This window comes from Uloborus diversus, chromosome 7, assembly GCF_026930045.1.
Source record: "Uloborus diversus isolate 005 chromosome 7, Udiv.v.3.1, whole genome shotgun sequence".
Taxonomy (NCBI): Eukaryota; Metazoa; Arthropoda; class Arachnida; order Araneae; family Uloboridae; genus Uloborus; species Uloborus diversus.
In genome coordinates this window covers 80,124,664-80,196,752 of record NC_072737.1, presented here as the reverse complement: position 1 = coordinate 80,196,752, position 72,089 = coordinate 80,124,664, and the positions used below count along the sequence as shown (strand labels likewise).

General features: G+C 33.7%; 1 protein-coding gene across 1 annotated transcript; it reads left to right on the top strand.

Moving 5' to 3' along the window:
- The first annotated feature begins 13,556 nt into the window (after positions 1-13,556).
- On the top strand, positions 13,557-61,357 carry LOC129226332 (agrin-like). Its single transcript, XM_054860933.1, has 7 exons — positions 13,557-13,709; positions 33,035-33,422; positions 34,629-34,778; positions 37,541-37,590; positions 45,734-45,848; positions 54,488-54,631; positions 60,901-61,357. The coding sequence occupies exons 1-7, from the start codon at positions 13,631-13,633 to the stop codon at positions 60,950-60,952; spliced, it is 978 nt and encodes a 325-aa protein (XP_054716908.1). The 5' UTR covers positions 13,557-13,630; the 3' UTR covers positions 60,953-61,357.
- Positions 61,358-72,089: the final 10,732 nt, after the last annotated feature.

Here is a 72,089-nt window from a genome sequence, read left to right as displayed (position 1 = left end):
ACTGCTATTTATTGATATTTTAACACGCTTTTATTAGCTTTACCTGTATGTATGTCAAGGACGGATACAAGGGAGGGGCGATGGGGGCGATCGCCCCTCCCTTGAGGGGGGGGGGACAAGAGGGAAACTTTCACCAGCAATTTTTTTTCCGAATTGAGGTCCTGAAACGAAAGTGTAGGCCATCTTTGATATAATATTGAAAAAAAAAAAAAAGAATCGGGTTCGAATCTCCCTCTCGGAAACTTTTCGGATTTGAAGTTTCGAAAGGGCAATTTTAGACGATGTTTCGTGATTTTAGGAGGAGTTTGGAGGCCTTCCACCGGGCGTTTCTCGGAGTTAAGCCTAAAAGACGCGATCGTAGACATCTTATGTGTAGGCAGGAATGAGTTCAGTGGCTTTCCTACGGTAATTTTTCAGAACTAAATTCCAAAAAAAAATAAAAAAAAAATGCAATTTTAGACGAAATTTTGATGATGTTCAAGGGATTGGGTCTCAAAACTTCCACTGGAATCATTATAAAATTAAAAAAAAAAAACCCCTCAATTTTTAAAATACTCTATTAATTGAAAAAGAAAGGAATAGGTTCGAGTACCTCCTCGGCTGAATCTCTATATTTTAGTGTTTTAAATAAAAATGATGCAGCAGTCACCTCCTTCCCCAAAGCAGGTGTAAATCAGATACGTAATAAGGGAGAAGGAAAAAAATCGCCCTCTCCTTGAAACATTCTGGATCCGTCCTTGAGTATGTATGTATATTGTTACGGAATCTTGCAACTCTAATTTCGCTCACTTCCTGCGATCGGATTCTTTTAAAATTTCGCACGCGTTCTCAGACCCGACGGCAATGCAATATTCTATAATCAAATTAATTATATAAGTACTAATTATTGATTTATTCCAATTTTAATCAATATTTTGGTCTAATTTCCAGCAATGAAAAAGAAAAATTAAATAAATAAATAAAAAAAATACATTAAAAAATGTTCACAAAAATTATTTAAAAATATCTATAAAAACCTTTGATTTTTCTGCATCAGACAAAATTTGTTCTATTGTTACATGGTAATTAGAACATGAGTTATTGTTGTTTTTAACTAATTTCATGCCAAAATTTAGGTGAGCCTTCAATTGGCAATTCATTGAATTTGCCATTGTTGAACAATACATTTATTAAAATGTATTTCAAATTTTCAAAGTAATAAATATGATTTCCGCACACGTACATCGATGACTGAGATGGATTAGCTGGATTAGACAATTACTCGACAGGCAATTTATCAGCGCAGTTGAATGCTTTTAGAGCTCGATTATTACACTTAAAGGGGTGGTATAGTTATTCTTTTCGTAGTTCGAAAGACCGTGTTTCGAAATGCCCGAGATCTTTAGCCGCTTTTTTTTGGGGCAAATTTCGTTAATATAAAAGATTTTGAATTATGTTGAAATGAATATTTTACCGTAAAACAATTTAAACTAAATACAAGAAAATAAAATAATAGTTCAAAAAACTAAAAAAAAAAAAAACACGCTTTTATAGCAAAATGAACTAAAAAGTAAAAAATAATCTTTGGATGATTGACCAAACACTTAATTTCAATGTAATACAAAAAGCGTGGGGGTTTCTTATCAGTTGTCTTGAATTTCTTCTTGTTGTTCATACCAAAAAGGTAAATAGACAGCACCCCATGTTTTTTTATTGCATTAAAATTAAGTGTTTGGTTAATTACTATCATCCAAAGACTATTTTTTACTTTTTAGTTCATATTGCAACAAAAGCGTGTTTTCTTAGTTTTTTGAACTATTATTTTTTTTATTGGACATTTGATCAAAACTTCACTTTATACATAAGTGGTTCAGAGGTGCCCACCTAGGGGGGGGGGGGGGTCATGGCGCAGACTACCCAATTGAAATTTTTAGGAGGGTTGTTTTGAGGGTTATTTTTTCCTTTTTTTTTGAGGAGGGCTCGGGTGGGAGCGGGGCTCTTACTTTTGAAGGGTGTCTACCGATTTTCGCCTACGCTGATAACGAGAGCATTTTTGACGAGTGGATCACGCCCTCCGGAGAGGATTAACGTCAATCACATGGAGGGGACGATTTCCGGTTTTAGAGAAGGGGTTGGGTAGGGATTTCTAATTTTTCCCTACGATCTCCTCTTAAATGTAAAACGTGTTAGCAGCTGAGATTCAGCCATTTTTTTCTTCGGTCTTTTCGTCTAGTAATTATTCATTATTAAAATGAGCATTCATTTTATTGATTCCATCAGGGGAGGAAAAATATTAATTTATGACGACTTTATGTTCCGAATAAATCGGAAGGGAACTCAAAAATTGTTCTGGAAATGTACAAAACTAAATTGCAAAGCAAGCATCATTACAATGAACGGAACTGCACAAAATATTAAAAATGTCCACAACCATGAGCCACAGACAAATGAAAAAACAAGAAAAGTCTTTTATAACCAGCTGAAGAAAAGGAGCATAGATGAACCAACTTTACCAGTGCCCCAAATATATAGGTAAGTGTTTCTTTCTTTCTAACGTCTTTCAAGTAAATTTTATATTTAATAATAGTAATAAATATCTAAAAATATGTACAATTTTAAAACACAAAAGCATATTGAAAGCAGTGCAGCGCTATTTAATTGTGACAACTTATCTTTGCATTATCTATAATCACGACATGAATTCAATTTATGTATAAAATTTTCTTTGGAGCGAGCTGCAAGACTCATGAGGTAAATATTTTTTTTTTCAAAAATATTTAAAAAATAATCAAAACCAATATTTTTTTCCCTAGGGATTTGTTTTACAATTTTTCACTTACTTTTCGGCTTGAGACTAATGTATCGGTCTCACTTCTATGAGCCAAATGTCCGAGAAAAATTTCGCGGTAGGAAAAAAAAAAAAACAGGACAAAATCTTGGATTTTTTGCATGCGAATAGCATCGCAGATCTTCAGAAACGAAATTTCCCAAATAATTTTTATTTATTGAAATTACATTCACAGATATAAGTAAAAACAAATGAAATTAAGTATGTCTATAATTAAGCATTAACTAATATTTCTGGGGATGTATAGTCAGTCCCCATTGTTTATCACTTCTTGGAAAAGGTGATAAAATTTAATAATAAGAAAATGACTCAGTATGGAAAATAAAAAATAATGAAATTTTATTTTCAACAATATAGTAAAAAAATGATCGTAGTAAAATTTTGTGTCCCCTAAAAATGTATCAACCTCGTTTGGAAATTCGGCACTGCTTTTTAGATGTTCTTAGATTCTGCACACACGAACGCGGTAAAGGCATATAAAAATAAATCAAGCCCACAATATATAATTTATGAGCGGTATGAACAATCATTTTCTACAATGCCCCCGAATACTTGCAGTTCTTTTCAACATTAATCCAATTGTTAATTCCGATGCAATATTTTGTACTTCAAGCAGTAAAAAGCACAAAATATCAATACATCTAAAAAAACTAAAAGCACGAAAGCTGTATGGACGCAAGGTAGTTTTTTTTTAATCAGAATTACAACAAATTTTACTCTCTGTTTTATGTTTATTATTTGTTATTTTTATTAAAGCGCATTCTTATTTGTTTCATTAATTGGATAATTACAGCAATTTTCAAATTGAATATCAGGTCTCAAATCTATCAAATGCTTTAGCAGAAATTGAACTATAAGCATTCATGTTTTCAAGATTTTTTTGGTTGATATAAAGGATAAGTTTCCTTTATAAAGTTAAAATTGTACATAAAATAAATTTTGTTTTTAAAATAAATGTTTCAAATTCTCAGGTTTAAAAAATAAATTTAAGAAAGAAGGGAAAAAAAAAAAAAACGATGTAGCACACGAGGCGCTGAAAACAGCTGTGCCAAACGATAACATTCCACTTATTTCGATTCGTCCCAATCTAGTGGAAAGAAAAAACCCCTCCAAATATCCTTATCACAGAAATTACCCCATCCATGCAAAACTTTTTCCCTATGTCCAGAGAGAACCCATCAGTTGTCAACCCACTTTCCCGGTCTCTATTGTTAGCTATTACCGCTCGGTCCCCTGCCGTTCACGGTGACAGGTTCTAGATAAGGAGCGTAGGCAAGAATCGGTATGAACCTTTTGAAGGGGGGCACTCCGCGACATTGAGCGGGTGCGCCCTTGCCCTTAGGGGGACACCCTTTAGTGGTACCAGTGCCTGATTACTGAATAGGCCAACTAGGTCGTGGTCGTTGGTCCCCGCTATTTTGGAACCTCCAAATGGCTAAAATTGTAAGTTTGGACGACAGGGGGCCCCTGAAAAAGCGGTTGGCATTGGGCTCATCGATAATTTAATCGGGTCCTGAGTGGCACCTGCTTGTCTGTTTAAAGTAAGTGCACCAACTAAGACGAACCTTAGGGTTATGGCCTAACATTTTGCACATTTATGATTCAAATGGCTCCAATTTTTGTACATTCATCAAGTGACTTATAAAAAATTACAATGTGTGAAAAAGGTAAGTTTAAATTACGTTTGTCAGTGGTTTAACCAAAAAAATGACAAGTTGACCTTATTAAGAACACGGTTCTCCAATAAGGTCTACTCCGAAGAAACGCCAAAAAGTGTCATCAAGCTAAAAAAAATTGAAAATGGCTTTATTGTAAGAATAAAAACACATGAAATCACATTTGATAACCTTAAAAAACATTATCAAAAATTTCATATTTACTTCAATGGAGGTGAGAAAGACCAGCTGTTACATTCAAGGCACTTATAAGTCGCCATTTTCTGTTTTTTGATCACTCCTGTTCATAGTTCGTGCACATACGTGCAGCATAATATGCAGCACAGGATCATATCCTTGATCCGATCGTTTTGTGCCTAATACGGATACCGGGGCCTAATGTATCTCATCTTGACATTATTAAAATACAGTCTACTTCCAAATCACAGGAAGAAATGACAGTACAGTGACATTTTTATTTCCTTTTACAAAAAAAGAAGTATTGAATTCGCGAAAAAAATTTCACTCAAAAATCGACCTTAATTTCCATTTTACTCACCCTCGAATGAATATTGAGTTTTTTTTTTCGACTCGACCACACGTGGATAAGTGCCTAAGAACGTATAGACACGCGAAATATCCATAATAACGATTCCCGAGTTAATTACAACGAATTTTCTCGGGACGTCTGTATGTACGTATGTATGTGCGCATGTGCGTATGTGCGTAAATATGTCACATAACTCAAGAACGATAAGTCCTAGAAAGTTGAAATTTGGTACGTAGGCTCCTAGTGGGGTCTAGTTGTGCACCTCCCCTTTTGGTTGCATTCATGTGTTTCTAAAGGGGTCTTTTGTCCCTTTTTGGGGGGAAATCATTGTTAATTTCGATGTAAACTCAAGTGCTGTTATAATTTGGCGGACACTTGGCGATATATCGCCAGTATTTTGGTCGCCAAGTTTTATCGCCAAGTTGGCGACGAATTTGGCGATTTTATTTTTAAAATCTCGTTTTAATTTGGCCACTGGTGGTGATATTTAGAGAGTAGTCTATTGAATCACATTAAAAATACCAATAATGGGGAAATTACATTAAATTGGAGTAAAAGGAAGTCATGTGATGCACACATCAGCTCATTCTTTCTGAATTCGTCAACTACGTAAATCAAGTTTTGTAGAACAATTTACAACTTTTTTTTCTAGTAAACTACTGTGAACTATGAAGCAGCACAATTTGCTGTAAAATAAGTTTAGATTATTTTAAGAACACTTTTCCGTTATAACTGTTGCTATTCTTTTGCCTTTGATGACAAACTGCTTGTTGAAAACGCTTTATCGTCAACTGGGCTTTCTAATCTCGATAAAATCACGATATAGTGAATTTTACTATCCTTCGCATAAAATGGGGGATGAGGGGAAGCCTTATTAGTCTAAAAGGCTGTATTTGAGCACAAACCTTGAATAAAAGTCTCATATACATTCTCGACATCATCACTTGATGCATTTCGAACAATTTTTGTGTTTTTATTCCATTTAAATTTCTCGTCCGTTACATTAGGCGTTCTTCCACCTGGTTTAATAAGGATCCTGCATGAAAGCGCCCTTAGAAGAGACCGATTACTGTTGATTCACATTTTGAATATTTATTAAGCTAATCTTTGTTACTAATGCTACGTACCAAAATAAAATTTCATGTAATACTATTACTATTTTCCCGTCAAAAATTGTTTTCAACACTTTTGCTGACACAATTTATTTCACATAAAAATAATCTTCAAAATTTTTTTTCGAATTTCGTAAACTGTACCCAACGTGGGTAAGTGGGTACACAAATCAATGAGCTTTCATGCTGATGTAATAAGTAACGGGATGAAGTTTTTCAGATTTGTTTTTAAAGAAGACTTGCTTTAAATGAATAAACGTAGATTTGAGTTACAGTTAATACAAATAAACGTAGGACTATCTCCTCCGAAATACCCTATTTCAAATATTTTAAAAGGAAGTTACTTCCGTTTCTTTTGCAATTCATTTCAAAGCATTTCTGGAGAAAGAAAGAACTTTAAAAACTTTTTAGTAAAATAAAAATCTTCTCTGAAATACGCTATTTCAAATATTTTAAAAGGAAGTTTCTTCCGTTTTTTTTCTTCATTTCAAAGCATTTCTGGAGAAAGAAAGAACTTTAAAAAACTTTTGAGTAAAATATTTACAGAGAATCATCTTTATCCAAGCGCGGCGTATCAACTTGATTCAAATAATGTAACTCAAAAACGGTGTAAAACAACCACGGATTATACTAGGCAAAACTATGCTTCCTATTACTGCCTTCCTAAACCGAAAAAGATTGACTATCAACTTTTTGCGAAATTATAGCCTTCATAAACACGGAGTAATATCACCTAACTGCGATTCTTGATTGCGTTTAAACTTTAATTTGTCAGCAATATACAAATCACTATTATTATTTTTTATTTAAGAAATTGCTTTATTGTTTTATACTAGCTAAAGTGGACAATGTGAATTTTAAAAACGAAACTAGATCGTTTCCTGTTGTTAAATGTTATTTCCATTTGATACTTAGCAATTTCTTTTAGAAAGAAAACTAAACAACGTACTATTTTCTTAAAGAATGTTTTTGCATTTAACTTGAATTTGGCTGTGTTCCATCTCGTTGTAACTTTTTGAAGTCAAAAGTCTTTATCATTAAAACTAATAATACAACTACCAGCAATTAATTTCAACGGTAAACAAAGTTTAATATCATTGAAAATAATTGTTGGTAGCTAATAGTTAAAACTTTAGGGTTAAAAAACCCCAGCTTCTTAGAGTGATATGCAGATAGTTTAATTTTTGCACAAAACTCATTCCAAATCAAACTACTTCTTTAGTGCATTTCAGTTGTAAGCCGAAGAAAATATGGAAGGAAAATGGGAGCATTCTGTAACTCGATTTACTTAACTCAATTTTCAGTCTATTGACTAAAAGAGGCTTCATGTTTCAAGGTGTTGACTAATACATATTTTATCTATTTTCAATGCCGTTAATATATCGTTTAAATTTAGTTTTTTTCCCCTACACATCAACATGTTATCTTCTGCGAAGTAACAACTCTTTGGTGTCGTATTATATTTTATTGTATTATTGTAAAGTTTTTAGGTATTGTTTTTGTCTACTTTATTACATAAATTGACGTTAAATTACCAGATTTTTTGTCAATAGTGCGTCAAAATTGTAACTGATAATAATGTAATTTATTATATATATATATATATATATATATATATATATATATATATATATATATATATATATATATATATTTATTTATTTAAATAAAGGTCCTTAAAAACCCACCAGGGAAATAAAGTTCCTCAGGGGTACTTTTGCTCAGGTTTATCTGAGCATTTAAAACTGATAAAACGAGCAATTGGTAGTGCTGGGGGGGGGGGGGGGGTCTCTGAGGGTGTCAAATGTCAAATGTAAGTCGATTTTATTTATACATCACCTCTTCGTAACAAAATGTTGGCTTAACCGTCTTACGACTGGTATGTCGGTTAATAGAAACAGTTTACTGCACATAAATACAAATGCAGTTGCCAAGCGCAAACTTTTTCAGCAACCTTTCAAGAAATCTTTTATTCCAGATTTCCAGATCTCAACTGCTCTAGGGACCTCTCATCCATAATAGCAAGATTCCGCGCTGGATATTTCAAGGGCATAAAGATTTCTCAAGACTAGACCAGATCCTACCTCATATGCAAACACTGTCCCCATATCTAATTACAAGGACGGATGCACAGAAAGTTTTCAAGGAGGAAGCGATGTATTTTTTAAATTACCTCTTACAACGAACCTGAGTTACATATGCTCTGAGGCGGTCCCATCTGAGGGGGGGGGGGGACTGCCACGGTATTTTTTTCTAAACCAACTAAAGTATAGAGATTTACTCAAGGAGGCTCCGAAGTAATTCCATTCCTTTTCCGTTGCAAGAGGTATTTTGAGCTTCAGTTTCATAATGATTCCGGGAGAATGTTTCGAAACCTTCCTAACATTATTGAAGGTCGTCTAAAATTGCGCTTTTTAAAACTTCAAACCTTATTTCTTTTCTTATCGTTTATAGTCTACACTTGCATTTTAGGACTTCAATTCGGAAAAACTGCCAATGCGGGGTCCCTCAAGGGAGGGGCGATCTCCCCCATCGCCCCTCCCTTGTATCCGTCCTTGGGTAATTAAAGTCTGAACACTTTTTCAACCGTCAAGCCATCCTAGCTAGACTTTTTGACTTGGCTTGCCAACAGAGAACATCCTATATTATACAGCTTTCAGGAACCAGAACTTGAAAAACCCATCCTCCAAATTTTTGGAAATATTTAGACCTTATTGTACTTTTATGAACTAGACAACAACAACAGCACATGGTTTAATGCATGATATTATATTTAAAGGATACAAAGTTTTAGAAAAAAAAATGCGTACTTTAATGCACAATCTCATTTTTTTCACTGTTCAGCAATGAAAGGTTTGTGCTTTGGACACCGCTCATTACAGCAGCGTCCCTGATACGGATGGTCTGCTGAGGTAGGTTTCCGGTTCCATTTTTCTTCGCTGATTGGAATTCCTTAGATGCTCCTCGACCCCTTAGTTAGAATGTTCGAATCAAGAACCTTGAAGAGTAAACAGTTCTTATTTGTGTCTCACAGGGACAAGCTTACAGAGGGAAGTCCTGAATGAAGAAAGACCGTTGATAATTAGGAGAGGGCTTTGACCGATCAAAAGACTTGCCGCCAAAGGAATGACAAAAATTGCGACCCTTCATTGCTTGCCAGAATTGGGAAGCATTTGGTAAAACATATCTGAAACTAGGAATGGTTTTTTTTTTATTCGCTTCTATATGCTTTTTATAGGGGTTCGAACACTCATGAGAGCGACTCTTCTCCTCCTCCCTATCAAAACACTTCAATTTATTCGTTACTAGCTGCGTTGCCCGGCTTTGCCCGATCCACCTTGAAAATAAAAATGGTGTCCAAGTGGCGTATATTCAACAATTAGGCGTAAAAAAAATAAAAATAAAAAAAACATCATGATTTTCTTTCCAAACAATGACGACAGTTATTAAAATACTTTTAAGAAATTAAATCCAGAAAGATGGATTTAAATTGCGTAACCATGGAAACACAAAATAAAATAAGTTTAAGGAATTAAAATGCGAAAGAAAATGGTTCACAATTTGAATGGAATCGAGATTTCTTAAACTTGATTTAAAAAGGCTTGTAACTTTTTTTCCTTTTGAGATAAAAGCTTATTTTTTCGACCATAGGTCGAGTTAGATCTGGAGTAAAAAAGGTCGCATTTTCAATGGCGTCAAAAAGAAAGCTGTGGGACAATTCCTTCACTTTTTATTGATTTATTTAATGAAGAAATTAGTGCCTGCATTTCAGCTAAGCCTAAAAAAATTCGAGCTAAAAATGCAAATAACTCCCGCCGTAATAAAGTTAGAGCATTGAAACAAATTGCGTAGAACGCGGAATATTCTACCCTTTCTAACGATGTGTAATATTAATATGTGCAAGTAATTTTTCACCCCCATATTTGAGAATTTATGTGAAAATTGGACGTAAATTGGAAGAAAAAAAGAACTATTCATCGAATTTTTTTCGAACTGGTCTGCAAACCTTTTCAGGACTTAAAGGAACAAACTGTGAACATTTCAGCGCAATTGGCCGGGTAGTTCTCGAGTTTTGCGAGTTCAAATACACAGACGCTTTTTGGGGACTTCATTTTATACTATGTAGAGATTTGACTCAAGCTCAAAACACTTTCACTCATTGAAACGAATTGAAATGACTTTTCATTGATAATGCCGTTGAGTTGAAATGATCTTTTTAGGGTCAAATCAAATTGCAATTTTTTTCGAAAGGAAATAATAACGAGTGTTTCAAGAGTACCTGGAAAAAATACTTGAAAATTTCCGGATTGTCAACAATTTTGAGTGCCTTTAATAGGCTCTTCTCAAATGCATTGAGACTATCATGAAGTACAAAGGTTTTGATCATGAAGTACAAAGGTTTTGATCGTCTATGAACCTGTATCGTCGAATTAAATTATTGAGTCAAACATTTAGACTAATTATGCTCATTCCATTTTGTATTAAAAGTGTTTAATAACTGAAAGAAACTCATTTGTTCTTGCAATTGTTACTTCCAAATAGGAGGCCAATTGAAAAAACGAGATTCCTCACAAGAACAATCTTTTTAATTCGCAACTCCAACGAACTATAGGGGGCACTGAAGTCACTGTCCTAATGGCGGACTTAAAAACTAAAACAAACGCACATGGTAACGAAGAAAATGCTAAAAGTGTTGTGATTTTTGTTCGTACGTATGATTTTTTCGCTTTATTCTTTTTAAATTAATTTTCAAAGTCTTGTGGATATTCTGGCCCACGTAGAAAGAAATGAGAATTCAAGAAGCATTACTAAACGTCAAACATTAATGCAAACTACGTAGTTCGTAGTTCTAAGCAGCTATTTCCACGATGTTGAATTCGATATTTATCAATTCTTGATAAAACTAAATAATAATTGTAGCCTGACAAGAATAACAATTAATGCTAGAAAATTCAATATGACATTACAAATTGTTATCGAAAGAAGATGATACTTTTTTGCCTTGCTTGGCTAGCGCTTATTGTTTTCCATTTGTAGCTGAGTTATTTCTCTCGAATTCCCGAATCGGTTAATTTAAAAATTTTCTGTTTCGATTTTTCTAATTTCTGAGTTACGATTTAATTGTGTCATGTTATGCAAATCATCAACAAAATTCTCACGGATATATGGTGGTAGTTTTCTTTTCAGTTGATTGACCATTATTTCTTTTCACTTATCGAATTCTATAATCTTACTACCATTTTATTCCACTCATGATAAAAATTCAAAATGGTTTAACTAAAAACGCGAAATCTCGCCAAGGCTACTTTGCTCGCACTATACTAAAACTATAACCCTAAACAAATTTGGCGAAACCTTTCAGCTGAGAATAAAAGGAATAAAGTAAATTCTTTCTGGGTTATTCATTTTGTTCTACGATAATATATTCAAGAAAATATTTTGCATACTGTCCATTCCAACTAAATGCTGCTGTAAAATATGGTAAGTTTAATTAATTTAAGATTACCCCCCCCCCCCCCCTATTCTTACAAATTCATACAAAACAATAAAATTTTTTTACCTTGTATAACGTTATCCAAGTTTGTTAATCCAGAATTTTCGCTTTCACCAATTATTAAGGAAATAATGAAAACTAACATTATTTTGAGAAGCTCGAGAATACTACTAAGGGACGAATTAATTTCTGTAGTTGAAAGCAAACTAAGACACATCGATTGCGTTAATAAATACTCAGAACAAACTGCCTGTGTTTGCGTCAACAGACACACGTGGAACGCAACGTGGCAATGTTTTAGTTTCATTTGCAGTTTTGTAAATCACCGCAAGGTAGCGTATTCGAGCGCTGGAGTTCCGAATTGCATATTCAGGAAGAAAATTTAAAAAATATACAAAAGAAAAATAATTAAATAAGTAAAGAAAAAAAAGGAAAAAAAAAAGATGAAAGGAAAACAAAAATAGTCAGAATTTTTTCATTAACATTTTCATGATTTGTTTTTTAGCGTGTGGTGAGAGTTGTCTAAAGCGTGGATGATAACGCGTTTTGACTTTTCGAACGAAATGTGAGAAAGAAAACGAAAATGCTGTCTGTTTTCATTTTATAGAATAGGTTTTTGACTATAGAAAAAAATATTTGTTCAAGAAAATAATTAGGATTATGAAGAAAAATATTTTTCTGTGAAAAATGATTAAAGTCTTTGTTTTGTATAATCGATTGGGTAAATGGGGTTACGCAAATAAAACAACAAAGATTCGTTTTATCGAAACATTTGCTGAGAACACTTATTTGGTGAAAGTTAGGGGCATTAAAATGATAAAATTGGAATACAAGACATGTGTTCACCGCATTAAGTTCCTCTAGATAAGTAATTAATTACAAAAATCATATCAAATTAATATCGCCTTTCTCTGTACTTGAACAGGCTTCTTTTCTCCAACCTCGATATCTGTAATATGGAATGCACCCCTTATTAGTTTTTGAGTTTGAATATATATCATTAAAATATGTAAGCATCCTCCCTCTCCCAGGGATAAAGTAGAATTATTTCAAAAATTAATTTAGAAATTAATTAGAAATTAATTTAGATATTAATTACGTAGATATTAACTTAGAAATTTTGGGGTGGTAGACCAGACACATCTGTAGGGCCCACTTAAACTGTTTTTGCTTTCCTCCGCTTTTTTTAAATACTTTAGGCAAACGTGCTAAACTTGGTGTGGTTATACTATACTACTCTTAAGTCTCATCCAAAGAAAAATCAAGGTAAGACTGGATGTAAATTCTCTCCTTTCGTGGTAACATATTGTCTACAGAAGAGGGCAAACTTTTCAAAAAATAATTTCTGATTCTGTAATCTTTTGGAAAAAATAATAAATAAGTAAATAAAAATAAATTTAAAAAATAGTGAATAAAAAATGAACAAATAAGTTTAAAAATAAATAAATAAAAATTTTAATTAAAAAAATAAATAAAAAAATAGTTGAAAGAGAAAAGAAAAAGAACTTGTAAAATGCAAAAAATATACAGAAGAGGGCAAAATTTTCAAACAATAATTTCTGATTCTATAATCTTTTAGAAAAAATAATAAATAAGTAAATAAAAATAAACTTAAAAAAATAGCGAAAAAAATGAACGAAAAAGTTTAAAAATAAATAAATAGAAATGAAATTTAAAAATGAATAAAAAAGTAATTGAAAAAGAAAAGAAAAAAGAACTTATAAATGCAAAAAATATAAAACGGATTAAACTATAAATCAATATAAGAATAAAATCTGCTGATTGTGTTCCAAAATGGCTACCCTGAAGTTCGTTCCGTCGACCTGATTCCCGTCACTTCAAAATGTTATGCAGATAGCTGTGCGCGCTTCATATTTATCAGGACGTTATTTAAGCTCGCAATACGGGTGTTTTCTATTCCGTCCAATACTCGGGATCGCCGGCAGTGACACTGAACTTGGCGCAAACCGCACTTGCTCAACAGCCCGCCAGATGAGCTTCAGCCCGCGCCTAACAATGGTTTGCTCCGCATTTTTCCTGCTCCTCTGGAATATCTTAGAGATCGCGCAAGGTAAGGGAATGTTTTCACTTCACTTTATGCATGCGACAAATATTATGAATGAACGTCAGACGAATTTATGATACTTGGATTTATGATTTGATGTGGAATGCATAGGAATTCTGAAGTTAACAGTACTACTTTTGAAAAGATACTACGTTTTCTTTGGTGTTTTTGAGAAAAAAACTATGGTTTTTAGGGGTTTACTTTCGTTTAGTATTCCCTTTTTATTAAAAAAATGTGTGTGCATTCTGATGATTCTAGTGTTACTTTTGAGAAAGTTTCTGCATTTCCACTCGAATTTTGGCGGAAATTTAAATTCGGAAATGCAGTTCCACTAGTCCATATGAGACGGACAAGTGGAAAATATTTCGTCTGATTTTTTTCGAAATTTGAAACGCTGTTTAGTTAATTCATGTTTTCTTTTTTTTTTTTTTTGCTTTGCTTTTGTTAACAAAGCTCTCCAAATAAGATTTCTCTTTACGGCGGAAGGTTTGGGAAGTGAAATAAATTAAGTGGAAAAAGAAGAAGAGGAAGAATAAAAAGGATTTTACGCTAAATAAGAGCTATAAAAGTGCTTAATCAGTATTAATGAAAGCAAAATTACATTGTTTACCGATATTAACAAAACACAATTCAATGGTGATTTAAAGGTTTTAGAAAATTCCAATTTTTTGACTTTTTTCTTCAGAAAGCAATACGCAAATAATGTAACCTGTATCATTTGCTTTTTTTTTGTTTTTCAATTTAATGCATTTCGAAAATACATAAAATTTTGTAAATATTTGTTATGATAAATATATATTTATTATTTTTAATAGTAGATAATTTATTGTTCTTTGTTAGTTAAATTAATGAAAATAATGATTTGTGCTTTTAAATAAAATGAATTTTGAAGGTTAATGATTATTTAGAGATTTTTGATGATAAATAAATACATTTGTAATTTTTGAGAGTTAGTAAATATTTTATTTGTTTGAGAATATAAAACGATGTTCTTCCTGTTTAATCAAATTGAAACAACATTCTTCCTCAAATAAAATTGATTTGTTCAAAGAATATGAAAATGTGAGGAAAAATACGTCTTTCAAATATAATTCAAGATTTTTACTTAACTCTCTAGTATCTTTAAAATTGCTTGCTTAATCTGTAAACTGAGTTCTCCGTTAACGCCATTATTGATATCCCAAGAAAAGTTTTTTTTTTCCAATTATATAAATGCCCTGTAAATATTTAAATGTTATCATTATTATCATAGCTGTACTTCTATTTCAAAATAGTTTTTCTTTGAATACATTAACGACCTTTAGATGCGCGCAGATTTTTTGTTATTCTGCTTCCTTTACAATCATACTACAGACGTGTCTTAGCTGTAAAATCTTGCTTCGTCTCATAAAGTGAGCAAAGAAGCACCACTAAACGATGAATTGTCTTTTCAGGTGAAATTTTTTACTTAAAGACATTGAAATTAAAGGGAAAAATTGGTCAACATATGTTATGAACAAGGAATTACTTCCTCATAAATTCAGGCCCGGCTCCTGGGATAGGCGACCTGTGCCACTGACTAGGGTGGCAAATTTTAGGGGCGGCAAATTTCATGAAGTCAAATTGTAAGAAGACTAAGAAGGAAAAAGAAATGAAAAACTCAAATTTGTTTCTATATTTTTTTTCTTGCGGTTCAAATGCAGCAATGCGTGAGAGTATGCTCGATGATTTAAGAGAAAAAAAATATAGGGGAGAGTGTACCTTGGTATACTGCTAATTTCCAAGAATCTATTTTTAGTAGCCATATTTTTGCACTCTCTAATAGTAACCTTCCCCATTAAGTGGTACCATAGTAAAAATCAACATCAATGGAGTAAAATTGACGACTTGAGTGCACAAAAGAAAAATTCATGACTCCAAAGTAAATATTTTCTTAATTTTTATTACATTTTCTTTCTTTGTATTTGTAAAACTAATCAAATGAATTTTATTTTGTTGTAAAAGAGAAATACTTTAAATAATTTGCTTATGAGAAAATAATGATATTGCATTCTGATTGACCATCATTTTGGTTTTTCTTAATCAACGTGGTGATTGTACCTTGGGACAACCAAACATTTTGTACCTTAGGACATGTTCCGAGGTACAACATATGCATGGTTCTTAATAATTCAGATAGGTTTACGAACATGGAACAATGTTCTAATCTTATGTAGTCTTTTATAAACACATTTAATGTTAGATAATAATTCATGTTTCATTACTCATAATTCATTATTAAATATTCATATAATTCACTACCATGGGAAAAATATTTTATTTTTTTTTTGTTTTCTGGTGCAAAATTGGTTCAATTATATGGCTGTTTCCTGAATCATGAAGACTTTCCCATAGTACAACAGGATGTGTCCCAAGGTACAATAGGATTTTGTACCTTGGGAGAGCTTGGAACTTTTACTTTCAATGGCTGGCAACATTTTATTTTCAAACAGTCTGAATTTTAAAAAATATATTGCATAGAAGTATGTTGGGGTATTTTAATGTGAATTTTAGATTTTAAATTTGAAAAATAATTGACGTTAAAAATTAAAATATGTCCCAAGGTACAGCACTCTCCCCCATATTATTGAGACCAGGAGGCGGCATTTGTCAGCAACGCCTGGGGCGGCAAAATACTAGAGCCAGCCCTGGATAAACTTCAATTTCTGAAGCAGAACCATAAAAACGTTAAAAATGGTACGTAGGGGAAAGTGGGACAAAGTGAAATAGCGTGGTAAAGTGCAATGGTGAAATATTTACCCTGCTTTTAGCGCCACCTATCTAGTATTATTTTAAGTACTATGTTGTTACACGTGTAGTCTGTTCCAATCAGGAAAAAATTATTTCTGAAGATCAAAGCATATGATAAAACAAGCTATTTTCAAAAATTGATGCTCAAATTATAGTATTTTGTTGTAAGTTAAAAACTATTTTTGTTATTATCAAGCTATAAACTTCATGTTAAAAACTTTTTAAATATAAATTGAGACCAACTAATATTCGATGCAGTATTTATATAGTTAATTTTGAGCTTATTTGTGCTTTAAATATTTTGCACAATTAGTCAAGTGTATGCGGGGCAAAGTGAAATAGTTCATTTAGTTTACTGATTCAATCATTTACTGAATCACCTACGTATTCTTTTATAAACAAATTTATGTACATTCCTTCATTTAATAATTCACTCATTTACAAGCATTTCTGAAGCTGCAAGAGCAGATCTGGCATTCCTCTATGTTTAAATGGGTTTTTCTTTTAATTATGCTATTTTCTTTTACACCGTGAAATCACCTGTTAATGGATAATTTTGGGAGAGTTTCTGTACGGATAGTTCTCCGCAATGAGTTGATCTCATTTCTCTACATTTACTCTCCGATAGTGAAAGCTCTTGACAAAAGGGAGAGGAATGCTTTAAGAGTTCACGTCAGTTTATGATTTTACAGCTGATCAGGAATGGGAAGCCTACAGCACTTCCCCCTTTAAAAAAATTTTTTTTTTTTTAAATCAGTCTTATAATCATTTACAATTTGCGTTGAAAAAAATCGTAATGTTCAGGGTGCACCTCAAAATCTTGCTGCATCTATGAAAGCGCTTCTCAATATTTTTCGAACCGCAAACCTATCAGAATGTGATAAAAACTCCGCGGATTGGTGAAGGTAGTTTTCCTTCTTAAAAAAAAAAAAAAAAAAAAAAAACTCTGCTTGGAATTAAAACACTGTTGCATAAGTTAATTGAAAGATTTTTACTATCCATCAGTAGAGGTAAAATGATTATAGTGTTACTATTCTTTGAGAAAAACAACAACACGTATGCAAGGTAATTTCAGTATTAACGAATAATATAGCTTTCAAAATGTGTTGTTATTATTTTTTGAGTAAATAAATTTTTTTACGCAGACAAGAAAAATCTTTTTTGAACACCGGTCAAATCTTCCCTTGGAACAAGCGACGGTCCTCCGGACCAGCAGTGGTTGAGAATCCCTGATTTATTATGCGCCCCTTAATGGAGAATATTCTTTCGGTCACGTTGCAATTAACAAAATTGATATCGGACAGTAAAATTATTGTTTTGTTTTCGGAGTAAGCCAGCACGAGGAAACCATTTAATGTTGCATTTTATTTCATTCAGGGCACATTTATGTGTTCAATGGATGCAATTTTAGATATGGCATATTAGAAGTATTATATTTTTTTGAGATAAAATAATAGTTGCAGTTAGGTTTTTAATATTTTTATTTGAAAAAAGTACAATAAATACAGAGCAATAACCCTTAATATTCCGGTTTTGCTAGTTTTTTTCCTTAATTCACATTTTATGTGACTTTTCAGTGCCCAAAGTTTTCTCTACTCTTATTATATAAACAGTTATAGCATTTCTACGTCTACATTTGAAATGCATTTTTTTATTTTATTTTAATGATGAATAATTTTCAGCTCTCATAAGTCATAAAATCTTGCGAACAGAGTACGTTGAGGGTTGCGTTGATAGCTACCACTCAAACAAAAACTCAAAAGTATCATGCAGAGCAGAAACACTTTATTTACAGAGTTTCAGAAAGATAAGTTATTTGCTTTGCTTGGATTGATTTTTTGGGGCAACTGACCCTTATAGGCATCAACATCCATTTACTAACTGTCTTCTTTGTAAATACAATGAAAATATTTCCTTTCACGTAGTAAATTAATGACTTACAGTAACGGTACAGCCCGCATTCTTTTGTTAATTAATTTGCTTCATGAAAGAGGCCATTAACTTCAGAGCTCTTCGGTAATTATTAATTCACGTGTCAGAAATGCTTGTGGAAATATATACACGTTGTTATTTAGGCAGTATTCAATGTTTGTGGGAATGTTTTTACTCATAAATATGTGCTTAGTTATATTACTTTTATGTGTGTAAGAATTACTTTAAAAAAAATATATTCATTTTGGGTGTAAAAAAATGTCGTTGATATTTTCAAATTGATATCAAACTGTAATTTGCAGCTTATTTTATTCTCCCCCCCCCCCCGCTTTGGTCTTAACTTGTTAAGCATCCCAAACAGCGTGTAAAATGTTACGTTGAATACTAGTGTAAAATATAAGAATATCTTCTTTGCAATAGTTAAATTAGTTCCATTTAAGTGAAAATATTGATGTTATTAAATATGCAATGTAGTAGTAATGTAACTCTTAAAAACACACTCTCAAAGTTTTTTAGTGTGATTATTAATAGCTGTTCTTCTTCTTCTTCTTCTTCTTATTTTTTTTTTTTTGTTTAAAAACATTTAGGTGTTTAACTAAAAGTAGTTTGGATGATTTTTTCTTTCAGTAAATTTACGTAATGTGTATTATCGGTTCAGCAGAGTTTAATTCTGATGAACAACAAAAAGTTCAGGAACAAAAAAAGAAAAAAAAAATCCTAACTGTAATCTATGTTCTATTTTCACAAATCACAGTATTACAAGTTTTGTCAGCTTCAACAAAGTGTTCGTTGTTAAACAAAAAAATCTTTTATGTATAGCATTGTTTAAAAGTTATTTAATTTTTAAATTTTGATTATTTTTGAAAGTATGTTGCATATAATACACTAACTTTGTAGATTGATATATTTTCGCACTTAGCAGACTGGTATGTTTAGTAGGGAGTTTATTGCGGAGTTCTTTTGTAGAAACAAGTTCCTGTGACGAAATCGTCTAGTTCCTGTCAAAAAATTCGAAATCTGTAAAATTTCATTTTTACGAAGAATAAGGATTTATGTAATTACTTAAGTAAATATTCAACTTTTTGGCTGGCGCGATTAACTCGAGTATTTAACTATGTCTTTTAAAAACGGAGTAAATTAATTTAGTTTTATTCTCATTATTGCATTTTCGTTGGATAAAAAGACATGCTCAAAACTTAAGACAACTCACAAATTAAAAAAGTAACAGTATCTAGTAGTTAACGCACAAAAATTTTGATGTGATGACCAGGGCTGCGGAGTCGGAAGGAAAATGGCCGACTCCGACCCCGACTCCGACTCCTGGATTTTGAAACGCCCGACTTCGACTCCAACTCCGACTCCGACTCCGGATTTTTTTTAAATTTTTTTAATTGTATTTTTTAAACTCCCTCTCTCCATTCAAGGGAAGGGGGAAAACCTCTTAACAGAGATTGAAATATCAATTCCTTTTTATGAAAATTTAGCATTTTGTTTTTTATTGTAAACCCAAGACGTCATACAACGTTAGAAATTCAATTTAAAAATCTAACTTTCCAATAGTTACGAGTTAAAAAGTGAGATGACTTAAAAATCCCTTTTAAAAATTTTGAAAATGATTATCTGTAATTTGCCCCCCTTTAATGTTTAACAAATATATATTGATCAAATCGTGTGCTTTCAATTTTTGAAAGCTGTAGCTTGAGAGAAAAAAAACTTTTTTTCTAAATCCAAGTTCTTGAGAATGAGTGGTTTGCCCCTGGTGATATCCATCTAGTAGATGACACCCAAAGTTAATTTCAGAGTTTATAAAAAAAATATAAATACTTTAATTCTGAAAATTTTCACGAATATATTTTAAATTATATTTCATCAATAAAATGTCAACGAAAATAGGGCACATATGCGTCAGGAGCTAATTTTACACAAAACGCGGCGGTATACAAATTTGTACGAATAGCTTTTACTATACCTATATTTCTTCTTCGCTAAATTTTTAATTTAAATTTTATTGGCTGCTTTAGAATTAACCTAAATATGAAGATTTTAAGATTAACTGCAATTCTTGAGTGTTGTAATCAAGAAATTTTTTACACTTATTTTGTTACATACTTTTTAGTGAGAACCAAGCTTACAGAAATAGTCTTAATAAAGGAAAAAACATTAGATTATTTCATCGAATCTTTTGGATTCGTGCTTTTGAGCCAAAACTTCTTTGAATTTGCCGATCACACTTAAACGTTTCAACCTTAGCTACAGGCGTCGACTTACTAATTTGTTACGTTTCTTTTACAATTTTAAACTGAGATAGAGCAAAAAACTATATTTCTTTTTTTTTTTTGAAAGTGATTACTTGAAAATGTTATTCAACAAAACCGTTTGCTGACAGTTGCTATTAGTTAAGTTAAAAAGCAAGCAAACTAGGGGACGGCTACAGAAAGTTCGGTAAGCATTCAAGCTAGCTGATTGCCATAATGGCAGTTATTTTCTCATTAGTATCTTTTTATACATGTAATCGAACCAATTGGTAACCAATTTTTAAAAAATGCAAGGAGAGTCAGTGAAAAGGAAAAAAAAAGAAGCCCGGAGTCGGAGTCGGCATGTTTTCCAACGACTCCGACTCCGACTCCTTTATTCCAAAATCAGTCCGACTCCGACTCCACAGCCCTGGTGATGACCCGGTTTTTCATGTTTTTTTTTAAAAAAATATTCATTAACAACGTACTCATTAGTGCCCGTCATCAGTTTTATGTACATTTGAATCTACGAAAAAAAAATCCAGATTTAAAGGACATTTGAACTTGATGAGTAAAAGTATGACTAAAAGCTCTGTCCGTTGTCGGACTTGGTTGCTCCGTCTCTCTCTTTATGCAATGAAGAAGGGGTTTGATTTTATAACCCCGAAACAGCTGTTTGCAGAGTTTTTAAACTCTTTTACAATGCTTTTATTTGTAACTAGTGGTAAACGCATGGCTTTGCCCGTAACAGAAAATTAATATAATAGAAAATAGAAGGTCTTTTGGTTCGCCTGTATATTTACAAATAATGTATGGTGAATTTTCTCGCCAATTGGCTTGTGCCCATGTTACGGTTCCACGTTATGATAATTTCGTAATTTACTCGTCCATCTTATGATATTTTTGTCCTTAAAATTGGAATAGAAAAAGAACCACATCGAGTTTTCAAAAAATCGCTTCGAGGTGCACACCCCCATGCTACAAACTAACTTTGTGCCAAACTTCATGAAAATCGGCCGAACGGTCTAGGCGCTATGCGCGTCACAGAGATCCTGACAGATAGACAGAGATCCGATAGAGAGAGATCCTGACAGACAGAGATCCGGACAGAGAGACTTTCAGCTTTATTATTAGTAAAGAATATATACACGTTGTCATATTTTTACTCATTTCACTGTTCAAATTTCTCGACTGCTTCTTTTACACATTTGAATTTGAGCTGAGTTCTTTTGTTTCCTTTTATAAACCTCTTCTTGTGTTTTCTAATGATGTTAGCATTTCAGCTCAAGTGGCTACATCCAATGTTTTTGTTTTTCTAATCCCATCTTCTTTGCTAATATTCATTTCGTACATTGCTCAAAAACTTTCATGTGTAAGATATTGTACCGTAATTTCGTCCGCGTTTAAGATACTTTACAGGATGGTTTGTTGCATACACGAGACATTTATTTAAATTACTAGAAAGTCGCCCGTCGGGTGAAAATTGCTTCTACTTTTGAACGAAGCCATTGCCTATTTTGTGATATTTATTACTTTGATAGTTGAAATTGCAACCCTAACTCCAGTGGATTAACCCCAAACTCCAGTAGGTAGCATCCTTTGTTGACCATTTTTTTCGTTTCCTCATTCCCCTGAAATGACAGTCTGACCAGTCAAACTGTTAAGCTGCCGGACCGAATTTAGCCTAGTCAAAATAAAACCTTTCCTTGCATGCTAAACATTACCAAAGCATATTACCAAATTATCATGCCGTGGCGCGAGTTTCATTGTTGACGCAAGCGAGTTACTCAATCATCGGCTATTATTTATATGAGGATATGTAGAGGAATGTGCAGCAAAGTGAAATAGTTAAATCAACTATACATTTATTGAGTCGTTCACTCATTTATTCAATCATTCACTTTTTGATTCATTTATTTAATCATTTATCAATTTATTTGTTTATTTATTCTATTGCTTGTTAGTTCATCAACTGATTGATTGATTCATATTACTTAATTTGAAAAAAAAAAGCTTTTTAATGATAAAATAGAAAATATTTAATTAACAAATGCTTAGATATTTTTTGTGGATTACTATTAATCTTATGTGTTGTGTCCATTAGCGTAACGCATAGCTATAACTTTATAAAAACATGGAGTAATCAGCTGCAGCTTATAGAAAGTTGGAAAAAAAAGAACAAAGGATTAAAAAAAATTATTATTTTGCAAATGTTTCAAACTCTGGATGCAATTAATTGATAATGCAAACTTTAATTTTAAAGGAAGAAAAAGAAGTTATTTCGGGCTTTGATTACAAGTTAACGAAGAAATTGAAAAAATGTAATAAAAAGTTAAATATTTGATCCCTATTCTATATTTTCTGTCGAGAACTGCGTATTTCATACCGGTTTCCTCTCTAATCAAGCTAACTCAATGAATAAACTCTTAAAACATTCCGCAGGTTTCATACGTATTAAATAATTAAATATAATTGAAAAAATTACATACTAATTTCATATAAATGATTCAGGCAAAACTATATTTCCTGTTTCTGTCCAACACGATTAAAATTTCGTGAATTTCATTGTACATTTAATTCACACAAATAATTTCTATTACTTTTCGTTATTAGTAGCTGTTTAATATCTTAATGATATGTATTAACCCCAAATCAGATTTAAAACCTAGATAACTGATGTTTTCCGCAAAACCCCATTCATGATTCAGCTATGTTTTGAAAAATTGTAGGGTAGCTCTCTCGTTCCCGTGGCTGAGTCATGGGAACAGTAATCCTACGAACCGCTACCCTAGAATCAACCTGAATAAAAATCAAATTACATCACATTCTGAGAGACTCTCTTCTTTATTTTTATCTTTCTTCTCGTCTCCCTGCTTTCGGTTGCATTTATTCAAAACACTTGGATGCAATTTTCAAGGCAAGGTCTTTTGAACCAATTTCCTGCAATCGCTTTAGAAGATATAAGGAAGAGGGTCATTTTCCGGTTACGTGGCCAGTTTCTTTTGTTGTATTTTCCTGAAAGATCTAATCCTTTAATCTTTTCTGGAGCTTCTTGAAAAACAATAGTTTTTTAAGAACTGCTTTAAGTGTGAAGAAGTTTTTGACTCAGTGCTTTATTCGCCAGAACCACAAACAAATGCTTTTTTTTTGTTTCATTGGAATTGCTTTGAGCTTTTAATATTATTTTACGGAACGAGAAAGTTTTGATGAAATATCTTATCTTTTTTAGCGGTTTTAAATTATAGCTTATTTAATATGAAGGACGTTTAGGATAAATGACAAGAAATGGGCATGGTTAAGGTTTTTTTTCTCTTTCAAAGTTTGAATTGTTGTTATACTGTGTGATTATGCGGTTCTAGTTCATGGAAAAAAATTAATTTTCAGTGTTAGAACTTAGAAATTGCACTTTTATTCCTGTGAAACTTTCATTTATTTTCAACTATGATTTATATATAATATGTTTTGACTGGAATTGGAATACATTTCTTTATCCAATTGAGGTCACACTCGCTTAGATATGGGCGTACTAGAAACTAGTCATGCTAGCTAAATTCAATTATTTTCAAAACATACACGAAAAGGTATTTAACAACACTAAAATACCACGTATAATATAATCAAATTTTAACTTACAAATTTGACCAACATTAAGATTAAAAAATGGATAATTGACAAATTGTTTTTTAAAGGATCGCCTGAAAAACATCAACAAACAAAAATTAATATATTGTAACGGATTCGGTGCGACTTCCGCTTTCTTGAAATGAAAACACAGTTCTTGATAAAAACACAGGAAATTTATTTACACTATGTACAGGAAAGATCTTCAACAACTGCTAAATTATTCATCAGCAATTAAGCAATTATCACACAACACCGTAAACTCAACGTTTACACACGTATTTACTTCCAAATACGAAAACAACACAGCGAAATGCCTCGCTATAAACAGAGCAAAATGCTCTCAGTTCGAAATATCAACCGAAACTCAACTGTTTATCCATCGCTAACGGCTTAAATACACCGAAAAGAATTTTCCACAACATTCTTACCTCTTCGCGAAATGCGTAGACCGTTATGAAATTTTATCAACGAACAAAAAGGAAATAGAGGGGTCGTATACTTTAGCCATATGAAAAAGGGGTTGTATATTCATTACGGGAAATTATTTACAGGTTACGTTACTACAATAATTACTATTTACAGGATTTGTAACATTGCCCCCTTCCTAAGGACTGCACGTCCCGGGCAGTACAATCCCCAGAAAGGGTGCCAAACTTCTATCACAAGTTCACAATTACACACATTAAATAATAACCAATAGTGCAAAGGAAACACAATAATAACAAGAAATATTACTAAACATTAAAAGCAAAAATTAATTATCTACAACTTTTATGTTATCAACCATGGTTGTTTACATAATACTCATGAACTATGGCCATAGTATGGGGCTAACCGATCATAATGTACAACCCTGGGTTTTGCATTAGGTGATTTTTGGATCCTCACTACGACGTCATTTAGTCGGTTAAGGACTTTGTAGGGTCCATCCCAATGCGACTGCAATTTGGGTGACAGACCTTTCCGTCGGATGGGATTCCATAACCAAACCTTGTCGCCTTCGTTGAATTCATGTCCAGTAGACCTTGTGTCGTATCTGGTCTTCATCTTCTCCGCCGCGATGTTGATTCGCTCTCGTGCGAAGTTATGAACGTCTTCCAACCGGGCCTGGAGATCCTGGATGTACTCCTCAGGCGATGAAGGCGCATCCGGAGGACGACCGAAGACGAGATCACAAGGTAGCCGAAGCTCTCGTCCGAAGAGCATCTGAGATGGGGCAAATCCGGTAGTCTCGTGGACAGCACTGCGGTAGGCCAGCAGGAACAAAGGTAGCTTCTTGTCCCAATCCTGTTGATTTCTGGAGACCATAAGTGAGAGATTATTCAGGATTGTGCGGTTAAATCTCTCCACCATGCCGTCCGATTGTGGGTGTAGTGGTGTTGTCCTAGTTTTCTCAATTCCGAAAATTTGACATAGGCCCTTAAACACAGCAGAGATGAAATTCCTCCCTTGGTCGGAATGAATCTGCAAAGGTGTTCCATATCTCGAGATCCAATGCTGGACTAGAGTCTCTGCTACGGTAGTAGCTTCTTGATCTGGAATGGGATATGCTTCCGGCCATTTGGTGAAGTAGTCGATGGAAACAAGAATGTATTTGTTCCCATCAGCAGTTCTTGGTAGAGGACCCAGGATGTCGATCCCAATTCGTTCGAAAGGAGCTCCAACGTTGTACAGATGTAGCTTCCCTCTGCTTCTCTTCTTCGGTCCTTTACGTGCAGCACAGGCGTCACAAGAATGGCACCACTTCTCCACGTCATTCTTCGCCTTACTCCAGAAGAAGCGCTCCCGAACTTTATTGAGGGTTTTCAAGACCCCAAAATGTCCTCCAGTCGCACTACTATGTATTTCTTTCAGAACATCTGAAATCCTTGATCGGGGAAGTAGTAACTGCCACCTAGACGTTTTGCCGTCATCAGATTCCCATTTTCGGTGTAGCACGCCGTTCCGTAAATGGAGCGAGTTCCATAAAGCCCAGTATCTTTTTGTTGCAGGACTGAAGATGGAAACGTCCTGCCAGCTAGGGCGTCGTCTGTCACTTTCCATGAACTCCAAAATTGGTTTTATGTCGGGGTCTTCAAGTTGATCTTTTCGAACTTGGTCATCAGTCCATGGATCAGGTTCTGATGATGTTGGAGTCACTGTCACCTGATAGGCGGTAGGGCTAGTCGTTCCATACTGTTTCTCGATTCGGGAACAATAGTGGCAGTTCTCAGGACAGGGTCTCCTTGATAAAGCGTCAGCATTACCGTGAGATAACCCTTTTCGATGCTTGATCTCCATGTCATATTCCTGGAGCCGCTGGATCCATCTGGCTATCTGGCCTTCCGGATTTTTGAAGTTCAAAAGCCAAGTTAATGAGGCATGATCTGTCCGAAGCAGAAATTTTCGGCCGTAGAGGTAATGATGGAAGTGTTCTACAGCTTTCACTATGGCCAGTAACTCCTTTCTGGTGACGCAGTAATTTCGCTCCGACTTTGATAAGCATTTGCTCTAGTAAGCGATGACATGTTCATTTCCGTCAATTTCTTGGGATAAAACAGCTCCGATGCTCTCGTTGCTCGCATCAGTGTCCAGGATGAAGGATTTTTCAGGCTGAGGATAGGCGAGGATAGGCGTTGATGTTAAAGCCTCCTTCAGTCGTAGAAATGCATCTTCGCATTCTTTGGACCATTCAAACTTTTGCTTGCTCTTCGTCAGCTTATGCAAAGGTCGTGCAATGTTGGAAAAACCCTTCACAAACTTCCTATAGTACGTGCAGAGCCCCAGGAAACTTCGCAGCTGATGGATGTTTTCGGGACGACTCCAACTCTTGACCGCAGATACCTTCTCTGGATCGGTTTGCACACCCTCAGAAGAGATGATGTGACCAAGATAGTTCACTTCCCGGCGGAACAAATTACATTTGGACGGACTTAACTTCAGATTGGCTTCCTTAAGCTTTTGCAGCACCTTCCTAAGATTTGCCAGATGTTCTTCGAAACTGCGTCCCACGATGATGATATCGTCTAAGTAGACCAGACAGGATTCGTAGGAAAGTCCTCTTAACACTGTCTCCATAAGACGCTCGAACGTAGCTGGTGCATTGCAGAGGCCGAAGGGCATCACTTTAAACTGCCACAAGCCTTGTCCAGTTGTAAACGCTGTCTTCTCTCGGTCGTCAGGGTGTATTTCAACCTGCCAGTAGCAGCTCTTCAAGTCCAGGGTCGAAAACCACTTGTGTCCGGAAAGAGTGTCCAAGGTGTCATCTATCCGTGGAAGAGGGTAGCTGTCTTTCTTGGTGATTTCATTCAGCCGTCGGTAATCGACACAAAATCTGGTGGAGCCATCTTTCTTTCGGACCAAGACGATGGGAGAGGCCCAAGGACTGGATGACGGTTCGATTACATCATTCTCCTTCATCTCTTTCAGGAGGGTCTCAACCTCTTCCTTCTTGGCGAACGGTAGTCGTCTTGGATGCTGTTTAATAGGGGGGTGTTCTCCAGTGTAGATCCTATGCTGCTTCAAATTCGTACGGCCAACATCCTCCGATGTAGATGAAAACAGATGCTTGAAGTCGTCCACCAATTGTTCCGCAGCAGTTCTTTGATCTTTCGATAATGGCGCACTCCCAATTAACTTCGACGTCAAGGACTCAGAAGACACAGTCTCAGGGGAATTGATTCTTCTAATGATGCAGTTTACTGGAGTACAAGTTGCCAACACTTCACCTTTTCGGATATTCCTTGGCCTTTCACTCACGTTGGCGACTCTCACCGGAATTACATCCTTAGAAAGGTCCACAAGCGTAGATGCTACCAGCACTCCTTTTAGGTTATTGCTTAGGTTAGGGTATTCAATGAGTCGAAATCGAAAACTATTGCTTTCTTCAAGGGAGCCAGGTATTAATGATTCTGACCTTGAGGGAATCGATAAATCTGTTTGAGCTATTATTTGATGAGCGGATTTTACATCACTCTCTGCAGGGAAAATGGCTATGTCTTCTCTCATCGAGTGCAGCTCATTAGTCTTGAAGTCGAGAGTGAAGTCATATTTCTTCAAAAAGTCCAATCCGAGAATGAAGGGGTCCGTGATATTAGCGACGAATGCCGTATGATGGTAGGTGGCATTCCCAAACACTATTTCCAAGTCCACTTTACCGTCAATCTCGATTTTGTCACCTGTCACAGTCTGGAGACTTACGCGTGGCGATGTCCACAGCAGTTTCAATCCAAATTCACGAGCCACATCTGTCCTAACGATTGTCACATTGGCTCCAGTGTCGACAATCAGTTTGCAAGGATTCCCATTTACATGGGCGTAAATGAAAAGTCCATCACTGCCACTACTAGAAGAGGAAATCTGCAGAGCTCTGGTGGTGGTGATTTCCTTCCCTCGCGTAGCTTGGCGAGCCGGACAACTCCTTCGCAGGTGTCCTTCACTACCGCATTTCCAGCACTTCTGCTCTTGTTTCTTTTGGGCTGTTATGCTGCTCAAATGTCTTGTCAAGTCACCGAGTTGTCTCTCAAGTTCAGCGAGGTGGGACGACCTGGAATCAGACTCATCAGCTTCCTGAGTCCGAATTAGATGGCGATCCACACGGGTTGCTTCTTGGGCGGCCTCGTATCTCATCGCATACACAACGGCAGAATTCAGGTCTTTGACATCCGCCATCCGTAGAGCTTTCTGGATTTCCGGATCTCGATCCCCGTCGATGTAGTAGTTGAGTGCCAGGTTATCTCGAACATCCGCAGGACAGTCACAAAAAGCAAGATGAGACAATCTCTCGACGTCCGCCGCTAGCTCTTGCAGGGTTTCCCCGGTTTTCTGGAAACGGGATTTCAACTGGAGTCGGCTGAAATCTTTCTGGCACTTCTCACCGAAGCGAAGCTCCAACGCAGATGTGAGGGCGGCGAAATCCAGGCGCTGGCTGTCCGGAAGGGTCTGAAGAATGTCCGCTGCGTCACCTCTCAGGGATGCTGCAAGATGACAGGCCTTGGTAGCAGAGTCCCATCCGTTCGCTTCCGCCACTATCATGAATTGGGTCTTGTATACCTGCCACGAACTTTTCCCATCAAATGTGGCCAGTTTAATGGACGGTCGAGCAACAGATGTGGGAGCGCCAAACTGTACAGAACTGCTTTCCGCGGTCGCCAATCTCCGTTCCATGTCTTTAATTATTTCTTCCTTAAATGAAGTAAATTTCTTGTCTTCTTCTTCCAACTTATTTTCCACATTGGCGATACGCTCTTCCACAGTATCAAATTTTTCTTCCAGAGCATCAACTTTATCTCCCATGGCGGTTAGTTGATTCTCCATCATGGTTTTCATCGACGTTAGGTCACTTTTTATTTCATTTTGACTTGTAGTAATTTTAGCAGTTAAATCACTATTTAACTGTTCTTGGTTAGTCGCCAATTCATTTTTTAATTGTTCTTGGTTAGTCGCCATATCATTTTTTTACAGAGTTGATTGCGTCAAGAAGTTGTTTTAATTGTTCATCCATTGCGCGAGTAATCACCATAAAAATAAAGTCCAAATTCAAAAAGTCTTTATGAAAAAAATGTCCAAAGTCACACTTACTCCAAGAAAGTCCAGAAGAAGCCCCACGTTGGGCGCCAAATTGTAACGGATTCGGTGCGAGTTCCGCTTTCTTGAAATGAAAACACAGTTCTTGATAAAAACACAGGAAATTTATTTACACTATGTACAGGAAAGATCTTCAACAACTGCTAAATTATTCATCAGCAATTAAGCAATTATCACACAACACCGTAAACTCAACGTTTACACACGTATTTACTTCCAAATACGAAAACAGCACAGCGAAATGCCTCGCTATAAACAGAGCAAAATGCTCTCAGTTCGAAATATCAACCGAAACTCAACTGTTTATTCATCGCTAACGGCTTAAATACACCGAAAAGAATTTTCCACAACATTCTTACCTCTTCGCGAAATGCGTAGACCGTTATCAAATTTTATCAACGAACAAAAAGGAAATAGAGGGGTCGTATACTTTAGCCATATGAAAAAGGGGTTGTATATTCATTACGGGAAATTATTTACAGGTTACGTTACTACAATAATTACTATTTACAGGATTTGTAACAATATAAAATAAACAGAACTATTGTACTGCTGCATATTTCATTTATCGTCTGTCAAATGTAGCTTATGTTTTGTCATTAATTCTAAAAAATAAATTTGGGAAAGAATAGCCTCCCCCCTCAAAAAAAAAAAAAAAAAAAAAAAAAAAAAAAAAAAAAAAGATTGTTACCCTATGTTCTTATAACTGAAATATTTGCTTTTACTTGACTTGTTATATCTTAAGTATCTTAATTAATAGCAAAAATATGCCTGTATGAAAGAAAAAAAGCTAAAAACATGAATAAGTACCAATGAAACTGCGATCTGATAAGAAACTGCGATGTCAAGTCCTTAAGAAAGGAACTGAATATACTGTAAGAGGTGAATATACTCCTCCACAACACATGATCATGTTTACTGCACCATGCCATTACTACTGCTGTAAAATGGCATGTATGTTGCCATTCACATTGGCATATGTATCGATACTACTTCCCTTACTGTATCCTCACCACAACTCACACAGCGCCCTTTCTAAATACGGGAGTTGATATACCACACCCTGTATATAGATAAATGGACAGACAGATAAAATAGGAAGATACAAATACATTTTAGGTCTACTGGAAAGTTCTGTCCGTTTATGAAGAGGAAGGAAATGATATACATAGCTATAAAAACATTTAACAATATCTTCAGTACGATTTAATTGCCATCGTAGCTTGAGATTTCTCGCCAGCATGATTGCAATCTCACAAAAATCCTGTTTTAGATGAATGCTTGTCTTGTTTCATTCATTAAGTCATTTCTGACCATTATTTCTTGAAAAGTAGAATTAATGAGAAACAGTTCTCCAGATATTTTCGAAATTTATACAGAAAATCTTTTGGTATCCAAAGCAAAAATGAAACAACTAAGGGTACTCAAACAAATTTTAAAGTGAGCGTGTTTTTGTATTTTTATGACCATCGCAAAAACAGATCAATGCTAGCGGCTTTACCATTTATTTGAAAAACAACAACGGACAAACAACACAAAAACAAATGTGTTCCTGAAGGAAATGGAACTGCTATAAAATGGAAACTTCATCATCATTTGAATCAAATATATAACACTTGTTTTAAAGATTGAAACCTTAAATGACTTATAGTAAAAGGAAACTACCGAGAGAAAGAATGGCAGAGTTTTTCAATTGAAGGAAGGACTGTTAGTGCAGTATAAATTGTAGGGATTATTGTATCGTTCTCCATTTTTTTTCTCAATGCCACTGTTTGTTTGGAACACTTGTCAACAGAACATCGTGTTTCCCCCATTAATGCTACTACGCCTCCACTTTCGGAAAGCTGCTATGGATACCATGTTGCATAACTCTCAATTAGCACTCCGATTTTTACAGCATTTGAAGATCAATCTTGGTTGGTCCGAAATTTTATGCGTATCTTTCATTATATGGGTGTATTTGCTTTAAAAATTCCGAGTACACATTTGGAACACGTTTAGGACATTTTATTTAAAAAAAGAGCTTTCGTTACTATCTGTAAATGTGTTATAATGAATCGCTATTAGTTTGTCTCTAATGTCTTTTTAAAAGATGGCCTTCTCTTGTCAAAGACCTCCCGTTACTTGGCGACTAACTTCTGCTACGGGAGATTGTCGCATATTACGCTAAAACTACTGTTAAACTCAACGGAATTGAAAAAAAAAAAAGTTTTCTATAACTGTTTTAAAAAGTGCTACAAACTCTGGGTTAAAAGCAGGGAACATGTAGCAGTGCTCAAAAAGTGTGCTGAGCCAAATAAGTGTTCTGAAAAGTCTTCTCAGAGTGCTCTGAAAACTGTTCTAAAAAGTGCTCCTCTAAGTGTTCTGAAAAGGAGGTAGGTATTTGAGTTTAAAAAGTGTTTTAAAATATTCAGGGTGTTCTTGGCTATGTGATAGTAGTATATCCTAGTTTTTGACACCACGTCGATCACAAATCACAAAGAACTGGAACTTTCATAGACACTTAGCAATATTTGACAATAGCGAAGAATAAATATTGCACTATCCAATAAACTCTTGAATCCGGTTTTAAGGAGCAAGTCACCGCCCTTAAGCCAGAACTGACACAGAAGTACATGCAATGTACCGACAGCTTTGTTATCGCATCCAGACTACAGTTCCGCCCTTATTGGAGACTCATCAGTTTGAATATGGAATAACCGAGCTGGAGGCAGATGCCATCTCATAGAAACTGAGAGTGCCAACAAACTGGTAAAGTAAATTTATCTCATCAGCGAGAGTCCGCAGCCATGGTGGGGTTCAAGTCGTAAATTGAAGGCAAAACTTGGGTGTTAAGCAGTAAGCAACCTTCCTTAACCTTAAGCTAGGACTAAGGCAGAACTACATGAAATATACCTACAGTCCGGTTATCACATCTGGCTGGAGATTGCAGGCATGTCTTCAATCTGATTTTTAACTTTTGATTTTATCCTACAAATATTCCCTCTTTATAATAAAAGAAAAAGCTTTTAAGACACCATAAGAATAATTTATTTCTATTACATTATTAAAATTCTTCAATGCTTTGTGCCTCTTTAATTTGTCCTTTTGCAGTGTAAATGCCATACGCGATCTTTGCTTTCCTTTCTCGTTTTAATACATTTTAGTTTTCCCAAAAATTCATAACCGAATCAAAATACTATTATTCAACAATACTTATTCTTACAGGACAAGTTGACACCTCCTTGTACGACCCTGGGTTTGATTACCAGAATAGCCCGATCAATGAAGACGACGACTCCCTCATGAAGGAGTACTTACCAGTCCAGTCTCCACAAGAACAACGATTCTTGAATGGCCTGATCATAGAAGCTGGTAGACACGTTCTTTTTCCTCAACTCTACCTCCCCAAAGAAGCTGAGCAGTCGGTAACCGATAAGAAACCTTCCTATTATGAGATTAAAGGCCAACCCGAAGTTGTGGAAACGTACATGGATCGCAAAACTCGTGGTGGAAGATTGGACTGTCCTGAGGAATGTCCAGTTTACAAGCCTGTATGCGGTAATGATGGCAAAGTTTATCAAAGTGAATGCCACCTCATGCGAGAAAATTGTGGGTAAGGATTTCAAGTTATGAAAAAATTTGTATGTTTTCTTTTTGTATGTTAGAGGAAAACCAGGGGTCTCCATCTGGGAGGGGGGAGGGAGGCGGCATAGCGGAGACTGCGCCGTTGATTTTTTTAGGAGGGCTGTTTTAAGCAAGGCTGCGCGGTCGGTGATGGGCTGATTTTGAGATAAAGGAGTCGGAGTCGAAGTTTTAAAGTTTCAAGAGTCAGAGCCGGAGTCGAATTCCGTCATTTTCCCTCAAAGTCCACAATTTTGCCAGTGTTTGCTGAGTAAGAGTCGGAGTCGAACTGATTTTGGAGTAAAGGCGTCGGAGTCGGCTATTTTCCTCTTACTCCACATCCCTGGTTTTTTGGAGTATTTTTCTCTTTTCTTTTTAGTAGGGAGGGGGAGGGGCTCTCGCTCTGAGAGGTACTTTGGGATATCGGGAGGGGTTCACCATTGCCTTGGGAGTGGTGCACCCCTGACAGAGCGATCAATGAATGAACACCCACACTTGTTTTAAAAATGAAGGTTTCAAAATTTTTTCTCTTTGATGAATTGACAGTAACTTCCTTCAATACAATTCTAAACTGGAAGAAGCAGAAAATGTTCAGGTTGGGCAACTGGTTGGGGTGTCCACTCACTGAGTTGGTGCTTTTTTTGAAATTTATACCTCGCAAAAAGCCAGAAGTAGAATCATGAAAGTTCTCTAAGTTTTTTGTTTATAATTATCATGAAAATATTTTAAATGCCATTGACAGAATGCTAGCGTTCAGTGATATTTTAAATTTCCGAAAATGAAGTGCTGTTTAAGTGTTCATTGACTGGTTAGGTCAGTAATTCTCATTTTTTGGTCAACGGACCACTAGTGGTCAGCGAGCACTTTTCTGCATCTTGAAAATCCACCGACTGGAGGCAGGTTCAAACCTGCGCCTAGACCAGCATCTAAACACTGCACCGCTATGTCTGTGCCCAAAAATTTTATCTCAGAGTTCCGAGAATTTATGTTCGTTTATCACATAACAATTTAGTTCGGAGATCCCCTGGTTGAAATTTCGTTAATTGTAGAGTCAGACTTATTGAGAAATTCGATACGGTTAACATGAATGTTATGATTAATTGTTATGTGATAATCGTTTATTCACCTGGGTAGTTAGTTACTTTGACTGAGTTCTTCTAACATAAATTAAACCACTTTTTTTTTTGAAAAATTTCAGAGTCGCCAATGTTAGTACTGGTACATGGGACAAATGCCGAGGGAAGCACTACTTGTGTCCTGCAAGATGCTTGGATATTAGCGACCCTGTTTGCGGATCGGATGGAAGAATCTACCACAATATTTGTGTACTCAGAAAAAGAAATTGTGGGTAAGAATCGAATTTTAATTGACGTTGAAGTATTTATTACAAGTAAATTTTGTTACCGTCGCGTTAAAACAAAAAAATAAAATAAATGATTGAACTAGACAAGCTTGAGCGAAGGCCTGAATCTACCTTTAGAAATAAACTTACCTATGATGAATAGGTTTTTAAATTTTCATTCAAATAATAAAAAATTTCGTTGCAAATATAGGAAGGTAACGAAACGAAGCATTTTAAAATGTAAGCATGTGTGTGTTAACTTTGCCACCCCCTTTTTGCAATGACATTGAAAATGCAAAGATAATTATTCATATGATTGACCTCATTCAGAAGATAAAAAAATTGTTAAATATTTTTAAACTGATTTTTATTGATGTCTTTGAATCTGAAGGAAAACGCTGTATTGTTTTATAAGAAATGATGTTCGCAGTCAGTACAAAATAAATAAATAAGTGCTGCAGTCGGAGGGAGTTTGAGCCCTAAAATATATGGTCGCCTTGAATATGGCCATGTGTTTGTGAACCTGTGTATCCGTCTGTGGTACCGTATTTCCTAAACGGATAAACTGATTTTGATAATTCGTTTTTTACTAGAAAAATCACCCGTATTTCGGGTGAAAATTGCTTCTACAATTGAACGAAGCCACTGCTTGTTTGTTGATATTTTGACAGCTAAACTGTTAGCCCTAACTCCAGTGGATGAACCCTAAACTCAAGTAGAGAGCGTTCATTGTTGACCACTATTTCGTTTCTTCAATCTCCCGTAATGGCAGCCTTAGCAGTAAAACAGTTAAGGTACCGGATCCAGTTCAGCCTCGTCAAAATAAAGCATTTCCCTACATGTCAAACATTACGAAAAAATTTCAAATTATCATGCCTTTTATTGTTGGTGACGTTAGAGCGTTACTCGATCAGTGAATTCGCCATTATATATCTCAGGATTATCATGCCGTGGAGTGAGTTTCATTGTTGATGACGTCAGCTTTACTGGATCAGTGAATTCGTTATTATATATATAAGGATTCGAAATGAAACTTCATGGAGAGTGGTTTTAGCTAGGTCTTTGTAGGACTTGAATTACTGGAAATATTAACTAAAAGCCACAAAAATTAGCACTTTTTCGTAACTTTGGTAGTGCAAATTTACTCTCGCATTTAGAGTTTTAGTACCAACAGAAAAAGTGAACTTTCCTGCGTCTGCTGGAATTTTTTAGAAGTTTCAAAATATATAGAACTGGAATTATTTAACCTTTTTTTTTAAAAAAAATCAGATTTTAAATACAATCGAAGCATTTATTCACGCGATTGCTAACGATGTTATTGTTGGTCGGCAAGGAAAGAAAGCTCAATGATTTAAAATTTTTAACTTGTTTCTGTTTTTTAACAAATAAAATACTTTTACAGATAAATTTATTTTAGGGTAAAAAATGGCTTTTAAAAGTATTATCAATTTTCCCAGAAAAAAATTTAGATGTATTCAAATTTTATATGCGTTCTGACCCATGAAGTTCATCTAAACATGAGGTCTGAAATCAGGGGCGTTTTTTTTTTAATTTTAAATTTGACATTAGTTCTTGCGTACTTTACTTTCAGCAACATTTTGAAATTCAGCAAAGAAACTTTATGAATAAACGGTAACAAAATTGGCAATTTTGCAATAGCTATGAAGAGTTATACTGTAACAGCGTTACCATGAAATAATTATAAAATATCTTTTACATAATACTTATTCAATGAATTAATTATTTCGCTAAAACATCAGATGAACTTAAAACGCTACTTCAGGGGGGGGGGGGGTTTGCAGGTTTTGCAGTTTCAAAAAAGTGATTTTTTTCTTTTTTATTTCATCTTGTAGTTAAACATTTCAAAAATATGTTCTTAAAATTTCAAGTCGTTTCAAGCAAAATTCTCAAAGTTATCAAGTATTCAGTCTCTGCTCTTTCAAACTGTAGCTCCGACGGCTGCCGAAGAATGCAGCAGTTCTGACAGCTGCAGACGCTCAGAATGTCAGTGCTGCTTGCTTGGGGTTAGTGAAATATACTATAAAGAAACATCGAAAGAAAAAAGAAGAGGCTGAGGAGATCGAAGCTGCTAAAGGAACTACACTCTCTGGAGCTGGAATGGATGCTTTTTATCTTCTAAAACTTTAGACGCGTTTGCAATATTAGAGTGTGATATTTAATTCGCTTCTGTATTATGATAACTTAGAAAACAGACAGCAAGCGTGCCTGAGGAGTGCGCGCCAAAGTTCATCACTTGTGACGTCATAAAGACCAATCCTCTTTTGAAAAATCGGACATTTAAAAAATTAATTAAAAATTAAACGTTTAAAAAAAAGTTTTTTTTTCGCTCCATTTTTTTTCTTTTTTGCTCGTTCTATTAAGTTTAGTGATTCGATATTTGGAGCTTTCGTTGCTTCAAACTCAAATCTCAGACGTTAAGCAAAAACATTGACTTTGTTTACATAAACATTCTATATATGTACTATACTTTTATAATTGTAGGAAAATGCCTAAAATATTATGAATTTTAATTGAGGAAGTATTCTTTTGAGGCCTTAAAAACATAGATTATGAAATGGCGAAAAAGTAGTGTGAGTCTGCATTAGATTTTATTATGTAGGTATCAAGGTAATTTTTCATTCAAAAACGTAAACTTGAAAACTAAAAAGTAAACTATCTCTTTTTGCATAATAACATGCATTTGACAGTTGATTGCACTTTAAGCAGCCTTTCTTTCAAATTTTCACAATAATAACTGGTGTTTTCAGGAAACTCATACAAGCCATGCCTGTCCGGAAGTGCTACGATAGAGTTAGGCGTAAGTATAATACTATAAAAATTTTCATTAATATTAATAAACTTTACAATAAAATTATTTATGCTACTCAGTACTAGAATATTTTACGGAAAGAGGTAATTGTCATTTTCATACATTGATGCGAATCAGAAAAGAAAAGCGAAATCGCACCAAGATTTATCATAATCTATACATTTAAAGTCAAGGCTGTATTAATCCAGAAAATACAATTTTTCTTCATGTTAAGCGTTGAAATTTTGAAGCTTTTCTCAGTTATTTTTGAAGATGTTATCTCTTGCAGAACGTTAATGAAGTTTGTGAGAGGAATAGGGACATAAAAAAAGAACTTGGAAACAAAAGAGTTAATATCGGAACTTTCAGAATTTTTTGGAAATTTATCTCTTATATCACATAAAAGTTTTCTATAAGTATATTTAGTGATTGCAATACCGGTATACCGGAATACCGAATACCGGTATTTTGAGCAGTTTTGCAATTTCGTAATAACGGTATTTGCTTAGGTAAAATCCCAGTATTTTCGGTATTAGCTGAAAAAAATTAATTGTTTAAATTAAAAAAATTTCAATTCAACTTATTTAATATCTACTTATAGTAAATTTCTTTTTCCATGATACAGAACCAAAATTAATCTATTTATGTAAAAATTTGGCTTTAAAAGCACGAACTAATAGAATATCATAAAAAAAAGTAGCGGAAAGTTTGGAAAATTATATTTTTATCACTAGATGTGGAGATGAATTGCATTTTTGTGCATTTTTGTGCGCCATATTTTAGTTTTTTCTATTGCTCTGATCACCAACTTTCCCCTTTTGTGAAAGTTAATTTCGAATGTATTTGTTCTAGGAATAATTTGTTCCAACCATCAAATGCAGTAATACTTTAATATTTTCTTTGAATATTTGTCTCAACTGTACTGAACTTTGGCAAAAACCCTTTTCTTGCTAGCAAAAAAAGGGTAATTTGTTGTCCCCGATATTGGTTTGTTGACATGTCTCGCTTTATGCTTGGCAAGATAATATTTAGAAATTATATAGTGCCTGGAAAATTTGTACAGAGGATAAGCGTAATCATTTGAAACATATTTTCAGATATTTACATAATTATAATTGTAAAGAATTTTGAAAAGAATGCGAAAACGAATAAGAGAAACTAAAAAAATCAAATTTAGTCAAGTTTACCGTAAACTTCAAACCAAAGGGCTAATGATAAAAATCAAACACAAACCTCTCCTGCTCAAAAGAAAATAATAATAATATTGGGAAAGCATCGTCTATCGAAAATAAATTACAACTAGCTATAAATCTTTAAAAAATATATATAATAATAATGCAGACAATACAAAAGAAACGCACACACAAAAGAATTTTCCCAAAAATAACAGGCAAGAGACTGAATTATTTGAAGATGGATTTCTAGACAATTAGAGGAGGTGTATCGCGCATTGTTAACAGTACCACCGACCTGCATGAATTCAGAAAGAGTATTTTCAACTGTAGGAAAGTTGAGCACTAAATGAGTTCCAGGCTAAAAAACAATTCAATAGATGCATTATGTTTTTTACTATTACTGATTTTTTATTCTGACTTCATTTCTTCCTTCATCTTTTATTTGTTCACAATACGTTTTCATGAATAATACAATTTTTGTTCAAAATTATGAATTGAGGTAACGGAGTAATATGTTTTCAAGCATATTTTGAGAAATTTCAAATACCGGTATTAATACTGGTATTCCAGGATCATGTTTTAAAAGTACCGAATACCAGTACTGAATTTTTGGTCCGGTATTGCAATCCCTAATTGTATTTAACGTGGCTTGATGATATTACGTATTTTATGTAAATTTGAAGTCACTCATTTTTGTTCTACAGCTGATGAGTTTTTAAAATCGTATATGTTTTATTTCATAAAAATGTGCAGAGTCAAGTTTAGTAATTTAATAACAGTTCACTTTTTTTTATTTCTTACTCAAAATAAGCATGTCTCTCAACATATGTATCCAGGGGTGCATCCAGAAAAACATTTCGGTGTGGGGTATGGTTAAATTTTGAGGGTGATATACTTAGTTTAGGTCCTTTTCTATGTTCAAAAAGGGAAAATTCTTAGTTTCGGAGGGGGACATATTTTTTAAATTCCTCGCTTTGAATACGCTACTGGGTCATTCCATGCGAAATGAGCAAATCAGCTGTGGCTGACATGTCACAGATTTCAACGCAAATTTTTATTCAGGTAAACCATGCATATCTATGAGGATATGCAAAGTATGGAAGTTTAAAAGCTGTTTGTTGCTTTGTTATTGGAATTAGAAGTTGATGCTTGCTCTAAGCCTAAATTTTCAGAGTTCATTGCTGCCAGTTTGTGACTCAATAACTTCATAAGTTATAAACGTACACTTAAAAAATAAATATTTCCGCATTCTATAAACAAATCTCTATTGGGAAAGAGTAAAGTAAAATTTATTCGGATCTTTTTTTGAATTTGAGATATTAACAAATATTGAAATTTTGCCAATTTAATTCAGATTTCAAATCACTCTTCTAGCTCTTTTAATGAAAAAATAACAGTAAAAATGATTCAGGTTGAAAAACTATCTATGACTAACTATCCGCTCTAATTTAGTAATTGTTTATGAATTTCTTGATGACGAAATAGTACTTTAAAAAATCGAAAATTTCATTTTTTCCTCTATTTTAGATGTTTCTTTGAAGATGAGGGAATGCTCTAAATTTACTCCAGTTTTTTTACGTAACATATTAAAGTGTCTTTTAGATGCTACTAAATTTTAATCATTGGTCAGTGTATTTTTGTTACTAGAGTAACTTGAACTAAGGCAAAATTTCATTAGTTACTTCTTTTTATTGTAAGAAAAACTAACAATTTCTTTCGTGTTTCATTTTCTCAAGAGCATGTTTATGAAGTACTTGCTAAAATGTACATTCAAAAAAAAAAAAAAAAAAAAAAAATCGAAATAAGTGTTAGATATACTTGCTTTTGCATCATTGAGTCGTTTATCTAGTTTTTTGAATTCTCGTAATTTCACGTAACGGTCAATCCATACAGGTTCCATACAGTACAAACTACTCATTCATGTCCAAATATTTCAAAGTTATAAAATCAAAATAATTATTTTGAAAATTACAATATGTTTTTTCAGTATAATGGGCACAATATACGTAATTTAAGAAGGTGCAATGAAGTTTTAACACTTTTTGTTTCTGTTTCAGTGTGTGAGTTGACTAGCAAAATTGCTCAATTTCAAAGACCTGTATCTTTTTTACAAACCAAATACAAAAAACAATATGCATAACATGTATTGTACTTGAATGGAATATTCAATTGGCCAAGAACTTTTATTTTTAATTCCATCCCCTTTTGGTTTACAGGGGTCTAAAAATGTCATTTTTCCGATTTTTGAGGGGCTGTAATCTATAAAGGGTTCACAAACACACAGCAACAGTTACATATTCTTTTTAGCATGGTTCCAGTGATTAGTTTTTGCCGTATTTCATTTTGTGTTTCCGTCCCCTACGCGAGTTATCCCCCTTTGAAATGAGTAAAATTTTTACATTTGATCTTGAATTTTAATCTGTTGCCGTTATTTTAATTATTAACTTACAGCTACGTAACTCAGCATGTAAGACTATCAACTTATGCACTTTAACATCAAAGCGTTAAATTAACTGTTATAAATGCAATTCAAATAGATTTTGACCAAAATGCAAAGGTCTAAATGTCCCATTTTTGACTACGAAAATCACTTTTGATGACGTCTAAAAAAATTAAAGGTCCAGTTGAGAGAAAAAATAAAAGTGGTTTTAAACATCTTTCATATCCAGCTTTTAGGGACATGATTTTCAAAAAAATTAAAAATGGTCGAGTGCACCCACCCGTCGAACCTGTATGGATTGACCCATAAAACACAAAGAAAATGCTATTTTTCTGAATTTTATTTTTCGTTTTGAAATCAAAAACCAATTTCGAGTTTCTTCAAGCAAATAGTAGAAACACAGCTCTATATTCCTGTAAAATTTTAAAGTTGTCTGAATTTTCCCTCATTTGAATTTTTGTGTCTATGTGAAGGGGAAAATCATCATTTTACAAAATGTCACTAAGTTTAAAACTGATTTTGAAGACAAAGGAGTTAAAATACAACTTCAAAAGTAAGGCATTTCTTTTATGATACTTAGCACATTATTGGGTATTAATTTCATCAAAGCTAATGCATTCCTTAAAGATTGAGATTAAAAATAAAATGCTTAATTATGGGAAAATTGAAATATTTTCAGTTTTTGAAACTCGGTTAAAAGTTAACTTTAATAACTTTGAAAATTTTACTGACATCAGATTAATTACCCTACTCCATAGATTGCAACAACATATAACTTTTATGTTTTCATTAAATAGTTAATAAGATACAAGCCTTCAAAAATGCAACATTTAGCATTTATGAGAATGCTGTTCAATTTGACCAATTTTCAATCGCATGTAACTATTCAAATAAAAAATTTTAAGCAAAAATATTTTAGATATTTTTATATAGGCATAAAAGGAACTTGTACACCAAATTTCATGAAAATCTGTTACCACGCGGCCACCACATTTTTGCGAATTTTGCTCATTTCGTATGGAATGACCCTACTGTATTTATGAATGTTTTTTACGTCACACGTTGTAAATGGTAAATAAAATGTAAAAATATGTTTGCTTCAGAATTTGTTCTATATTTGTGCCAAGTACGTGATTAAAAAAAAAAAAAGAAATAGTTAAGCAGCTTCCAAAGCTCCAATAAATTTTATAACCAAAACATATGATTAATATTCGCTTTGAAATAAAAGTGAAAAGTTTTAAGAAACCAGAAACATAATGATGAAATAGACGATTATAGCTGATATGGTATGCTTCAATCAACATTTCTGTCGCAACGCTTACTATTTTTCACAAATTTAAATCTTCCAAATACAATTTTAACTGTATGGGTAAAAACAGGGAAAACTTTTGAGAGACTTTTACCATTGGGAGATGTGATTTTTCTTCAGTAATGAAGTATGACCTTTATTTTAAGTAACAAAATATTTGCGTTAAGCATTAATACTTAAAGCGGTAGAAAGATTTTCTTTCAAAATTTCTTTGCTCATCAATATAAAACAAAATAGTGTCAGATTTCCGATCGTTTTATAGAAGAACGCGAAAGCCGAAACTTATAATCATCCACAAAGTGCTAATTCTTTTTGCGAGTTGTCCTGAGCTTGACCTCTTTTAAAATAATAAGTTTTTTTACTATTTGAAATTTGCAAAAAAAAGTTACAACTATGGTGAAAAATTTGAAAGTATTCATTTATTAGTTTGCTTTTTACATAATCGTCTTAAACGACAAGGGATATCAGATTCCGAAACATTTATGGCGTGAAATATTCCATGTAAGAATTTTTTTTCTTTTTTCAAATTCAGTTTTTTTTTGTTTTTGTTTAACTCTGCCTTGGCTTTGGGAAAAAATTTAAGTTTTAGTGTTGGCTACTTTGTTGTGTAAACAAATAAATGCAATAAGCAAAAAAAAAAAAAAAAAATAACAGTATTAAGTAGTCTGTTGGACCTTTTTGTTTGTTTTTCTTTCTTCGTACTAATGCTTATGAAAATAAGAAACTGAATGACTTAGTTTTGATCAGTAAATTTGGAATATTATACCTGAAGCTTAAGATGTGAAACATGTATGGTAATAATTGCATCTGTACTGCTTCGAAAATGAAGCTATGATAAAATAAGTTTTGTTTTTATGTTCAAAACTATTTCCTGAGCATGTAATAACTCCAAATGTTTGTCTGGCAACAAAATTCAGGAAAAAAATTCAACTCCAAATGTTAAAATATTTCCTCTTGAAAAAAGTGAGGGAGCGAATTCCCCTCCCCCCCATTCTCATGTTACATTCTACACGGGCCTTTAAACTTAAGTGGCCTTCATTGTTTGAAAGGAATGAGCGAAAAAATTCGAAGCAACAAAAGAAGGCATCAAAACCAATTAAAAAACTCTTATCGTGAAAACTACGACTCACGGCCCGCTTTTGAAGTCAGTTACATAACTAATATTGGGGATACCGTTCAACTCTTTTTTGACTGTTCGAGCCATGCAATTAAATTGTTACGCCTTTGAATCCTAGACTGCATCTGTAATTTTCTCACCTTTTTATTCATTCATTCTTCTGACTGTGTTATTAAAATGATAAATGACTTTAATATGTCTGGATCCTATATTTTAACAGCAATTAAAGCACTCGAGTGAATTTAAAAAAAAAAGAAAAAAAAATACCTAGGATAAGTTTTTGTTGCTGAAATGCCAAGTATACGCGTATGTAAAACAATGGAATCGATCAGTTGCAAACGGACAGAAAATTAAAGAATAGAAACAAAGAAAGACAGGTTTCTAGACGTACAGACATTGTTTTTGATATAAATTTTCAACCAATGATTAATCAGGTATGGCTTGGAAGTAAAATGTTATAAGCACACTTCAACGTTTTTTTTTTTTTTTTTTTTATGTGTAAGAAGTTTCTGAATCTCAAATTCATTTGGTAGGATATATCTTACTGAAAAACAGCAGCAGGTATAAAACTAATCAAACGTTAACATTAATCAGGATTCAAATTCGTTCTGGCATAAAAGATTCAGGTGAAGTAGATATCATCACAAGTTTTATTCTAAAAATTCAATTGTCAGAGAATTTATGAAAAGCTTTCTGTTTCATTTTAGTAAAACTTATCGCACCAAAATGTTACGGCGACATGCAGTGAAAGCTTGTTTGAAAATCTGTGACCATCAAAACCTCTTTTTCCAGCAGAAGATTGCCTTCTGATTTTAAATTCAGTTTATTATTCTTATCCTTTTGTGTTTATTTCTTTAAATATCCCTCTTATTTTTGCACATTTTGAAAAATCCTTTGCAATTTGTTTTTAACAACTTTTTTTGTCGTTCTTTCCAAAATGTTAAAATTTCGTATCTATACGTGTAATTTGGCAATATGCCTTCAAAGCTCTGCAAGACTTTTTCTTCTTCCTTGAAACATAGCCAAGCGAAAATTTACTCTTAAATTCTATGCTTTACTTTTTATGTTTATTGTATTTATTATGTTTATGTTAGGCATAGTCCTCGTTATGGTCCTTGAGTCATGTTCAAAAAAAGTACAATTAGACCTTAATTCGTTCCAGATAGCAAAGACTCAACATTTACTTTAACAAGATGAACATTTTAAACATTTTTAACATTAATATAATCAATAATACAAAATTAAATTACTGATTCAGAACAATAATTAAGTTGAAATAGGACAATAAAGTAATCATTTCTTTAAAGAGTTAATACGTTTTTTAACATCAACTTCAAATTGTTTGATTCATATGTTTAAAGTTAGGCGAGAGTTATAAAACTGCAACTTCGATGAATTAATCCAAAATGTGTTTCGAAAAATAACTGATTAAATACGTGTATCATTAACGAAACTTTTATAATACAGATTTTTAAGGCATTGAAGAAAACGAAACTAGAACGGATGTGGAAGAAATTGTGCAAGCAGTTAAATAGTTCAAAGTGGTTTTGACATAAAAATGAGAGAATTATTATTTGAATGTCTTTTATTTTATTTGAACAGGTGATTCGAGTTTGGCGATTCCTTAGACATTTTCTTTATTTCTTATTTTCCGTGACAAGTGCATGCATGATTTCAGTAAAATACCCCCTGGAATATTATGAACCCAATCTTAGAAATAAAATTAATATTACCTAAGGGAACCAAAAAATCGTTAACAAAGATGCCGACACGTACGAGGACAACAAAAAGGTTTTTTGTGACGCATTTTAAACAGAAAAAAAAAGTGTTACTGACATTATTTTCAGCAGTTTTTCTTTTCAAATCTAAAACACTGGACAAAATTCAAAATCTCACAATTCAAAATAAATTTAAGAACAATAAACTGCCTTTGGTACTCGGGCTCGGTAATCCGAGTGTCATTATTAACCAAGAAAAAAAAAAACACTAAAAGTAAAGACTGGGGGACTTAAAATTTAGTTTTAAATTAAAAAAAAAAACTAGTTGCATTTTATAAAGTGAGAATAAGTCAATAAGTGAAGCTAAATGTTGCATGATTTTTTTCTTTCCAGAAGCAAAAACGACGGAAGAATGTCCAGATTCTTGTTTAGAAATCTATAAACCCGTTTGTGGAAGCAATGGAGTAATATATTACAATGAATGTTTTATGAAGATGAGGACGTGTAGGTATGTAATAAGTTGAATAATGATTTCAGATCATTAAATTGTTCTTAAAAAGCAATTTTCATTCAGAGAATCATCATTTATCACGATGGTTTCAGCTGTGAAACATTTAGTAAAGCACCAAGTAACTGATAGATATTTGTTTATCATCTATTATACAAAAGAGGCATCCTCTTCAAAAGTGATGGTAACCCCTTCAAATGCTAAGGCGCACATCCCAGAACGAGAGCCCCCCACAACATGAGACCAAATGCCCTCCAAAATCGATCTTCCTCCTTAAAAATATTAAATGGCGCATAGATCTCTTTCCTCGCGTCCACCCTTTCATTACACTGTAAAAAATTCCGAAACGTTACTGGTTATTTCCATGGAACGTTTTGGGATTTCATAGGTTTTCACCTATTTTCCCGCAAAATCAAGTATCTTCGCAAAAAAGTTTCCTGAATTGCTAAAAATGCATAAATGCAGACATTTCACTGGTGTGAAAAATGTTTTTGCTACCAATTTAAAGGTTGACTAAGCGTGTTTATTAAGTGTATCGTCTTTAGTTTAATTATTGCCCGTTTGGATTGATTAAGCTCCCAATGGGAGCGAAAGTGTCACAGAATAGCTGCAGATTTGCGAGGCAGGAATTGCAGGCAAGGAATTTGTTTGGTTCTTGCTTACAATTATTCGCGTAGCTTTGGCCATGGTTGTGCTAGTGCTTCTGGAGCTTTCTTGTTAAATCAGGAAGGTTCTAATCAAATACATTAAACCTATTTAATTTTTGTAGAAGATTCATGCCTGGGTTTAACAGGGGAGATTTCCCAGTATTTCAGGAAGGTTACTCACTTTTATCGGAAAATGTTCCTGGTTTTTGTAAGATATGTTACTGGTTGAAATTGGGCACATCAGCAGCCTATTATTTTCCAGGAACGTTTCTGAATCGTTTTTACTGTGTATAAGTACTTTATATTCTATTCAAAACTAGATACTTAACGAATTCAAACTTGCTCCATCTTTAATGACAGCTCTAAGGTTTTCTGTATGAAACTTTTAGTTAAAAATAAATCATAAACATTTTAATATGTGTAACTAAAAAAATATTTGTATCAATTTTCAGCTAATTGATATAGAGAAGAAGCCTAAAAAGCAATGTTAACATTTGTAAGAATTTAGATAAATTTTAAAAACTTCGTTATAAGTTAAAGGAAGTATATGACTTTAAAAATAGTACTGCTGAAATTTTTCGTTTCTCTAATTTATTTGCTGTGGAGAAACCTAAACTCTATACGTCTTCCCGCTTATTCTTCCGATAGAGAATAGCTTGATGTGCTCCGATAGAGAGCACATCAAGCGCTGATTGGTACACGTATGTATATTATGGTAAAATTTAGTGGCAACATTTAGATGAAAAAAAAGTTCGAACACGAGCGCAAGCTGTGTGTAAGCGAGTAATTTGCTATGTCTAGAATAAATGTTTTGGTTCAATCACCAGTGTAAATATGTAGATAGTTTTCAATAAAAATGTTAAGTTTTCTTACAGTCGCATTAATTTGAAGTCTAGAATTATTAATCTACCACTGAACAAAAATCGAAACTTAGATTAGAACATGAGCACTTTTGCAAACACTTGCTGATTAAAAAAAACCTTACTATATCCGTTTGCTGACATTTCTTCCGCTGGACATCAATCAATATTATCATAAATGCAGTAAAATATCAGCATTATTCCACTGCAATACACTAAACTTTGCTTTGAATTTAAGTAAAAAGTCATACTTTAAAGTTATAATATAACTTTAAGAGTCGTTCATTACTGGTAACAAAGCTGAATAGAGTGTTACCCTAAGCCACTACTCGACAAATTTCTCCGAAATGTCTCGCAACTTTTCCTCCCGTTACTTCTTGCAAAACAGAGGGTAATCTAATGAATGGTTAGGAAAATATTTCTGTGTAAAACAACATTTTAACCTGCGAACCGCTCATTGCACGCAGTCCTAATTTGTGGTCTAGTTCAGAGGTTATTAACCTTTTGGGCACTGCACCTAGAACGCTTCTGTGACCCCCCCCCCCCCACTACCTTATGTGGTCAACACACGTAATAGTTTTTTTTTTAGTACAAAGCGTTTGGGTCTGGAGGGGGAGAAAGGGGGAACTGACGGACACACATATAAGCAACAAAGCAACATCTCATAACTTCGTACTTTTTTAAAAACGTATGTATTAATTCAATAAATATTTTATTTGCCAATGATTTAACCCTCTTCAATTCTATAGATCACAAATTATTTTATTGATCCTTAAATTCCATGTTACCTATTGAAGAAAATTACATTTATTTACTGTTTATGAGCTAATTTAGCAATTTCTAGTTGTAGGCATAGTTTAAGTAATTTTAAGTGAAGTAATTTTTTTCCGCCGACTAATAAATGAAAACTGGCCTATTACCGTTACTGCCGATTAATCGGTGCATCTCTAAACGCAACTGTGAGAAACTGAACCTCTTGTTCCTTCCAATGTGTTGCTCGACATTTTGACTTTACACATATTAATGCTGTAGTCCAAATTCCCAGTAATAATGTGGAGCCGGGGACTGCCCCAAAAAACTCAAGGGGAAAAGGCTATAACACCGAAACTATTGGCATGTGACCACATTCTTGAGAAATGTACAGTTAGTTATACTTTTTCACTTTATTTTTTCAAGTGGGGGTCACCACTGGTTGAGAACCCCTGTATTAGTTGAATTATGTAACTTTAAGCTTAGCATTTTAGTCGAGTTCTAATTTCTGCAGAAGCGAAGACTCATTCACTGAAAAACAGTAAACATTTTCCAGATTTATTTCAGATTTGACGAAAGGAAAAGGTAACGTAAAATATTCTAATGGATGCATTATCCATGTAAAAAAATCATTTCCTTTGTCTCCTTTAGAGGTCTGCTAACTGCTCAGACAAGTACTATCAGTATACCACAATATACTTATTCCCCCTAATAGCGCTTAAGGGGTACTAAACTATTTATATTGCGGTTAAAAACAGTTACAAAGAATTCTTTGTATAGCATGTAACTTGAGCCTATGGCGGAAACTGATGATGCAGCAGTTTTTGAACTGACCTTTTTTTTTTATTGCTATGGAAGTAGATAGTAGAATCAGTTATTATGTGGCTTCGAAATGCAGGAATTACTCGAGAACACAGCGAAATTGCTACTTGCTCTTATTGGTGCTGTTTATCTCGGTAAGGAGTTTTACTTTTTGTCATCAAAGATGGACATAGCATAGATATAACATCTTATTGTCCTTAACAATTGTCTTTTTGAACGAATTACTCCGTTTCTTAATGAATACTAGATATCTGTATACAACCGTTCGTCGTAGTTCCGTTTACCCCATGTTTTTGGCTGCGGTTTCGTATCCTGGAAGAAAGGTTCTAAGGGGGAAAAGGTTACACTTAGGGGGAGGGGGAATATATCCCCAAATCCCCCTCTTGTATACACGACTGTAAACGAAAAGTAAGTACAAAAAATATAAGGATTTTCTTACGCTTGTTACACAATATAAAGAATATGCAATATTTTATTTTGAAAAAAAAAAAAAAAAAAAATCTTAAATTCGTTAGTGGCAAATCAAAATTTTCTTAATCGAGGATTGCAGTCAGCTGGTTACTCCGTATTAATGAATGTTATAATTTTGCATAAATTTTCGTCTACCTTTTCATTTGCCATCTAACTAGTTATTTATCATCATAATTATCTTATTGAGTGTTTAAAAGTTAATAATGAAATAAAATGATGTAATAATCCGGAAGAAATTGCGAAAAAAAAAAAAAAAAAAAAAAACGAATTAACGCGTAGAAAAAGGATCAGTCAAAACAAGTATTGTATAAGTCGACAAAAACAGAAGATAATAGGAAACTAACTGCGTCGCCTGGCTTTGCATGGTCTAGCTTGAAAATAAAAGTTATGTCAAGCGACGCGTGTTCAACAATCACGCTTGAAAAAAAAAGAAAAAACCATCAGTAAAATTTGGAGGTAGATTGTGGGAAAATAACCAAAAAGGAACCATTTTAAGTCCCCTGATTACATGAAAAGCGTCGAAACAAAAGCCAGAATTTTATTTGTTCATATTCGGAGAAAAAATGGCAACCGATCTTTTTTCTTAATGATTTCCTTCATTCTAAAAATTTTAATAAAAGCATTGTTACGGAAAGTTGAGATGAAGCACTGAATAATAATTTGAATGGAGGAAAGCCTTCAAAAAATAGGGATTTTATGTCGAAATCCAAGTATCATAATTAATAGTTTTTAATTGATATTTCCGCTAAATATTATCGTAGGATTATGTTAAATAGTCAAACATAAAGACGGAAAAACCGCAAATCTATTGATACCTGGTTCGATGGTCAGTTCGCTGGCTTTCGGGAGAAGTAACTCGGACATAGATACATACTTAGAGAAAAGACAAGGCACGCAAACTGAAATAACTACGTAAAATTAATTGTTCGCAAAAAAGTCTTTTTTGATTGGTGCGTAACTTCTGCGGGTCAATTCCAGCTTCAAAATCGAGACATCTAGAAGCAAACTGGTTGTAAGGAGCAAAAATTGAAATTTAGAGAGAAGAAATCCAGAAAATGTGACAAGAGATAATAGTAGTAGCTCTGACAGGTGTTATTATCCTGTATGATTTACAGAGAACGAATTCAAGTTTTTCTTTTCCTAAATAAAATATTGCATATTCTCTATATTGTGTAACAAGCGAAGGAAAATCCTAAAATTGTTTGTACTTACTTTTTCGTTTCAGTGACCATTCAAACAGTGGCGTACATAAGAGGGGAATTTGAGGAGCTATCCTCCCTCCCTCTAAATATAACCTTAACCCCTTTAAAATTTTTCTTCCAGGCTACGCCACTGCAGCCCAAGCTATCAAATGGAAGTTCGACGTGATTGAAATCTCGCACTCGTTTTGTCCAAAATCTTTCCTTTTTCACCATGCCATCCCGTTCTATAAGAAACTCTCTTTGTTAAAAAACGTATATATCTTCCTCTTCCTTTTTTGCAAAAAGCTTGAAGACATGATGCTTTTTAAACAAAAGAGTCGTGCAAAATAATTATTACTTACGAAGGAGTTTAAAAATTTATATTACTAACAGATGGCAGCACTATAGATAATTATATTTATTCAGGTGTGGCCATAAGATAGCTGAAATATTTGCGCTTGTCATTCGGTAAAATTCGGAGTATCATTTGCTACATTGAGAATCCTCCCCCCTCAAATATTTAGGACATTCATGCTCCGAGGCCTGTGATCGCTAAAATTCGAGAAGGAAATATGGGAAATCACATCCAAAACACTGGACTTGAGTTTTGGTACTGAGCATAATGTGTATGTAAGCAAAGTATATTAAGTTTAACTCAAAAACATGAAAACTGTGGGTAAAATTGCTGTCGTCGAATAATATTGTTATTGGAGCTAAGTGCCAAAAATGACGCCTGGATAGTCGTAGTCATGCAAAAAAAAAAAAAGACGCAAAATACAACTAACGATTGCTAATTTCAAACCTTGCACCCTTCCTACCGATCCCAAAGAAATCTCGAAACACTAGTATGCAAAAGTTTGAGTTTTTTTTTGCTCAAATGCTGTTATTTTATTTATTTAATTTTCAAACTCAATTTATCAATTTTAAATAGGGCGAAGGTAATTTGTTTTCCAGCCAGCTAGTAGATGTCGCCACCATTGTTTGGTTGGATTTTAAAGTAGGCGTTTCTCAAATATTTTGATCCGAAATGAATTAAATTTGGGGATTTAAAATCGCGGATAGTTGAAATTTTTCTAAATAATTTCACTTTAATTAATTTGTGAAGTTTTGAGCAACTTTATTTGATATCAAAGAACTGTAAGTAAATTGTTAGATTTTTACGCACAATAAAATTTAAAAGTATAAACATGTGTTTTTCGATAATCTGACTAAAATTATAGAATCTTAGTCGGCAAAGTGCTTAGTTCGCAGTCATGCAGCTGGTATCGAGTAATCGAGCTAGTATCGAGTACGCACCATGGTTCGTAGTCCTTCTTTTGTTTAACTTTAAAACGGTTTTTTTCTGTGATAGATAGATACAAGTCCGGATCTATAAATTTTGGGCCACCCTTCAATAAAATCTGCGGGGTCCCTCCCTAGAAGCCAGCAGTGTATATTTGCAACGTTTTAATAAGTCTTAGCGCAAGTTTTTTCTCCATTTTTTTTCAATTTCATAGGTCGTTGGCCCTTTAATGACGTGTCCCCCCTCACTGCGGGGCCTGCGGTTACGCAGATCCGGACCTGGATAGATATAAAATCTTAGTAGCCTGGAAAAAATTTTAGGTGCCAGACAAATTAAAAGCTAAAGGCAAAAAAAAAAAAAAAAAAAGTCCTTACACCATGAACTATTTGAAACCTACATTTCTTTTGAAACCTCAAACAACTTTCTGAACTTAATGGAAGTCTAAAAACTAAATTCTTCAATTGCGAATTAAATTTCAAACTACTGATTTATTTGACTTTTTTTTACAACAGTTTAATTATTACAAACTAGAAAACGTTGATTGAAAAATCTAAATGTAGTCAATGTGAAACTTTACCTGTATAATATCACTTGACTTGGAATTCTTAAGGCAGCAGAAAGAGTGTTAATTCTCTAATTTAAAGTTATATTTGTGTTGGATTTTCCCTCTCGTTCTAGAGGAACCAGTAGCCAAGGCATATTTTTTGGTGTCATGGGTGACCTAGCGCCTCAGATTTATCAAATCCTGTACATAAAAAAATAATAATCAGAGGAAATTGCGAAAAGAAGCCACAGAATTAACGCAAAAAAGTAGTTTTATTTATAAATTTATTTTATTTTTTAAATTTACTTTTCATTTATGTAATTGGTTTTTGAATAAGGATAATTTTTTGGAAGCAGGCAGGCCATCAGTTGGGAATCAGGGGCAGGTTTCGCTTGATTAAAATATAGCTAAAGTATAGAACTTTTTTTAAAAACAATCATCAACTGATTTTTCTAATGAGCTTCAGTTTACCCATAGTTTAAAATGGTTATTTTGAAAAACGAGCTGATGTGTGCATCACATGACTTCCTTTTACTCCAATTTAATGTCATTTCCCCATTACAGGCAATTTTAATGTGATTCAATAGTTTACTCTCTAAATATCACCAACAGTGACCAAAATGAAACAGATTAAAGAAAAAAAAAAGCCAAATTTGTCGCCAAGATGGCGACAAAACTTGGCGACCAAAAAACTGGTGATATATCGCCAAGTGTCCGCCAAATTATAACACCACTTGAGTTTACATCGAAATTAACAATGATTTCCCCCCAAAAATAGGAAAAAGTCCTCTTTAGAAACACCCGAATGCAACCAAAAGGGGAGGTGCACAACTAGACCCCACTAGGAGTCTGCGTACCAAATTTCAACTTTCTAGGACTTACCGTTCTTGAGTTATGCGACATACATCCGCACATCCACACATACAGACGTCACGAGAAAATTCGTTGTAATTAACTCGGGAATCGTCATTATGAATATTTCACGTGTCTATACGTTCTTAGGCATTTGTGCACGTGTGGTCGAGTCGAAAAAAAAAAAAAAACTGAATATTCATTCGGGGGTGAGCGAAATGGAAATTAAGTTCGATTTTTGAGGGAAATTTTTTTTGCGAATACAATACTTCCTTTTTTGTAAAAGGTGGTAAAAATCAAGCATATAAAATATCAGAAATACTGCACCCAGTATCATTTTTCCTTCAGTCTATCATTACTAACCACATGTTTATAACTTTGCATTGAATGGTAATGACATTTTAATATATTTCACCTGACAATACATAAAATATGGATACCTTCGTTAAAATTTTAGGTTTTTAACAAGGGTTTACTAATATAAGAATAAAAAAGAACAAAATTGCAGAATAATGGTAAAAGTCACTGATTACGAGTAAGGATAGTAACAACAGCCGTAAATATTTTACTTTTTTAAAAATATTTTTTGCGTCCAGTCGGGAAGCGTAGAAATTTCTTCGCATAAAATTCTTATTTTATTAACAAAATTATGATGGCTGCTACTAAAAGCAAAAGTTATTTGAGCTGTTAGTTGCACCTAATGGTCATTAAAACCTCTCAAAACTGTTGGGTGGTAATGATGTAAAATGCTTAGGACAAACTTTAGCGGTGCAAGAAACATATTAATGCATACAATCAATTAAAAAAGGAATTTGATTTCAAATTTGGGTACATGAAGGATATAAAAATCTGTTTAAAATGTACCTTATAAGTTGTTTTTAGCTGTTCTGGCAAACTATTAAAGGCAGAAATTCAAAGGACAGTGGATGGTAATGACATTTTAGTTTTAATATTAAGCCTCCACATTAGTATTTAGAATTGTTAAATGCAAATTATTTTGTTTTTTTTGGAGGTGAAAAATAAATGATAATGAAAAAAAGCGCTTTTCGAAGGTTGCTATGCGCCTGGGACAATAAATCAAGAGAATTGCCTCAATATATTAAACTTAAGTGAAATTTTACTTTTAATTTTACGATACGAAAAATAACCCGAAAAGTTGATTTTTAAGTAAGTATGAATTTTCTTCGTATACTCTCTACTCCTTTTTCATCTTTTTTCTCTTTAACGCAGGGAAGGCATCGTTTCAGTCGAAATGGACAGCTGCGTTCGAGTTCCTAAGTGCCCAGAAGTCTGCCTCCCCATATACGATCCGGTTTGCGGTTCGGATGCGAAACTATACATCAATCAATGCAGAATGATGCAGCAGAACTGCGGGTAATTATAATGTTTCTGATTACTCTTAATGTTTGGCAGGCAAACCGCAGCAGCTACTAATTTGGCTTATTTATGTCTTTTTTTTTTGCATTTTAGTTCCCCATTTTATTTTAATTTTATTGTACAAACAAATGTAATCTATCTCGCTAGTGCGACTCTCTTTGGTGAGATAGATTAGATAGATTTACTTTATCTACCAGTTTGTAGGCACTCTCAGCTTCAATGAGATGACGTCTGCTCCCAGCTCGGTTATTCACTATTCCAGAGTGGTAAGCCCATAATAAGGATGAAATTGCTGTCTCTGGATGTGATACGCGGGCTGTCGGTATATTGCATGTAGTTTTGAACCTAGCTCTGGCTTAAGGGCTGTGACTTAGCTAACGAGTGACCCTACTCAAGTGCCACACGTCTATTTGAATACAACTTTGCATATCGATAGAACACTTTAAAATATTGAACATATATTTTTTTTAATAGGTAATAAACACTTTTAACGGGGTAAAATTCGCCTATAAATATTGGATGATTGGGATACTACAGGGTGCAAAATTGTAGGTTTAGAGGAAAAAATAACTAAGTGCATTTTGATCGATTTCTGCTGGAAATGTGGTGGGGGGGGGGGAGGGAACTTGTGGTAAAAATAGTTATATTTCAAAAACAATTATGGAGGGGAGGTTGCAATCTTTTTTTTTTTTAAATTTTTAAGTTTTGTTTTAAACTTGCATTTTTGTATTTTTGGATTTATCATCCCAGATTAATTTTTTTTGAAACATTTTGCACTTAATGACTTTTAAAATGCCCTTAGTGACTTTTTCCTCTAAAACGACGATATATTTATTCTTTTATTTATATTTTAGTTACAAAAATTCAAATAATGATATGGTTGAACATTTGGAAAACAAACAATCTAAAGTTGATGTGTTTCAGGATTTTTCTGAAAATACTATATAGGGCAAAGGATAAACCATCCTTCGAATTTTTCCTACGTCACGGTAAATGGCCTTGAAACTTAAATCTATCGTAAGAAAGTCATGTAATATATCAATAGAAAGCGCTATTCTTTTAAGCTTTACAAAAGGTTTTTGAATTTGCATTCTTTAGGAGAGATGTTACAGTCATTTGTAAGAACACACTTTTCACTTTTTCGCACATTTTCGTCGCCTCAGAGCAACAGTAAGATATCTTAGTGTTATTTCTGGGATTAGATTTCTTACTGTTGCTCTAAGGCGTCGTTTTGATTTTTTTTACAAGCCTCTAATTTGAACGATTTTTTAAACAGAAATCTAAAAATTGGCAGGATTACTTATCTTGTCATATAAGTCCTTCAGCTAAATTTTACTGAAATTCGAAATTCTGAAGTCAAGAAGTTGATTTAGAGAAGTTGATTTTATTTTATTTTCACATGAAATTTCTCATAGGTAAACTAGCTCTGCGACGGGATTAGAGAGCAAATATTTCTTTATTTTAATCCGCACCACTCATATTTAATAATTTTAGCGTGTTGAGTATTGAAAAACAGAAGAAACTCCTAAAATATTGTGTGAATGCGTAGTTATCCAAATTTAAGAAATAATTATTGTTTACTTTATTAAAAATGATTTCTTAACCTGGCTCTAAACTATCTGACCATTTTGGGTGGCTGTAGACAGCGTCAGAAATGGGATGCAAAATAAACTATCTTCATGATTGAAGGGCAACCCTAATGCATCAACGTTTTTTCTAAATATTTAAAAACTCCCCTTTGTACTTCACCCTGTCAGAAGAATTTTATCATTTGTAATAATTGCATAGAATATTAGTTTAGGACGAACATTTTCAAAAATGTCATAAAAATCTCCCAAACAGTAACTTCAAAACAATTGAATGATGTAATGAGCTGTGTACAATATTGCTAACTTTTTTGAAGTTTAACTTTTTAAGAAAGAGCTTTGAAACTCTGATCCGCAGAATTTTTGTATGATGACGGAATTGACGTAGTTGTTCTTTAATTGTTGCCAAAATTAATGAAAACAATAGTAGTAATTATAAGGTTTAATTCATTTTTAATTGTCCAAAAACGAAGAAAAATAATAGTGACATTAAAGTTAGTTTTGTTAATTAACTTAACAAATTAATTTCAAGGCTGAACCTAAGCAGGTGTACATTTGTGGATTTTGGGCACTTTAAACTTTTCAAATAATGCAGGTTTTCAAAGAATTCTTTGATTCAAGTCACGTAATCAATTTAAAAGTGTTATCCAAATTACTTAAGATCGGCATTGAAAGTTGTTAATTAACTTTTATTAACAAAATTCTCTGTATAATTACTATTATTTTTTCATTGTTTTTGGCAACAATCAAAAGGAGGATTTCGAGTATCGTTTAGCTTTCTCGTCGTTTATTATCTATTTTGTTGATTAAAATATACAATTCTATTGTGAATATGCCTAAGCCAGGCGCAGAAAGAACAAGAGCGCGGCGTGAGAGAAAACTTACGGATAAAATGACCGTTCTGAATACAAAAAAAAAGTTTCATTTCTATCGTGAGCATTAACGACAATCGTTTTAAGTTTGAAAGTCAAATATAATAAAAAAAATTATCGTGGCTCAAAGCTAACTTGCATGCCTGTATATTATTTCACTGTTGAGATTGAATTAAAAAAGATGTTCGATGAAATATTGAACTTTGTTTTCGCCTGCAGAAAACTTTACTATCCATATTTCTAATTAAAATGATGAGGAGAAAAAGTAATTTTCTTATCTCATAGGAACTATCTATTCAGAGGTAGTAATGATCATGCCACACTAATTCGCGTTATTAATTTATTCACGGGGAATGAATAGAAAAAAAAGGCCAAGTTAAAAGCATCATTTAATTATTTCTTTCATAATTAATTCATTATGGAAAATCCTTAATAGATGAGAATCATTACATGTATCATAATTTTAATATTCAGTAGACATTGATAGATGAAATTTGTGGTTTGGAGCTAAAAGACATAAATTCATTTACCCAGTGTGGCATATTAAACGGGTAATTAAATTGCTGCAGCAATTAATTTATATTTGCTGTATCAAACCTGTTTAAGAGTAACGAAGACACGACAATTAGCGTTTATAGTAGTACATTATTCAGATTAAAGGAGTTTTGAGCTGCAAAATAACTTGAAGCACATTTTATGTAATACGGGTAGCTAATCAGTTGAGCTTGAAACAATTTGGGTCGATCGCATATAATCGTACGTATAGGAACATGCATCTACTACAGATTAGTAAGCTAAGGAATCAGCTTGGGTTATGTTTTCACGTTTTAGAGTGTGTGCAACATTGACTACATGTTTGCAACTTCACAGTAGTGACACCATTTCTTCTTGTCATACTTTTTCGAGAAAAGATTTCTGCTTTCTAAATCTCTCTGAATCAACTTGCTGTAATTTTTTAAATGTTCGGTCATTACAAGCAAGGTTACAAAATGACTTATAACGATTTTGACATTTAAATATAATATTTTTTTTTCAGGAAATGCGGTCGGTTAAAATAAAGGGCAGATACAAGGACTCTTAGAAATTTTTTGAAACTGAAGCTTTAAAAATGCAATTTTAGACTATTTTGGATGATGTGAGGAGAAAGAGAGGTTAGGAGGCCTTTCCCAGGAATTTTTCCGAAATTCAAGTCGTAGGGCCGTGATTGTAGACCTTCTCAGATAATGTAAGGGGATGGAATGGTGTTCAGGGACTTTCCTCCGGTAGTTTTCCGCAATTTCTCCTGCAATAGTTCCTGTGGAGCTAAAATTCTAAGAATGCTAAGGAATATTTTCAAAATTGAAGTTCTATAAACGCAATTTTAGAATACCTTCGGTGACTTAAAAGAAAGGGAATAGGTCCGAGGACCTCCACTCTCCTTCCCCCTCCTTAGTCACATCTCCACACTTTATATAATTTAAAAAAAAAAAAAAAAATGCCGTAAAAGACCCCTTACTCCCGTTTATGTTAAGTTAGATACGTAGTAAGAGGTAAGTAATAAAAATCAATCGCCCCCTCTTTGAAAATCTTTTGGATCATCCCTCGGTTAAAATTAAACATTTTACAACCACACTCACTAAATGATAACTTCTATCAAGAAAAAAAAAATCATTTTTTTTTAAATATTGGTTTTGATCGTAATATGTAGGAACGTTGCAAGAAAAGCAAAGTGGGTTCAGCATATTTCATTTTCTTCATAGCCCTTCTTCTCTTTTTTTTTTTTTTTTTGGCGCAAGAGCCTCAATAGGCTATATTGCGCCAAACGATTGTCAGAAAACCGAAAATGTATGAAAAAAGTAAAATTGCTTTAGGAGTAAAGAGCATGAAACTTCGAAACTTTTGAAAAGTTTTGCAGAAATAAACATATGAACGAAGTTTTAAAATTTGAGCAGGAAACCAATACAGGGAATTGAAAAATAATTTTGAGCGACATAAAAACAATATTAATGAAACAAAGACTTAACGAAACAAAGACACAAGGACGAACACTAAATTAAGAACAGAAATCCAGTCTCCCGAAGGTAGGCGAACAATTTCGTATGGGGTGTGTTCCTTATTAATTCCTTCAACGAAGGCTAGAAAATGATTAAAAATTGAAACGAATATGATTGAAATTTGGACAATCGAAGTGGATATGCAACAATCTGATTGGCATCTGGGTCTGATTGGCATTACATGTTGCATAGAGAAGCTGATTCGTGGCAAAACATATGTGTATGGGTAAATATGCTCCATTTGAGTCAAGTATATGCTTCTTGTAAGGTAATAACTAAAGTACAGGATCCGTAAGAAATGAGTTGCCCACTTCGAGGGCTCTAGAATCCGTTCTATTGGTTCGAATGACATGAAATTTGAACGACAGCGAATTCAAATAATGCGCTTGACATAAATTAAAGTTTCGTCCAGAGCACCACTGATAAGTGGCGCTGGTCACAACAAATTATTTAATGTGCGATATTATAAATCTTAAATAATCTAAAAAAGAAAAACAGCAAAAAACTGCTCAATTGAACCGGTGGCGGATTTATTCGCCTGGCAGCCCGTCGGAACGCATTCTTTGAGGCCCTTTTGTCTATCACAGAATTATGCAAAACAGTTGCCTTTGCATTTTAATCCCCTACGGGATGAAAGTAGGACCCTCTCGCAATTGCTGCGACATGGTACTTGCACTGAATATGATCCTCGTACCAGCATTTTAATCTGATTTAAAGCAAAGCATTCGGAGCTCTGACCTTCAAATTTTAACTGACTCACTCCGGTCAGCGACAGGGAATTATATGATTCTCCCATTAGAGTACATTGTTTACTGGGCCAGGGGTAAAATTGAGAAGTTTTCATGTTGATTAAAAAAAAAGATTACTTGATCTTTATAAAGCATTAAATACTTTTCTGCGTACAACGTTACTTTGCGATGTTTTTTTGAACTATTTTTTTTTATTTAATAAATGTCAAGCACATCAGTTGAGGTATCTGTAGTTCAAATTTTATCTCATTTGAATCTACTATAGAACGGTTTCTGTAACCTTTAAAGTGGGCAACGTATTTCTTGCTGACCCTGTAGCAATGCATTTGTTTCTTACTGCAGTCTTATTTGACTCAGTCACAGGGTTAATCATCCTTAGTACGTCTAACTGACACAGCAGTTACGTTTTCTGACAGCAAAAAATAGAAAATTTAAACTGCGAAAAAACTACCATATAGTATTATTTTAGATCGAAGTTCAAAAAAAATTCTGGAAAGATCATTATATTTATAAGGAATATCTATAAGGTTTCTAAGGGAACAAAAATTCCAATACGGCACCCTCTATCTATCAGAAATCAAATTAATAGAAGCTTCGTTAACAAATCAATAGCAAACCAGTGCAACGCCCGCCTTCCAGCTGCTAATAAGTTTATACGGCCAATACGGAGGACAACTCAACATCTACAAACAGTCAGACCGTCTGTATTCTATACAAAAAGGAGCTGATAGAAAAAAAAAAAAAAAAAACTCTGACCACCTCTTAAACTAGACTAAAACTTTTGCAAAAAAAAAAAAAAAAAAAAAAAAAAAAAAAAAAAATGGTGAGACAAACATACCTATTTGTTCCCGAAGAAATATTTAGAACAATTTGCATCCTTTCCTGATTTAAAAAATGTAACACATTGTGGTTGTTTTTTAAAATATGTTTTACTGTTTTTATATGCAATAAAGATAATTATTTTTTATTACTTGTATTAAGAAAGCATTGGGTTTTTAATGGTGTTTTTAAATATTTTTTTGGCAGGCAAGATGTCAAAAACATGCCAAGAAGCTTCTGTGATGGCTCTAGGACTTAAAGATCTAAAACTGAGTACATAATTTTCCACTGAAAAAATCATCTCCGAAATGCGGAAAAAACTTTTTAAATTCATATTTACTGAGTTATCTATTTTCAAACGCTTATAAAAATTTACTTTTCATTGAAAGATGTCTCTTTGGAAACTAGTAACTTTTCAAGATTTTTAGTGCCAGTAGTATGAATTCCTATTTGTGTGCTTTTGTGTTTTTCTAATTTGTCATGTACGTTTCAGCATTTGAATGTAATCATGAGTGTTTCATATGGTTTAATGTATAAATCTAGTCAAAAGAACTGTGGGTTTCTGCGGAAATACTTCTAATTATCGTTGGAAGTGCCTTAATGTATTTTCTTGACCATGAGCCGATTCGTATGCATTAGTGTTTTAAGTATACTGTAACTGTGAATCGACTAAATAAAAGTATTTTTCTTTTAATTGTTGTCTTTATTTATTTAGTTTTATTCCCTCAAATAATCTGTAGTCAAACGATTTCTGTCTTTCTTTGTTAAATTGCGAGTTGTTACGAGAAGTGGTTACCATTGCCAAAGAAACCTTAAATTGCTTCACTATCAAAAGAAATCTACTTAAACATTCTCACCAACAACCATTCTCTCTAAATAAAGACATATATAGGAAATATAAACACATTCCAGAGAAACTTCTATACAAATATGTAGTAGTCTTGTAAATAAAGGCCAAAATAAGGGTGAAAAAAAAAGAAAAATAATTTGAATTCTGAAATTTTGAATTCAAATTATGTTTTTCGCAATCACGAACTGAGACAAGACCCTACTCATTGGATTTATTGTTTCTAGAAACGGCTCCTGTTCCCCTCAAGTCTGCCTCTCCTCCTGGGCGATTACTTGTGCATAGTTGTGTGTGTGCGTAGACCTGTGTATATGCACGTAGGTGTGTGTGAGTGTATGTGTGAAGTCGTGTGTGTGTATGTGAGTGAAGTCGTGTGTGTATATGTGTGTGCGTGTGAACGTGCGTGTGTGTAGGACATGGACGCCTCCGACCAGGAGAAGCGGATAGCTCAAAACCGGAGCAGCCGCTCCGCGCCGCGTCGCCAGCAGAGGACGGTGGTGCTGCAAAGGCTTCTGGTCCAAGTTGAAAAAGGCACGGACACCAAAAACGGTCAAATGAGAACAATAAGCAATCGTGATTGCTCAAAAACAAAAAACATGTAGTTTTGCAAATCGGTAAACACGTACAGGAAGGGTTCCTAATGAAAATACTAAAAGTCCCCTGTGGTAGGGAGGGGGGGGGGTGGAGCTCGCAGAACCACCTAGGATTTTAGGCGTGTTTTTTCGGTTTTCGTCTTATATCTCTAAAACTAAATACTTGCGAACATTTTTTTTTTTTGATGAATTAAAGAGCGTAAAATTATATTTAAAAGCTTTTTTCTTTAATTTTATTGTAGCTATAATAGTTTCTGAGACATTAAATTTCAAAATTTGTGAAATTTTGAGAAACTGACCATTTTTTCCGCCTTTTCTACTATTTTTGGAGCTTTTTCAGTGATTGATTTGACGTGATTTTTTCTTCTTTTCAGTCTGAAGTAGTGAAGGTCATTATGGTGAGTTGATTTCTTGAAACTGGAAAGCAGATGAGGGTATTTTAAGTCTCCGGTGGTAGGGAATGAGCTGGCACGATCATCTTGAAATTAAACTGCTTGTTTTCATTTTTTGTCTTATATCTCAAAAACTATTTACTTGCAAACAAAATTGTTATTTGATGAATTAAGGAACGTAAACTTATCTTTAAAAATCTTTTTTTTTTACTTTTAATGTATCTGTAATAGTTGACGAGAAATTAAATTTAAAAGTTAGTGAATTTTCGTAAAATTGACCTTTTTTTTCCACTCTTTTCCATTTTTGGAGCCCCTCGAGTATTTATTTCATGTGATTCTTTCCGCTTTTCGGTCTGAAGTAGTGCAGATTTTTAGGTGGATTTTATTTCTTGAAATTAGAAAGCAGGTGGGGGAGGAAGGAGGCGAGTAATGCAGAAAGACAAAAATATGTGCAGGTAATTCTTTTAATTTTTTTCCCTTCCACCATGGTTCAGCAAAAGAAGACCCAAAATGAGGGTAAAAAATAAACGTTTAGTTTTAAAAATTGGTGTACATGTACAAAAAGGTCTCTTGACCAACATACTAAAAGTCCCCGGTGGTAGAGGGGTTTTGAGGGGAGTACGTGCCACTATCTTGGAATTCCTTTTTTTCGGTTTATCTTGGATTCCGTTTTATCAGCTTTCGTCTTATATCTCACAATCTTTTTGCTTGAGAGCAAAATCATCAGTTGTTAAATTAAAGAGCTCAAAATTACCTTTAAAAGTGTGCGTTTGTTTTTGTTATAACTGCAATAGGTGCAGAGACAATGTGTTTCCGAATTCGTGAGATTTTGAAAACTAACTTCTTTTTTCCCTTTTTTACATTTTCGGGACTCTGCCAAAGACATATTAATCACTTGTTTTTAAATAAATCGATTCTGTTATGTCACATTTACGAGAACTGAGACCTAAAAAGACCTTAAGGCATGTAAGAAATAAACGTGTACCCTTGTGCTGTAAGGATAAATGATAAAAAATTCAAATATGAGAAAAGGGCATCTTCTTCCTGTGATTGTTAAGACGGTGTTATTTGCTGATAAACCGTTAAAGTCAGTTTAATTTTTTTTTAAATCCAGACAGTTTATGCAAGCAACGCTACAGTTTAAACTTATTTTTTTTCTGCCACATTTTGTGCAAGATCCTTTCGTTATGAACGAAATATCCGGAGAGAGTTATTATTTTGCGAAGTTGAAGACGTGGATCTTGTTATGTTATTAAATAGCTCTGACTCCAAGTGATAATAATGTTCTTTTCGTGAAAACCAGGGAAAGGTAAAGTGGATACCAAGATATTTTGCATACAAGAATTGCAAAACACTTGAGAGCTCAAGGATCAAATTCCTTTTATCTAGGCTTTCTCCGGTTGCTACATGACATCAACTACATATAAAAAGGTAAAACAAAATTCATAAAATTGTTGCAGAAAAATTAATTGTTTATCTACATCCCAGAAGCGTTCTCTAGCCCCCTTTCTACTCCAGATCAGGTAGCGGAGGCAAGCCAAACATTTTTCTTGTCGGTACATGGGGATATTTTAAATGCAACTTCTCTGTATAAACACAGGATTATATCTTTCAAGAGCGTAGCAAGTACGGAAAATCCATATTTTGCATCCTTGCCTCCAGGCAACGATGTCACAAAATTTCATACGTTAAGCGTATATCGACATGTCTAATAGGAGTAGTTGGGAAGACCACTACCAGCTGATCTTTGTGATGAAAAAAGGCTGGCACATCGTAGATACCAATGACAACTTCAAGTCCTTCTGCTCCTTATACTCCATTCTCTCCGAATATTTCGTTCATAACGAAACGATGTATCATAAGATGTGGCTGCAGAAAATTAAGTGTAAACTGTAGCGTTGCTTGCATAAACTGTCTGTATTTAAAAGAAAAAAAAAACTGACCTTAGCGATTTATCAGCAAATAACACCGCCTTAACAATCAAAGGAAGAAGGTGCTCTTTTCGCATGTTTGAATTTTTTATCATTTATCCTTACAGCACAAGGGTACATGTTTATTTCTTACATGCGTTAAGGTCGTTTTGGGTCTCAGTTGACGTAAATGAGATAACAGAATCGATTTATTTCAAAACAAGTGATTAATATGTCTTTGGCAGAGACCCGAAAATGAAAAGAGGGAGAAAAGAAGATAGTTTTCAAAATCTCACGAATTCGGAAACACATTGTCTCTGCACCTATTACAGTTATAACAAAAACAAACACACATTTTTAAAGGTAATTTTGTACTCTTTAATTTAACAACTGATGATTTCGCTCTCAAGAAAAAAGATTGTGAGATATTAGACGAAAGCTGAAAAAACGGAATCCAAGATAAATCGAAAAAAAAGGGAATTCCAAGATAGTGGCACGAATTCCCCTCAAAACCCCTCTACCATCGGGGGCTTTTAGTATGTTCGTTAAGAGACCTTTTTGTACATGTGCAACAATTTTTAAAACTAAACGTTTATTTTTTACCCTCATTTTGGGTCTTTGTTTGCTGGACAATGGTGGAAAGGAAAAAAAAAAATTAAAAGAACACCTGCACATATTTTTGTCTTTCTGCATTACTCGCCTCCTTCCTCCCCCACCTGCCTTCTAATTTCAAGAAATAAAAACCACCTAATAACCTGCACTACTTCAGACATTAAGAGTCTCAGAAATTATTATAGCTGCAATAAAAAAATAAAGAAAGCTTTTTAAAGATAATTTTACGCTCTTTAATTCATCAAGTAACAATTTTGTTCGCAAGTAATTAGTTTTCGAGATAAAAGACGAAAACTGAAATAACTCACCTAAAATCCTAGTTGGCGCTGCGAGCTCCCCCCCCCCCCACCACCGGGGACTTTTAGTATGTTCATCAGGAGCCCTTTCTGTAAGTGTGTGCCAATTTTCAAAACTACATGTTGTTTTTGTTTTTTCAAACCGTTCATTGACTAGACTATAGGTAAATAGTTGATTAATGAAAAGCTTAGCAGAAAAAGAAAGTCAAAATATACTGCCAAAAATTACTCGTTTATTCTTCTGGAATGACACGAAATTTTTCTCCTTTAATGTACAATTTCGAAAAAGTTTTTTTTCTTTTTTAAAGGAAAAAGTCTTATTGTGCGGTAAAAATTTTTATAAAAGCTAATAATAAAATAAATTAAATATCGTTACAAATATTATTATTCATATCAAAATTCGTTTCTTTCTAGTAACACTACCGTTCTTGTTAAGTTTATTAAGTAGGAGAATAAGAACAAATTGTATCTTACGTAGAAAAACCTGTTCTTTCGCCTGAAATGTAAAGTCTTTCGTAACATTTGTAATAAATGTTGATGTAGCGAACTTTTTTCGAACAGATTTCGAAACTTTTCCAGTACTGAAAAGAAACAAATTATGAATTTTTTCAGTGAAATCTTTTGGAAACTTCTCAAATTTTTTACGTTCAAAGATACACACGCTTTCAACGGACTTTTTATCATACCCGGTAAACAGATTTTGACGCTAAGGCTTTACAATTATATTATTCAATTTTGGGGTTTGAAGTTGAAGTTCATAATAATTAACTACATTGAAATCCAGCTATGACGAATATTAGTACAATGAAATATCCGATTCAATGAAATAAATTTTCTGTACCGATTACAACGAACAAAGTGCCCGGTTCCTTAAAGCTCGTTGAAACGGGATTTCACTGTATAATATTTCCTTGCAGTATGGGATTTTTTTTTTTGAAAACTTCTAACACTTTTTTTCTTGTTAAAAGATAAAACTGAGTGACATAAAGTACAAAGAAACAAATGGAAGGACATAAGTAACCCCAATCCGGAGATTTCAAAAATTTAGAAAATGGTGGGTAGCCTAAATTTAGCGTAATCTGAAGCTAAATCACTTGTTTTCTCTGACAATAGCAGTAGCTTAGACCACCATGACAGCACTGTTCTCATTTCAGTCCCCGCTGTGTGCAAACCTATCATGTTTCCAACTCCCGGAATGAAAACAAATCTCTTCAGCACTCGTGGGAGCAGAGAACAAAGCGAATTTTTGAGAACAAATTGGGGTGGTGGTTGGTTTTATTTTAGCACCGGCGAGATGAAACAGACGAGCCCCATTAAATAGGCATAATCCTTCAGCAAGTAGAGAGGGTCGTTGACTTTATTTTACACCTGCTTCTTGTTTGAAAAACACTTTGAACCGATGCCGGTATGTAGTGGGGGTTATTAATGAATGCAAGATGATAGGTTGCATGAATTACAATGTTTGCACATTCTGCGAGAGAAAACGATTAAGGGCAAAACGCACAGCGTTTAAACTTACGCTTTTATAATTTATATTATATTTAAAAAAAAAGAAAATAAAATAAAAAGAAAAAAAGAACATGTATGCTGATGGAAGAGTCCTTAAAAAATGTCACCTTGGCTTAAATAGAGTTTTCTAGATTTATGAAACTAATTTGGTGCTGATTTAAGAAGCAGTGATGACTTTAAACTTCGGGTTGCATATGGTTCTTTTTAGGATACAGCGCTTGTACCACCAGCGTCACACTTTAAGGGGAATTGGTACCTTAGAACCTTCAAAAACAAATTTCAGTTTTTATTTATTCAAATTATTAAAATCAAGAGCTTTTAAACGGCACCGAATTCATGTTTCTATGCAAATTAAAAATAACTCAATTTAAATATTAATGAGGCGTGAATGTATTAAAATGTACTAACAATTTTACTTTCAAACGTGATTTTCTCAAGAAGTTAATTTTGAAAATTCATGTTCCTTTTCTGGAAAACTGTTCCTTGACATTTTCATCATGTGTATGTTTTTTTTTTTTCATAATTATACCGAAGTGAAAATTGTGCTTTAGGATTCACACTTTTTCCTAAGTAGCTTTTATGATCAAACCCATCCATTTTTTTAACTTAAGACTTTTGGTTGACCTTTGGTTACAATTTAATAAACTATGAAATATACAGAATTTCTTTAAAATTTCACTTCAGTAGACTCTTCGATACCTGTAAAAAACACGAAAAGTTGTAAATTTCTATCATTAATACTTTTTGAGAAAAAGGTACGTAAAGTTTAGCAATTGAACATTACGCGTACACAGGATACCGACTTCCCTTAAGGGTGCCATTGTTGCTCCCTATGGCACTTCATGGTCCTTAAGACCTTAAGGATGCCACTAATTTACAAGCGTTTCACTCTAAAAAGTACCATATGTAGCCTGCAGTTTTAACAGAGAGGAAATACTCGGTAAGTATAGGTACTCGGTTGATTCTTAGCATATCAACATGAAATTTCTAAAAAAAACGTGAGATAAATCATCAGTTTCAATATTAAGTACAAAAGTACACATTCAAATGTAGCAATTTACTTGGGGAAAAAAATTTCGACCCACATGTTGCGACTAATTTAGGATGGAGGGAGTATATTTATTTATTTATTTATTTATTTTTTTGGTGGAATGTTACTGTAACACTCCTTTACAAAACCGTCTCAATGTATTTTGAAATTCAAAAACAGATTTCTGAAACACACCTATAAAATAATATACAATAGACTCGACGCATTGTGATAAAAATAACCAAAATGATGATGAACGGTAGAACAAAGGTTTTCAGGACAAATGCAGGGAGTTGTTGAATAGGAACGAAGGTAGTAATTTCCACCTACAGACTTGATTTAAATCATACTTATTGTATAATGAATATCACAATACAAATCTAATAGTTAGTATCTATTTTGCCAACGTAAACCAACAAAGAAATGTTTAAATGAGACAAGCAAAACTATTCCATTCAAGCAAATATAGGTAGGAAATCTTAATTTTTTTTAAGTTGGTGAAAATGTAGGTCTAAAAGTGAATGATTGAATATTCAATAACAGGTATTTAACTTTTACCTTTGTGTAAAAATTGAATGAGAATCAGATCTTTTCTTGAGGTACTCGTACCACTGCCTAGGGTGTCAGATTTTAGGGGCAGGAAATTTTGTATTGTACTCAAAATTCTCATGGGTATACCACAAAACTTCTTTGCACGTCCATTAAGTAGTAGATGAGGTTTCCGTGGCCGAGTGGTGGAAGCTCTTGCTTCGTATACTGGTGGTGGTGGGTTCGATTTCTACCGTTTCCCAGAGTGTTATTTCTTTCTCTTTGTGAAGAGAATTCCTTCCTAATTTGTGCTATCTATGCCGTGTAGTGTTGTAGCACTGCAGACGCGGAGGACGGCAGTGCTGAAATTGGGAACTCAACCTTGGGTTGGTGCAAACGCACCAACAGAAATGGTGGTTTGAACTCAATTTATTGGAAGTTTTCATTAATATTTTTTTGAAGTTATTTCTTTCTTTTTTTTGAAAACTTATTTAAAACTTTAAATTAAAAAAAAATCTCTGTATGGATTTTTCAAAAGATTATTTAAAAAAAAATCTAGTTTTCTGTTTATCTTCATTTCAGATCATACTGATATTTTAGTTCTAGCTAAAACTTCATACCAGTTTTTCTTTGTAAAATTTTTGGGAAATGTCTTTACACTGTGAACTTTTCTTAAAACTCGACTCAGTTACTAGACAGTTTAAACAAACTATTTTGGAACAATAAATGTTTATGCTATTTGTTGGTGCACTGACTGGCAGAGCTTAAATTCTAACAAAAATAGTGTACTCTAAGCAAGGCCATATCCAGAAATTCTTTTCGGGAGGGGCCCGGATTCGCACATTGCCCTAACGCCATATATATACATATAGACACACATACAAGCATAAAAATATTTAACATAGAAGATGTTTTTTGTCTCGATTTTTAAAATGATTCCACTCTCGAACTTGTTATTTTTATTTTAATTTCTTATATATTTTTTATTTACTTTTGTTGTGGTACAGATAACAGGAGAATGTCCCTTTAAGTCGGATGTAGAACATCCATAATTTCAGGGGGTCCGGGGTTTCTCCCCCGGGAAATGTTTTGAAAAATAGATATAAAAATCTGTATTTTGAGGCTTTATATGGGGGTAATTGAGACTAAAAAATTATGAAGAAAACTAGGCAAAAAAAAATCTTTCAATAGTTATGCATTCTTTTGCAAATCAAGATTAATCAAAATAAAAATTGCTTGCTTTACAAATCGTTGACAGTAATCGACAGAAAGGAAAAACGAGAGAGCAGAAAAGAGAAGCACATCGTCATTCGCTCGTATCGGCTTTTAGTGTAGTTGGTTTTTGATCACTTCCCCAACTCCCCCCCCCCTTTTCATCAAATACCTTACAGTATTAAAACTTGTACAACATGGTTTAAAATAAATGGTGTAGAAATTCGGAAAATAAGAACGAAAGAGTAATATTCTAGCCATTTGGACAATTCATACTTTATTTTCTTGATAAGAGACAAAATTGAAGAACTTTTCAAGGAATTTCAAAAACTTAAATAATTTTCAAAGATTCTAGAACAGTTGAAATTATTTAAAGCACTTTATTTGCACTTTTCAAAGTTGATTGCACAGTCTTACAAAATGATTATAACTTTGTAAGACACATCCGTTTTAAGTTAAAAATAAATGTAACGAAATATTTCTCAACACAAACAATTTCTTTTTTTAATCACATGTAGTGCAGAAAATGAAATAGAGTACAGTAACTGTTTTTTTTTCTCATGCTTAAGATATTAACAGTATGAAATAGAAGTAAGATGAAAACAAACCATTACAAAAGAACTTCCAAAATACTGAATTCGGTATTAAAAAAAGGGCAAGACATGGAACATATCAGTCACAAAAATTCATCTTGAAAAAGCTGCTACAAAAACGCAAGAATCATGATTTTTGCATTTTTTACTCAGGATGTATCAAGGAGCTGAATTAGGCACATATTGATAACCAGATACTAGCCTAATTGGAAACTAGGGGCCCGGCCCTTGGGGAGTTCCCGGCTTCATATCGGTGCAGTGTTAAATTTTATAAGAGTTTTCGGGGGAGAAGGGACAGCTGTTGGTCCGGGCCCGAGGCTGAAGGGGGTCCAATTTTTGTAAAACTGGGGTTGAAAATAGGGGTAAACAACATGGAGGGGTGCTTGAAAACGTCATTTGTGATGGGCCCCAAAATTTCTGTGCACGCCCCTGGAGGAGAGCAAGTCTACTAAACTGACAAGGGGTCTTGGCCTTGGACGGCCCTGAATTGAATTGGGAAAGAGAGAAGGAAGTCCTAATTAAGGGTCTAAATTTCAAGTATGCTTTGTAGCTAATGAGAACTAGAATTGCTTTTTCTGTATTTCTTCAAATTTTCACTGTATAAAAAAAACTATTATTTATTTTCCTTTTCTGACATTAGAAATTTAAAAAAAAAAAAAAAATGTGCGTCACGGGACGCTTGGCAGAAATGATAACTTTCATAGGATTAAATTATTATCATTATTTCTTTGGCGTTCAGCATGAGATTGTGGTTGGCGTTTATTTATTTATGTTGTTCTTGCTGTAGATGAACGGCATTTATTTTATCAGCTCTTTTCTTTTCTCTGTCTTCTTTGGCGTTCAGCATTTGAAGATTGTGTTCGGGTTGATTGTATATTTCGTTGCGAGTGTTGTTGCGTCTGTTGCTGATGTTGATGCACATCTGCAACGACTTGCATTTGAAAAGCCCTAAAATAATGATTTGTAAATAAATATTGAACGTTTGAATACGTAGGAGAGAGAGAAAGGTGCTTGCTGGTTAGATTTTGAAAAAACAAAACAAAACAAAAAAGAACCAACATCACAAAATTGCTCCAATGAAAAATAAAATGTATTCTTTGATCACCATTCAGACTACTTTTAAGTTTTGGTGTCGGCGCAAAAACAATAGATTAAATGAAGCGTCGTTTATAAATATTTCGTTTATCAGAAAAAAACACTCAAACTTACGAGACATTTTAGATTTTACTCTGTGATGAACAAATTAAATGTTTATTTATTATTTTTGTTTTCTCGGCCGACCTTAACCCCCGCATTGCGGAGTCTGCGGGGATGAAGTTCGTTTAAAATATGTACACCTTATCACAGTTCAAAACCATAAATGGATAGTTTTAGTATAACTAATAGCAAAAATGTTTTTGTTTTGAAAATAAATTTAAAGATTAAATGCTGTTTTGAATATTTATTGTTTACAATGTTTTTGGTATTATATTGTATTATTAAACTCACCTTTCGTTAGGAGATTGAGTTATGTTGCGACGCTCATCCATCTTCTGTTAGTTTCATTACTTTTTCTACTATCACTTAACGCTTAAAACTGACCCAAAGAGTAAAGATACAAAATTTCTCCGACCATGCGAGCTTCTGTCGTATGCGTGAACGAAAGGAATACCAGACGAGAGTTGCGTCGTTACGCGCGTTATGCCACAAATCGGTTTACCCTCCCATAAGAATTTATCATTTCAGAAACTTTCTTCTGTTTAACAGTACAGAACATTTTGAGTTTCAGGGAGGGTGGGGCGGGCCCGTCGACCCCCCCTCTGGACTTGACTGTAAGTACTGTTAGATGTTTTTCTTGAAAGTACATGATAATCTCATGGAAATCATTTATCAGG

What these genes read in the sequence shown, in the direction of transcription:
- LOC129226332 (XM_054860933.1), top strand. Translation starts at nt 13,631, where the DNA reads ATGAGCTTCAGCCCGCGCCTAACAATGGTTTGCTCCGCATTTTTCCTG. An exon ending in GTGCTACGATAGAGTTAGGC is followed by an intron (nt 37,591 to 45,733) that starts GTAAGTATAATA and finishes TTTTCTTTCCAG; the next exon opens with AAGCAAAAACGACGGAAGAA. An exon ending in ATGATGCAGCAGAACTGCGG is followed by an intron (nt 54,632 to 60,900) that starts GTAATTATAATG and finishes TTTTTTTGGCAG; the next exon opens with GCAAGATGTCAAAAACATGC.